This window comes from Anolis carolinensis, chromosome 3, assembly GCF_035594765.1.
Source record: "Anolis carolinensis isolate JA03-04 chromosome 3, rAnoCar3.1.pri, whole genome shotgun sequence".
In the NCBI taxonomy this organism is placed as follows: domain Eukaryota; kingdom Metazoa; phylum Chordata; class Lepidosauria; order Squamata; family Dactyloidae; genus Anolis; species Anolis carolinensis.
In genome coordinates, this window is record NC_085843.1 from 283,552,174 (window position 1) to 283,611,680 (window position 59,507).

General features: G+C 41.6%; 2 protein-coding genes across 2 annotated transcripts; both read right to left on the reverse strand.

Moving 5' to 3' along the window:
- Positions 1–21,405: 21,405 nt before the first annotated feature.
- Positions 21,406–35,805, reverse strand: LOC134297929 (palmitoyltransferase ZDHHC19-like). The gene is made up of 6 exons (XM_062976912.1): positions 35,652–35,805; positions 35,427–35,548; positions 32,325–32,461; positions 25,658–25,830; positions 23,822–23,927; positions 21,406–21,635 (listed from the first exon to the last, which is right to left on the reverse strand). Exons 1-6 carry the CDS (start codon positions 35,753–35,755, stop codon positions 21,498–21,500), a joined length of 780 nt encoding a protein of 259 aa, XP_062832982.1. The 5' UTR covers positions 35,756–35,805; the 3' UTR covers positions 21,406–21,497.
- A 2,616-nt stretch (positions 35,806–38,421) lies between these two features.
- On the reverse strand, positions 38,422–53,130 carry LOC103281556 (zinc finger DHHC-type palmitoyltransferase 19). Its single transcript, XM_062976913.1, has 9 exons — positions 52,973–53,130; positions 52,750–52,871; positions 51,201–51,328; positions 49,355–49,527; positions 46,366–46,471; positions 45,016–45,092; positions 43,123–43,363; positions 40,127–40,190; positions 38,422–38,652 (listed from the first exon to the last, which is right to left on the reverse strand). Exons 1-9 carry the CDS (start codon positions 53,074–53,076, stop codon positions 38,522–38,524), a joined length of 1,146 nt encoding a protein of 381 aa, XP_062832983.1. The 5' UTR covers positions 53,077–53,130; the 3' UTR covers positions 38,422–38,521.
- Positions 53,131–59,507: the final 6,377 nt, after the last annotated feature.

The window sequence follows — 59,507 nt, forward strand, 5'->3', positions numbered from 1 at the left end:
AATCAAGACTTTATGTTCTATATTCCATATATTTATAGTAGAAGGTGATTGAGACTTTTTACTGGAGTTTACTGTGGATTATCCCTGCACTCTGAGGCAAGAGATAACAACTTCATGAATTGTAAAATCATGCTGCTAAAACTCCACTTTTATGAATTTCCATATTGGGTTCCCCAGATGTTATGAACTTCGTACTTATCAAATGTTTTTCAATTGTTTATATCACTCATGATTCCCCTTTATGCAATGTAACTCACTTTTATGGATTCTCCCTTATTTCCATGAAATCTATCTGTCTGCCTATATGTATTTGTACTCTTTGGGATCCCCGGAAAATATGTATTTTTCCCAGCAGGGTTTATATTCCAACTTTGTTTTATTTTTCATTTTATTTCATATAATTGCCAAGTCATGAAATCAAATAGGAAATATTTTGAACTCAACTTGAACCCCAGAACCTATCCCATTTCCTATGACCCAGGCTACCCTTTACCAAAAACAAAAGGATAATCTGCCACCGCTAAACCCAATCAAATTCAGATTGCATGGACAATATAGGGCTTGAGCCGCCGAATTCGGAGTGTTGACCTAAAGGTGATTCGCCCCAAGGCAAACATTGTCATATCTCACCCAAAGGAAAAACCAGGACACCTCAGGAAGGTGCCCTGCAGAGCCTGTCAATATGGCTCATCACCACCCATCTTTGCTTCCACCTCTGACACCCCAAGGCATATCTAAAATCTGTATACGTGACAGAAACCCGGACACCCTTGATTGCTGCCATTAATCCCTTTAGAAATCGGTCTAGCAGGTCTTAATCCGACAATTCCTGCCCTGTCACCCCATTGTTTCAATAACTCCCACCTTCTCTTTCCTGATTGGCCCGAGTAGAGACAAAAGGCAGCTTCCTATTGGGCCAACGGAGCAAGGCGGGAAACGAAAGCCCGCCTCGTTCAACCTTCTAGCCTATCAACGATCAGGAGGGCGGGGGAGCGGGGCGGGAAATTCAAAAGGCTGTCAGACTGAAATTTTGTATAAATATGGCGTTATTTTGATTATGTGGTACCCTAGTAGACCGAATGATCGCTACTAGAGTCCTCTTCAGCTGAATTGCTCAATAAAGACTCCTTGGCGGATTTTCCTTCAACTTTGGCGGACCTTCTTCATTTCGGCTTCAGGTTGTATTGCGGCTCATATTTTCCTATTGGCTCCGCCAAGGTCCGTTCTCTCAGGACCGGATCGGGTCTCTCCTTAAGGGCCCGATCCCCTAAAACGCGGTCGACAACACATGTTCTAGACATATTCTGTCCAGGCTTTCATGGCCGGCATCACAGGGTTGTTGCATGTTTTCCAGGCTGTATGGCCATGTTCTAGAAGTATTCTCTCCTGACGTTTCGCCCACATCTATGGCAGGCATCCTCAGAGGTTGTGATGTATGGAGAAACCAAGCAAGGAAGGTTTATATATATCTGAGGAAAGTCCAGGGTGAGAGAAGAACTCTTGTCAGTTGGAGGCCAGTGTGAATGTTGTAGTTAATCACCTTAATTAGCATTGAATAGTTTCATCTCTTGACTTCTTCCTGCCTGGGGGCATCCTTTGTTCAGAGTCCTTAGCTGTCCCTGGTTCCCATGTCTGGAACTCTTCTGTTTTCAGAGTGTTGCTTCTTATTTACTGTTCTGATTTTTTAGTTTTTTAATCCTGGTAGCCAGATTATGTTCATTTTCATGGTTTCTTCCTTTTTGTTGAAGTTGTCCACATGCTTGTGGATTTCAATGGCTTCTCTGTGTAGTCTGACATGATAGTTGTTGGAGTGGTCAAGCATTTCTGTGTTCTCAAATAATATTCTGTGTCCAGGTTGGTTCATCAAGTGCTCTGCCATTGAAATCCACAAGCATGTGGAGAACTTCAACAGAAAAGAGGAAACCATGAAAATGAACTAAATCTTGCTCCCGGTATTAAAAAACCCAAAAATCAGAACAGTAAATAAGAACCAACACTCTTAAACAGAGGAGTTCCAGACATGAATCAATCAGGGGCAGCTAACAACTCTGAACAAAGGATGCCCCCAGGCAGGAAGAAGCCAGGAGATGAAGCTATTCAATGCTAATCGAGGTGATTATCTACAACATTCACACTGGCCTCCAACTGACAAGAGTTCTTCTCTCACCCTGGACTTTCCACAGAAATATAAACCTTCCTATGAGTTTCTCCATACCTCACAACCTCTGAGGATGCCTGCCATAGATGTGGGCGAAACGTCAGGAGAGAATACTTCTGGAACATGGCCAGACAGCCCGGAAAACACACAACAACCCATTTTGAACTCAGTTTGCAACAATCTTATACCTACTAGGTCTTATTTTCCGGGGATGTCTTATTTTCGGGGAAACAGGGTAGGTTTCTAAAGAAGGGATGCGACTCATTTTGCAATGGATTCAACTTGCAGGAAGAGATTCCATCTGAACATTAGGAAGAACTTCTTGATGCTTAGAGCTTTCAGTAGTGGAATATCCCTAGAGTCCAGTGGAGTCTCCTTCTCTGCAGGTTTTTATGCAGAGGTTGGGTAGTCATCTGCCAGGAGGGATTTGGTGGTGTCTTCCTGTCTGGCAAAAGGAGGGATAGATTGGATGGCCCTCCAACTTTATGATTCCGTGATTCTGGTATCTCCAAGAAGGGGCTGGAACAAGAATCCTTCCTGAAATAACAACAACAAGAAACAAAAAGCTTCCTATATTTGTTTTCAGATGTTCCCAGTTCAATTCTCTGTCATCTTCTGCTGCAGCTGAGATTTTGCTGGCAATCCTATTTAAGATTACCTTTTGAAATCAATGGGATCTCTAAAGATTGTCAGGTGACATGTAGGCACACACATACACACACACAAAGAAAGAGATAAGAGGTGATTTCAATAGATATTGGTTTGCATGCAACTGGATAATAACAAAAACTGCCTGCTGTCTTCTGGACATCCCCTAAAAGTATGGTACATCTACACTGCAGAATGAATGCAGTTTGACGTCACTTTAACTGCCATGCCTGCCTGCTATGGATTCATGGGAGTTGCAGTTTCACAACATCTTTAACCTCACCAAACGAGACCTCCCAGGATTCCATCACATAGCAAGTAAAGGAAAAGGTAAAGGTTTTCCCCTGACATTAAGTCCAGTCGTGTCCGACTCTGGGGATTGCTACTCATCTCCATTTCTAAGCTGAAGAGCCGGCATTGTCCTTAGGTCATGTAGCCAGCATGACTGCATGGAGCACCATTACCTTCCCACCGGAGCAGTACCTATTGATCTACTCACATTTGCATGCTTTCAAACTGCTAGGTTGGCAGAAGCTGGGGCTAACAGCGGGAGCTTACCCCAGTCCCTGGATTCAAACCTGCGACCTTTCGGTCAGCAAGTTCAACAGCTCAGCAGTTTAACCCGCTGTGCCACTGGGGGCAAATACGTGGTGTCAAATTGCCTGAATTGTACAGGTAAATGGATCTTAAGTCATTATGCAAAATGGTCTTGTAGCACCTTTAAGACGGCGCTTGGATCTACACTGCCATCTAATGCCATGCTAAGCTTGTTTTCTGTTGGTGGTTAGAGCCCAGTGTGCCTCGCTCCACAAAGAATTGAATGAGATACAGTCCAAGGCTATTGTCTTGAAGCAGAATGCCTCCTGCTACATGTTTAGACTTCCTCCAAGGCTCTGGAACTCCCTTTCCAGCAAACTTCGGACAAAACCTTCCTTCTGGCCTTTCCTTACCAGGAGAAAATCTTTTTTTTTTTTTTTTTTTTTACTTCCGCAGCCCTTTGAAAACTGATTGTAGGGCATGCAGACTTTTAATGTTTTTTGTTCATTAACTCGTTTTGATTTTAATTTTGTAAATAACATCATTACTTTTATGTTTTATATGTTGGGACTTGTGGGGCATCTACACTGCAGTTTGGCCTCACTGTAACTTCCACGAGTCAATGTTATAGGATCCGAAGAGCTGTGGTTTCTCGAGACATTCCCATTTTTGGGTGAAGGACCGAAGACCATGTGAAACTACAATTTCCATGTTTAGCATTGAGCATAGTGATGATAGAGTTTCCAAATTGCACTTTATATTTAAGGATGTGTCTCTACACTACAGAACGTATGCAGTTTGACACCAACACACAATGCTATGGAGTCCTGGGAGTTGTAGTTTGATAAGGCACAAAACACTCTTTGGCAGAGAAGCTAAAGACTTTGTAAAACTACATCTCCCAGGAGTCTTTAACATTGAGCTGACTTGAAAAGCCATGGCTCCATGTTACAGAATCTTGGGAGCTGTCGTTTGGTGTACTATTCACAAGAGAAGGCTAAAGACCTGGCAAAACTACATCTCCCAGGATTCTGTAACTTTGAACCCACTTAAAAAAGCCATGGGCCAATGTTACAGAATCCTGGGAGTTGTTGTTTGGTGCACTGTTCGCAAGAGAAGGATAAAGACCTTGTAAAACTACATCTCCCAGGATTCAATAAAGTTGGGCCCACTTTAAAAGCCATGGCTCAATGTTACAGAATCCTGGGAGTTGTAGTTTGGTGCATTGTTCTCAAGAGAAGGGTAAAGACCTTGTACAACTACATCTCCCAGGATTCTGTAACTTTGAACCCACTTTAAAAGCCATGGGTCAATGTTACAGAATCCTGGGAGTTGTTGTTTGGTGCATTGTATACAAGAGAAGGCTAGCGGCATTATAAAACATCTCCCAGGATTCTGTAACTTTGAACCCACTTTAAAAAGCCATGGCTCAATGTTACAGAATCCTGGGAGTTGTAGTTTGGTGCATTGTTTGCAAGAGAAGGCTAAAGATCTTGTACAACTACATCTCCCAGGATTCTGTAACTTTGAACCCACTTTAAAAAGCCATGGGTTAATGTTACAGAATCCCGAGAGTTGTTGTTTGGTGCATTGTTTGCAAGAGAAGGCTAACGGCGTTATAAAACATCTCCCAGGATTCTGTAACTTTGAACCCACTTAAAAAGCCATGGCTCAATGTTACAGAATCCTGGGATTCACTGTTTGCAAGAAAAGACTAAAGACCTTGTTAAACTACAACTCCCAGGATTCCATAGCATTGAGCCATGGCAGTTCAAGTGGTGTCAGATCAGAAGAGATGGAGAACATGGAGTGCTTGCTGGGCCTTGTTGGATACGGATGGACTCTCTGCCTCAGTATCCACAATGTAAGATGCGACACAAATGCCTCCCATGGGAACTCATTGGGGAAATGAATTGGAAATATCAGCTGATTCGGAAACCACGTCCCTTTGAAGGAGCCGAATCACTTCCCTGGAAACTTTTCAGTTGGCTTCAATAAAGAAATAGGAACTAACAGCTGGGCTGATTCAGCAGATTAGATTCCCACAATCCAGATGTGCAGAGTCGTTTTTGTCAGTCTGTGCCTGGAAGCCAGGGAGTTTCAGAAAAACATCTATTTCTGCTTTATTGACTATTCTAAAGCCTTTGACTGTGTGGATCATAATAAACTATGGCATGTTCTTGGTGGTCTGGGGAGACCAAGTCCCCTTGTCTGTCTCCTGAGAAATCTGTATCAAGACCAAGTGGCCACAGTCAGAACAGACCATGGAACAGGAGACGGGTTCCAGATTGGGAAAGGAGTGCGGACATCAGGGCTGCATCCTCTCACCCTCCCTATTCAACTTGCACGCAGAACACATCATGCGGCGTGCGGTGCTTGAGGAATCCAAGGCTGGAGTTAAAATTGCTGGAAGAAACATCAACAACCTTAGGTATGCAGATGATACCACTCTGATGGCCGAAAGCGAGGAGGAGCTGAGGAGCCTTATCACCAAGGGGAAAGAAAGAAGAAAGTGCAAAAGCTGGGTTGCAGTGAAATGTCAAGAAAACCAAGATCATGGCAAACAGACCGATTGACAACTGGCAAATAGAGGGAGAAAACGTGGAGGCAGTGACAGACTTTATATTTCTAGGCATGAAGATCACTGCAGACGCAGACTGCAGCCAGGAATCAGAAGACGTTTCCTTCTTGGGAGGAGAGCAATGGCCAACCTGGACAAAATAGTGAAGAGCAGAGACATCACACTGGCAACGAAGGAAGGTCCGCATAGTGAAAGCAATGGTATTCCCTATAGTGACCTATGGATGCGAGAGCTGGACCATAAGCAATCGCATCCATAATTAATTTTTATTTTTATTTATTATATTTTATTATTTTCTTGTATTATTTTTAGTTATTTTCTGTTATTATAGTCTTTTATTGTATTAATTTTTAGTGTTTTTTATTATTTTTTATTGGGTTGCTAGGAGACCAAGTTGGAGGAGCTTAGCCTTCTAACTGGCAGCAATTGGATAAAAGCAATTATTCCTCTCTCTCTCTAATTAGGACTTTATTTTTCTTTTCTTTTTGTTGTATCAACCTAGAGGCATGGATGATGGGTTGTGTTGTCAAATTTCGAGGTTGGGGGTCCTGTAGTTTTGTTGTTTTGTGGGTCGCCGTGATGCCATCACTCTTTTATGTATATATAGATTATTCACTAGCTTTGCCCGGCCACGCGTTGCTGTGGCTTATGGGAGTCCTTATGGAATAGCAGTGAATAGTCTTGCAGTCTCAAAACCTGGCCGTTTTCTGGAGTAACTGGAGCTTTTTGTTGTATGAACGTAGAGGCATGGATGAGGGGTTGTGCTGCCAAGTTTAGTGTTTCTGGGATGTGTAGTTTTGTTGTTTTGTCCTAGGCCGAAATTTCATTACCCTTTTATATATATAGATTATTCATGACTACATTGAGACTACAATAAAGAGAAATCAGCGTGGAAATTGCAAGAGGTACCATAGATTGTTGTACATGGAAATAATGCTAGTAAATAGTTTTTGATTTATTAAATACAGTTATATATTACAATTATATATTTTTGTTATTTAAACTATATATATTGTGAAATTATGGTTTTTTTCTCGAAGTGACACACCACCCAAGTCATGCTAGGTTTTTTGGTGAATTTTGACACACCAAGCGCAAAAGGCTGCCCCTCATTGCTATAGGACATGGATTCAGCTCCAGCATTCCCTGCCATGGAGTCAATGGTCAGCAGTGTCCTTGGATGGAAAAATATTTCCTTAAAGGGAGGCCTTTGTTTCCATAAACTTTAAACACCTGGAAGGCGTCGGAGTGCAGTTCCCAACCAAAGAGTCCTTGTTCGGAGGCACAGAGGAGCCTTTCTCCTTTTGCCACTTCAAATATTGCATCCAAGAGAAGGTTGTTTTCTCTGGCGTTCGGACCGGTGGGATTTCAGAAATATGTCCAACACATGGAAGAAGGAAAGTTGCCTGTTTTGGTTAATTTAAAAGCTGATATGTCTCCTCTGGAGCAGACAGGGAGGCCAAGGACCCCAAAAGAAGCAACGATCGGTTCGGCACACAAATGTCTGTCTGTATTTTTGTCTGCTTCGACTTAGGAAACCACCGTTTGCACACAAACACGGGCGACACAGCCTGCCAATTAGGCTGAGACTCCTGATTAGAGCCGAGCCAGCCATCGATCCCACTTAAGCAAATAACGTCACCGTAGGTCAGTATCAGCTTGGAGGTGGTCAACGCGTAAGAAACATACCTGTTTTCTTATTTGCTTTGCAATGGTCACCCGAATCTAAGTCTTCTTCCAGATTATCAAAGCAGATAATCCACATGATCTGCTTTGAACTGGATGACTTTGAGTGTACACTGCCATATAATTCAGTTCAAAGAAGATAGTCTGGATTTTGTATGGCAGTGGTTTCCTTTTATAAATTCAAAATTACATTTCACATTGTATTTTAGCTGCCCAGTTTGCACAGTGACGGTAGTAGAAAGGATATATGGATATCTCCATCTCCATCTCCATCGCCATCGCCATTGCCATCATCTCCATCTCCATCTCCAATTCTAACTCCAACTCCAACTCCATCTCCATCTCCAACTCCATCGCCATCGCCATCTCCATCTCAATCTCCATCCCTATACTCATCTCCATCTCCAACTCCACCTCCAACTCCATCTCCATCTCCATCTCCACCTCCAACTCCATCGCCATCTCCATCGCCATCTCCACCTCCATCTCCATCTCCTCCTCCATCTCCATCTCCATCTCCATCTCCATCTCCATCCCCATCCCTATACTCATCTCCATTTCCATCTCCACCTCCACCTCCACCTCCATCTCCATCTCCATCCCCAACTCCATCGCCATCTCCATCGCCATCTCCATCTCCATCTCCAATTCTAACTCCAACTCCATCTCCAACTCCATCTCCATCTCCATCTCCATCTCCATCCCTATACTCATCTCCATCTCCAACTCCAACTCCAACTCCATCGCCATCTCCATCTCCATCTCCATCCCCATCCTCATCCCCATCCCCATCCTCATCTCCATCTCCATCCTCATCCCCAATTCCATCTCCATCTCCATCTCCATCTCATACCCATTGGCCTGTAGAGCCCAGTTTAGGTGGTTCATTTCACCTTGGAGCAGGTGGCATTCGTAGATTCTGTATGCACAGTGTTTCTAGAATTGTTCTGCCCAGAACGGGACATACGGTTATTCCAGATAAAGTCAAACCAAAGCAGAATCTAGTGGGGATATGATGCTCCTCGATCTATGGACTATTCTCCTATTGATGCAGCCTAGAATCGCATTGGCCTTTTTTGCTGCCGTATCACATTGTTGGCTCATGTTCAGCTTGTGGTCTACTAAGACGCTTTTATTGCTTTCGCATGTAATGTTTGCAAGCCAAGTGTCACACAACTTCCTAGCTAACTAGACAGCCCTACTAAATAACACTTTCTCTACCAATTAGTTTTAGTCATGGATTAAAAAACAGGGTCGTACATTCATTGGCGCTGTACTTTCACTTCCACCTATACCCAGCCATTGCACTTTATTCTGGCCCAGCTCTAGAGTTTGCAAGATATTGCAAATATACAAATTCTACTGCCTTACTTCCAATTTTGAAAATTTCACTCCGCCTTGGCTATTGGTCAGATTAGTATGTTTTTATTGTATTTTATATGCTTTGTTGTATTTGTTTATATGTTTTAAATGCATTTTGCTGTTGTATTTAAGCTGTATTTTGGGCTTGGTCCCCATGTGAGCCACCCCGAGTCCCTCCGGGGAGATGGGGCGGGATATAAGAATAAAGTTGTTGTTGTTGTTGTTACTACTACTACTACTACTATTGGCTGTAACTCTTGAGCCTGTTTTGTTCATTTCTTGTTCCAAAGGAAGAACAATTGAGCCTCGGTTGAGAAGAGACTGTTTGGAGATCACTTTGGCTATGTTTCCAAAATCCTTATTGCAGACAACCCTTTTTCCGCATCATTTAAACAGCACGGCTGTGCTCAGGAGGAATTCACACCCACAGCATGAGAAACATGAATGAACGTATTGCCAGTTGGCTTGGGAAAAACCTCTTTTCCTCATCCAAAAATAGGGGAGGTAAGATGAAACAGCATTAGAAGCCTTTGAGACAGTGATTTATTTCAGCAGGAGCTTTCGTGGATATGAGTCTTTCTCTTCCGGTGTCTTCAGGTGCATCTACACTGTAGAATTAATGCAGTTTGGCATCCATCTAACTGCCCCATTCAATGCTATGGAAACGTGGGAGCTGTAGTTTGGTGAAACCAACGCCAGCACTCTTTGGCACAGAAGGCTTGTAAAACTACAACTTCCAATGAATCAGACACTAAATGAACCCCTTCTGAACACACATTTCCCAGGGTGACCTATAATTGCGCCAGGGCAGCTAAAGTGGTGTAAAACTGTATTAATTCTACAGTGTAGATGCGCCTGAAGAGAGTGACTCATACCCATGAAAGCTCCTTCTAAAATAAATCAATGCACCCTCAGTTTCTTAACTAACTCTGCGATTCCTTAAGGGATTTCCCAATCTGTATCCAAAGCCTAACCATTTTTAATATGTTTTTCACAATCCAAATGTTATATTTGGGTGTCTTTGGCTCCAAAAGGCAGGCGGTGAGGGCATGTGTTGGGCTCCAGCAACCCTTATCGTCTCCTATCTCTTTTCAAGGTTGACGCCAGAGGCTGAACCAATGCTTGAATTTGGCCGACGTCTGTCCTGACGATCGATCGATCATTGCTTGCCCCACGAACAAGAGCCTGGCGCCTTAGAAACAAGTGGGCTCCTTTCCCAGGATGTAGACCCCCAGATTGCTTTTGAAGCCAGGCTCAAAACATTTGCAGAAATCGTTGCAATAACCTTGTGCCCACTGCAATTATCCGTATTTAACCCAGAGCTTCCCATTTTGGTGACTTCCAATCCCTTGGGTTGGAGACATTCATATATAATTCCGTATTTTCTTCCTATTGCTGTTGATGTCCTTCTTGACCCACTTTTTCTCCTTTCTCTCCGCCGCTGCGGCCAGCTTCTGCCCCTACGAGCCCCATAATCCCTGAATTAGATCTCCCTAACCCCATCATCCCTGGCTGAGGTTCCCTGCCTTTCCACTCCTGAACAAGCCCTCTTTTCCCCTTCTTTTCCCCGTCCCTATGAAGACCCTTGCATATTTCCCCAACCCCTGAGTCAACTCCAAACCCCTGAAGTCCTGAGCAATGGCTGACCCTGAGATCTGATGATCAGCAGATACCAGGAACCTTATGTGTATGTTTAATGTTTTTGTGTTTTATAAGTATACACACACATACACACATATATATATATATGAGGGTTGAATGAAAAGTAATGCCTCCGCCTTCGTTACTTGGGTTTGGATGGGAATCTATCTATATATATAAAAGAGTGATGGCATCAGGGCAGCGGACAAAACAACAAAACTACAGGCCCCCCAACCTCGAAATTTGACAACACAACCCATCATCCACGGCTCTAGGTTGATACAACAAAAAGAAAAGAAAAATAAAGTCCTAATTACAGGGAGAGCAATAATAGTTTTTATCCAATTGCTGCCAGTTTGAAGGCTAAGCTCCGCCCACTTGGTCTCCTAGCAACCCACTCAGCCCAGGGCACAGGCAGAGTTAGGCCTCACTTAGGCCTCTTCCACAGATTATCAGATTTGAACTGGATTATATGGCAGTGTAGATTCAAGGCCCTTCCACACAGCTATTTAGAATCTTATATTATCTGCTTTGAACTGGATTATCTTGACTCCATACTGCCATATAATCCACTTCAGTGTGCATACTAAACATAAAGACAACCATACAACACATTCAATACCACCACTACCTCAACAATTTCTCACCAACACCACCAGACAAGCCACAGCAACGCGTGGCTGGGCACAGCTAGTATATATATAAAAGAGTGATGGCATCAGGGCAGCGGACAAAACAACAAAACTAGAGGCCCCCAACCTCGAAATTTGACAACACAACCCATCATCCACGGCTCTAGGTTGATACAACAAAAAGAAAAGAAAAATAAATTCCTAATTAGAGGGAGAGGAATAATTGTTTTTATCCAATTGCTGCCAGTTAGAAGGCTAAGCTCCTCCAACTTGGTCTCCTAGCAACGCAATAAAAAAGAATAAAAAACACTAAAAAATAATTTTAAAAAACTAAAAAATTAATACAATAAAATACTATAATAACAGAAAATAACTAAAAATAATACAAGAAAATAATAAAATATAATAAATACAAAGGTAACTTACAATAAAATTAATTAAAAATACAAATAACGTCAAATAAAAATTAGACAACAATTTTTAACCAATACCACCACCACTTTGCCACAGCAACGCGTGGCCGGGCACAGCTAGTATATATATATAAGGGTAATGAAATTTCGGCCTAGGACAAAACAACAAAACTACACATCCCAGAAACACTAAACGTGCCAGCACAACCCCTCATCCATGCCTCTACGTTCATACAACAAAAAGCTCCAGCTACTCCAGAAAACGGCCAGGCTTTGAGACTGCAAGGCTGTTCACTGCTATTCCACCTGGCCAACAAAGGATTCCCATAAGCCACAGCAACGCGTGGCTGGGCAAAGCTAGTACTTTAATAAATCAAACGCCGAAATAATCCTTAGAATGTGCTCTTTGACTACCAATATTCACTTTTCCACTTCATCACCAGACAATTGGATACATTTCTGCCAATGATGAAGAAGTTTTCTGAAACTGTCATGGAAGAAGTCGACACTCTGTTTCCGCAACCGACGTCTCACAGGACCCTTTGTGCACAGATCTTCTGACAGCCAAGCAAAGCAATAATGTGACCCACATGTTCTTGTGAAATGCTGATTATGCTTGAAATTTCTCTCTGAGGGATACCACGATCGTCCTGAATCAATCTGTTCATGTTTTGCTTGTGAAACTCGGTGGTTGCTGTCACGGGACGTCCAACCCTAGTTCGCCTTCATCCAGAGTGCACTACCGTGTTTCCCCGAAAATAAGACCTCCCCAAAGAATAAGACCTAGCAGGGGTTTGGGGGGATTGCCAAATATAAGGCCGCCCCTGAAAGTAAGACCTAGCAACTAAGGCTGCAGCAGAGCTCCATTGGGAAGCATGGCTGCAGGGCAGAAGCAGCACTCATACATACACCGGAGGGAGGGAGGGAGGGAAAGTGCTTGCTGGCCTTGCCTTGCCTTGCCTGTCCCCCAGCCTCCGCGCTGCCGTTTCTTCCTTCCGAGAGAAGGCTCCGTTCCTGGCCCTGCTCCCTTTGCCCCCAAGGCTTCTGATTGGCTCCTGGAGCCAGGGCAAGGGAGGGTGGGAGGGAAGGAAGGAAGAGGGCTTTCCACTCGTCCTGCTCTTTCTGTTTCTTAAAGGTACAGGACGCATAGGGATTCTCCTCTCATCCTTATTCCAATCCTATGCCATGAAACTGATTATTTTATACTATTATTCTATTACCATATTATTATCATCATATCTGTTACTATTATTATATCCCATTATTATATTATCCTATTAATATATTTTATATCATTATATTATATTTTTCTATTATTATTATATCATTATACAGTAGAGTTTCACTTATCCAACACTCGCTTATCCAACGCTCTGGATTATCCAACGCATTTTTGTAGTCAATGTTTTCAATGCATTGTGATATTTTGGTGCTAAATTCGTAAATACAGTAATTACTACATAGCATTACTGCATATTGAACTACTTTTTCTGTCAAATTTGTTGTATAACATGATGTTTTGGTGCTTAGTTTGTAAAATCATAACCTAATTTGATGTTTAATAGGCTTTTCCTTAATCTCTCCTTATTATCCAACATATTCGCTTATCCAACATTCTGCCAGCCCGTTTATGTTGAATAAGTGAGATTCTACTGTATTGTTATTCTATTATATTTTCATATTATTATATTATTATTCTGTTATTATTATATTCTATTTTATATTATCCTATTAATATATTTTATATCATTATATTCTATACTATTATTCTATTATATTATCATATTATTATTTTATTATTATTAGCATATTCTGTTATTATTATTATATTCCATTTTATATTATCCTATTAATATATTTTATATCATTATATTCTATACTATTATTCTATTATATTATCATATTATTATTTTATTATTATTAGCATATTCTGTTATTATTATTATATTCCATTTTATATTATCCTATTAATATATTTTATATCATTCTATTCCATTCTATTATTCTATTATATTATTCTATTATTATATTATTATGCTATTCTGTTATTATATCCCATTATTATATTATCCTATTAATACCATATTATTATCATATTCTGTTATTTTTATATCCTATTATTATATTATCTCATTAATATATTGTATATCATTATATTATTATTATTATATTATATTATTATTATAGTATATTATATTATTCATCGTTCATGACTACATTGAAACTAGAATAGAGAGAAATCAGCGTGGAAACCTTGTGAAACCTAAACTGCAAGAGGTACCATAGATTGTTGCACATGTAAATAATGGTAGTAACAAGAAATTCTTGATAGGATTCATAGTTTGTCTGGTTATGCTGGTTTGTGATGACAACTACTTTACAGTATATAATAAATGTTCATTTTGTTGTTCAGCAATAAATGTGAGCTCTTCTTCATGGAAAAATAAGACATCCCCTGAAAATAAGACCTAGTGCATCTTTGGGAGCAAAAATTAATATAAGACCCTGTCTTATTTTCGGGGAAACAGGGTATGAATTCATAATGATGGATCTGGACCTGGCATGCATACCCAATATGCCCAGATTTGAATACTGGTTGGTTCTGAGGGGAATTGGCCTGGACACTTTGGAGTTGTAGGTACTGGGATGTATAGGTGGATCTGTAATTGGCTAAGCGAACGAACCCAAAGGGTGATTCTCACCAATGCGTCGTCTTCATCATGGAAAGAAGTGACAAGTGGAGTGCCGCAGGGCTCCGTCCTGGGCCCGGTTCTGTTCAACATCTTTATTAACGACTTAGACGAAGGGTTAAAAGGCACAATCATCAAGTTTGCAGACGACACAAAACTGGGAGGGATAGCTAACACTCCAGAAGACAGGAGCAGAATTCAAAACGATCTTGACAGACTAGAGAGATGGGCCGAAACTAACAAAATGAAGTTCAACAGGGACAAATGCAAGATACTTCACTTCGGCAGAAAAAATGGAAATCAAAGATACAGAATGGGGGACGATGCCTGGCTTGACAGCAGTGTGTGCGAAAAAGACCTTGGAGTCCTCGTGGACAACAAGTTAAACATGAGCCAACAATGTGATGCGGCTGCTAAAAAAGCCAATGGGATTCTGGCCTCATCAATAGGGGAATAGCGTCTAGATCCAGGGAAGTCCTGCTCCCCCTTATTCTATTCTGCCTTGGTCAGACCACACCTGGAATCACACTGAGTCCAATTTTGGGCACCGCAGATGAAGGGAGATGTTGACAAGCTGGAAAGCGTCCAGAGGAGGAAGACTCAAATGATTAAGGGTCTGGAGAACAAGCCCTATGAGGAGCGGCTTAAAGAGCTGGGCATGTTTAGCCTGCAGAAGAGAAGGCTGAGAGGAGACATGATAGCCATGTACAAATATGTGAAGGGAAGTCATAGGGAGGAGGGAGCAAGCTTGTTTTCTGCTGTCCTGCAGACTAGGACGCGGAACAATGGCTTCAAACTACAGGAAAGGAAGGAGATTCCACCTGAACATCAGGAAGAACTTCCTCACTGTGAGAGCTGTTCGACAGTGGAACTCTCTCCCCGGGGCCGTGGTGGAGGCTCCTTCTTTGGAGGCTTTTAAGCAGAGGCTGGATGGCCATCTGTCGGGGGTGCTTTGAATGCGATTTCCTGCTTCTTAGCAGGGGGTTGGACTGGATGGCCCATGTGGTCTCTTCCAACTCTACTATTCTATGATTCTATGATTCTATGATTCTATGCAATCGAGCACTCTGAACTCCACCAAATATGAAATTGGACCAAACTTGGCACACAGAGCCCCCATAACCGGCAAAAAAATACGGGAGGTCTTTGGGGGAAATTCACCTTGATTTGGGGGAGTTGTAGTTCACCTACATCCACGGAGTTCTGTGAACTCCAACTTTGATGGATCTGGACCAAACTTGGCACACAGACCGGATATACTGAAATTTGATTACTGGAGGGGTTTGGGGGAGGGGTGGGGACTGACTTCCTTTCTGGGAGTTGTAGTTCACCCATAACCAGAGAAACTGTGACCTCCACTGATGATGGACCTGGACCAAGCTTGTCACACAGAACCCCCTTGACTCATTCAACCTCCTGGAGGGGTTGGAAGAGACTGGCTCACCATAGTGGGAGTTGTAGTTCACCCTACAGACAGAGAGCACACAGCCCCACCCATGATGCATCCAGAGCAAACTTGCCCAACATAACAAACTTTAAGTACTGATGGAGTTTCTCGGGGCTAACTTGACATGATGTGAGTTATAGTTCACCCACAACCTTATGCATTTTGTACAATTAAAATTGACTTTTTCAAGTAACCCAGACAACACTGGATACCCAAGCTAGTGTAGATATAAAGTTGAATTTGTATGTAAGTTGGAACAGGTACTTTTCAAAGTGTAACTCACACACACACACACACACACACACACACACACACACACATATATATATATATATACAGTAGAGTCTCACTTATCCAACACTCACTTATCCAACGTTCTGGATTATCCAACGCATTTTTGTCATCGATGTTTTCAATACATTGTGATATTTTGGTGCTAAATTCCTAAATACAGTCATTACTACATAGCATTACTGCGTATTGAACTACTTTTTCTGTCGAATTTGTTGTCTAACATGATGTTTTGGTGCTTAATTTGTAAAATCATAACCTAATTTGATGTTTAATAGGCTTTTCCTTGATCCCTCCTTATTATCCAACATATTCGCTTATCCAATATTCTGCTGGCCCGTTTATGTTGGATAAGTGAGACTCTACTGTGTGTGTATATATATATATATATATATATATATATATATATATATATATATAGACTTGGTTGGAGTTACACTTTGAAAAGTACCTGTTCCGATTTACTTACGAACCTACAGAACGGATCTTGTTTGCAACATAGGGACTGCCTCTGCTTTGATGTAGAGTCTCACTTATCCAACATAAACGGGCCGGCAGAACGTTGGATAAGCGAATATGTTGGATAATAAGGAGACATTAAGGAGAAGCCTATTAAACATCAAATTAGGTTATGATTTTACAAATTAAGCACCAAAACATCATGTTATACAACAAATTTGGCAGAAAAAGTAGTTCAATAGGCAGTAATGCTATGAAGTAATACAGTAGAGTCTCACTTATCCAAGCTAAACGGGCCAGCAGAAGCTTGGATAAGCGAATATCTTGGATAATAAGGAGGGATTAAGGAAAAGCCTATTCAACATCAAATTAGGTTCTGATTTCACAAATTAAGCACCAAAACTTCATATTATACAAAAAAATGACAGAAAAGTAGTTCAATACACAGTAATGTTATGTTGTAATTACTGTATTTACGAATTTAGCACCAAAATATCACGATGTATTGAAAACATTGACTACAAAAATGCGTTGGATAATCCAGAATGTTGGATAAGCGAATGTTGGATAAGCGAGACTCTACTGTAACAATAGCAACTCCCATGTACAATAATTAAATTCTTCACCATAAAGTATTGTTTTCCTGATTTAATTTCATTTCAGTAATGGTTGTTTCAGCAAGAAAAGAAGTGAAACAGTGCCACCTGGTGGAGTGTGCATCATATGCAGCCTAATAATCTTTTAGCAAAGTTTGATTCTGAAACAAGTGGAGAAGTGCCATTTAGTGGAGGAACCAAGAACTGCTGTCAGAAAGGGATGATGCGGGGTCAAGAAGCTCCACAGTTCTATCTAGTGGACAATGGCAGTATTGCAGCTCAGAAAGACTTCATTTTAAGGTGCCTCCTGGAAGAAGGGGAGTATATTAGTACTATCAAGTAGACTTGTGCATTTGTATGGAATGACTTACCGTTTCTGTTTGTTCCATTTGTATGGCCCCATTTCCATTTCTGTCTGCCACTTATGGAAATGGGCGTCTATACGAATGGGCTTTTCCATCCAAGGTCCAAAAAAACCCTATTTTTTTTTCAGGCCTTAGGCGGCAAAGCTCCAGTCCCTGCGAGCCAGGCTTATGAGCATCTATCGCTCGATGACGCCTAGGCCCTGGCTGCTGGGCCTACCATCAAGTGCTTGACCATAGGCCCAGCAGCCAGGGCATATGAGCATTGAGCACTCGATCTCTCCTAGGCCCGGTTCATGGGGCCTACAGCCAAGTGCCGAGCACTTGATGCTTGTAGGCCCTGCAAGCCAGGCATATGAACATGGAGCGTTCGGTGCTCGACTGTAGGCCCTGCGAGTTGAGCCTACTATCGAGAGTCCAATGGCTCATAGGACTAGCTTGCAGGACCTACAATTGAGTGTTTGGCACTCAACTGTAGGCCCTGCAAGCCGGGCCTATGAGACATTGAGCATTCGATGCTCATAGGCTGTGCAGGCAGGGCCTATGAGTTTCAAGTGCCTGGTGCTTGGCTGAAGGCCTTGTGAGCCAGGGATATGAGCATGGAGCATTCGGTGCTCGACTGTAGGCCCTGCGAGTTGAGCCTACTATCGAGAGTCCAATGGCTCATAGGCCTAGCTTGCAGGACCTACAATCGATTGTTTGGCACTCAACTGTAGGTCCTGCAAGCCGGGCCTATGAAACATTGAGCACTCGATGCTCATAGGCCGGGCAGGCAGGGCCTATGAGTATCGAGCACCCGGTGCTAGGCTGAAGGCCCTGCGAGCCAGGTATATGAACATGGAGTGTTCGGTGCTCGACTATAGGCCATGCGACTTAAGCTTACTATCGAGAGTCCAATGGCTCATAGGTCTGGCTTGCAGGACCTACAATCGAGCGTTTGGCACTCAACTGTAGGCCCTGTAAGCTGGGCCTATGAAACATTGAGCACTCAATGCTCATAGGTCGGGCAGGCAGGGCCTATGAGTTTCAAGTGCCTGGTGCTTGGCTGAAGGCCCTGCGAGCCAGGGATATGAGCATGGAGCGTTCAGTGCTCGACTGTAGGCCCTGCGAGTTGAGCCTACTATCAAGAGTCCAATGGCTCATAGGCCTGGCTTGCAGGACCTACAATCGAGTGTTTGGCGCTTGACTGTAGGCCCTGCAAGCTGGCCTATGAAACATTGAGCACTCGATGCTCATAGGCCGTGCAGGCAGGGCCTATGAGTATCGAGCGCCCGGCGCTAGGCTGAAGGCCCTGCGAGCCAGGCATATGAACATGGAGCGTTCGGTGCTCGACTGTAGGCCCTGCGACTTAAGCTTACTATCGAGAGTCCAATGGCTCATAGGCCTGGCTTGCAGGACCTACAATCGAGTGTTTGGCGCTCGACTGTAGGCCCTGCAAGCTGGCCTATGAAACATTGAGCACTCGATGCTCATAGGCTGGGCAGGCAGGGCCTATGAGTATCGAGCGCCCGGCGCTAGGCTGAAGGCCCTGCGAGCCAGGCATATGAACATGGAGCGTTCGGTGCTCGACTGTAGGCCCTGCGAGTTGAGCCTACTATCGAGAGTCCAATGGCTCATAGGCCTGGCTTGCAGGACCTACAATCGAGTGTTTGGCGCTCGACTGTAGGCCCTGCAAGCTGGCCTATGAAACATTGAGCACTCGATGCTCATAGGCTGGGCAGGCAGGGCCTATGAGTATCGAGCGCCCGGCGCTAGGCTGAAGGCCCTGCGAGCCAGGCATATGAACATGGAGCGTTCGGTGCTCGACTGTAGGCCCTGCGAGTTGAGCCTACTATCGAGAGTCCAATGGCTCATAGGCCTGGCTTGCAGGACCTACAATAGAGTGTTTGGCGCTCGACTGTAGGCCCTGCAAGCCGGGCCTATGAGACATTGAGCATTCGATGCTCATAGGCTGGACAGGACCTACAGCCAAGCACCGAAAATCAGCCAACCAAAGGGCTACCGTTCCCCTCTGCCTTTCGTTTCATCGTTTCATTTGTTCCCGTGGGGTTGTATCGTTCTGTGCAATCCGAACAGACAAAATGGTACAAAAACATGAAATAGATGAAAGGAATTGTGGGAGTTGTAGTCCAAAACATCTGGAGAGCCAAAGTTTGCCCATGTCTGCTTTAGTTGGAATGTGATCAAATGTCTATTAGAATGGTATCTTTCAACCAGTTTTATACAATAGGGTTAAATCTAATGCATTCCTCTCTAATAGCGTTATCTACGAGGGTTGAATGAAAAGTAATGCCTTCACCTTCGTAAATCCTCAATAGATGGCAGTTCTGGTCTGCGGCAGGTCCTGGCTTGTTCAGTAGACTCTCTTCTACAGTTAGTTCCATTGGGCGGGAAGCCTTAGCATTGAACGGTTGTGTTGTTAAAGTGCAAAGCATGGGACCCTGCACAGATGGGGAAGCCTTAGCATTGAACGGTTGTGTTGTTAAAGTGTGAAGTATGGAACCCTGCACAGACGGTCGGTCAATGCGACCTAAGCAACGTGCAGTGACTGAATTCTTGACAGCAGAAGGTGTCACTCCAAAGGAGATTCATCCGAGAATGCAAGCTGTTTATGGGGATTGTGTGGATGTGAGTCCTGTGCGTCGTTGGATACATAAGTTTAAAGATGTTGAGGTGGGAACATCTGACTTGCGTGACAAACAAAGCGTTGGACGTCCTGTGACAACAACCACCGAGTTTCACAAGCAAAAGGTTGACAGATTGATTCAGGACGATCCTCGTATCACTCAGAGAGAAATTTCAAGCATAATCGGCCTTTTACCAGAATGTGTGGGTCACATTATGGCTTTGCTTGGCTATTGGAAGATCTGTGCACGATGGGTCCTGTGAGACGTCGGTTGCGGAAACAGAGTGTCGACTTTCGTGATGGTTTATCATTGGCAGAAATGTATCCAATTGTCTGGTGATTATGTGGAAAAAGTAAATAGTGGTACAGTAGAAACTCACTTATCCAACGTTCTGGGTTATCTAACACATTTTGTAGTCAATGTTTTCAATTGATTGTGATATTTTGGTGCTAAATTCGTAAATACAGTAATTACTACATAGCATTACTGCGTATTGAACTACTTTTTCTGTCAAATTTGTTGTATAACATGATGTTTTGGTTCTTAATTTGTAAAATCATAACCTAATTGGATGTTTAATAGGCTTTTCCTTAATCCCTCCTTATTATCCAACATATTCGCTTATCCAACATTCTGCTGGCCCGTTTATGTTGGATAAGTGAGACTCTACTGTAGTGGTACAGTAGAGTCTCACTTATCCAACACTCACTTATCCAACGTTTTGGATTATCTAACACATTTTGTAGTCAATGTTTTCAATAGATTGTGATATTTTGGTGCTAAATTCGTAAATACAGTAATTACTACATAGCATTACTGCGTATTGAACTACTTTTTCTGTCAAATTTGTTGTATAACATGATGTTTTGGTGCTTAATTTGTAAAACCATAACCTAATTTGATGTTTAATAGGCTTTTCCTTAATGCCTCCTTATTATCCAACATATTCGCTTATCCAATGTTCTGCTGGCCTGTTTATGTTGGATAAGTACGACTCTACTGTAGTTAAAGAGCACATTCTAAGGATTATTTCTGTGTTTGATTTATTAAAATATTCCCATCCAAACCCAAGTAACGAAGGTGGAGGCATTACTTTTCATTCAAACCTCTTTTCTAACAATTTTAACTGATTCGTTTATAAGCCGGATGTTTGTAACTCAGTGACGGCTTGACGTGATTGTTTTCCTTGTGTTCTGTGAAAGTTTTGGATTAAAAATTTGGGGAAAACAGATGAAAAGATTCAAGATGAAAAGGATTCAAATGAGAGGCAGCAAATTTGGAGGGGATTTCTATTTTAACTCTGTTTCTCCAATGCAAAAGTAGAGCAGTCATTGGTTGTGACGGAAAGAGGGTCTCCGAGATGCTCATCAGACGTCGGAAGCGGAGAGGATCCTGCTCGCAGGAGAAAGACGACAACAGTGGGTCGCTTGGTACTTCGAGGAGGAAGAGGAGGAAGAAGAGTCTTCATTGGGATCAAGGCATTCTACGGAGCAGCCTGTTTGCACCTAGTTGGGAACAAAGAGCAGAGTAAGGACACACAGTGAACATACGGGCATACTTTAAGACAGCCGAAAGACAGTTGCGCCTGTCAAGTAGGAATTTAGGTACCACTTATGTGGGGAGGCTAATTTACTGTATATACTTGAGTATAAGCCGAGTTTTTCAGGCCTTTTTTAGGACTGCTTTCTGGAGGCAGTGCTCAACTCTGGCCATGGGGAGGTGCTGTTGTTCAGTTTCCAAGTTTAAAAGCCTGTTATCCGTAGACACCTTCTGGTCGTGTTGCCGGCATGGCTGCATAGGCGCCTTATTACCTTCCCGCCGACGCGGTACCTATTGATCTGTTTACATTTGCATGTTTTCGAACTGCTAAGTTGGAAGGAGCTAGGGCTAACAGCGGGAGCTCACCCTGACCTGTGGCCTCGAACCGCCAACGTAAAGGTCAGCAGATTCAACTGTTCAATGGCTTAACTGTGCCTACTTCGTGTTGCAACCTGTCTCATTAGAAACGGAATAAAATAACCCTTTTAATGTTTTAAAAAGTACAAATGACAAGGAATAAGGAATGAGGAAGCAATCCACCAAGGACTCGGTGTCACAAGTGGATTATGAAACAGCAGCTCCCCCTGTGGCCGGAATCGAGCACACCCTCAAGGAAGCCTGGAAGCTGGAAAAAATGTTAAATTGCCTCTCTGTCTCTATCTGTATGTCTAATGGCTTTGAACGTTTGCCATGTATGTGTACATTGTGAACCGCCCTAAGAAAGGCAGAATATAAATACTGTAAATAAATAAATACATACTGTATATACTCGAGTATAAGTCTAGTTTTTCAGCCCTTTTTTAAGACTGAAAAAGCCCCTCTCGGCTTATACTCGGGTGAGGGTCCTGGCTGGCTTATATTCGAGTCGGCTTATACTCGAGTATATATAGTACATTTATTATGTTTCTCTATTATTATTGGTATTATTACATTTATTATTTTACTCTATTTATAATTATTATTACGTTTATTATTTTACTCTATTTATAATTATTATTACGTTTATTATTTTACTCTATTTATAATTATTATTACGTTTATTATTTCACTCTATTTATAATTATTATTACGTTTATTATTTTACTCTATTTATTATCATTATTACGTTTATTATTTTACTCTATTTATTATCATTATTACATTTATTATTTTACTCTATTAATATTGTTACTATTACATTTATTTTACTCTATTTTTATTATTATTATTAATACATTTAATATTTTGCTCCGATACAATTATTGTTACATTTATTATTTTAATCTATTTATTTTAACATTTATTATTTTACTGTATTTATTAGTATTATTACGTTTATTATTTTACTCTATTTATTATCATTGTTACGTTTATTATTTTACTCTATTAATATTGTTACTATTACATTTATTTTGCTCTATTTTTATTATTATTATTAACACATTTATTATTTCACTCTGATACAATTATTGTTACATTTATTATTTTAATCTATTTATTTTTACCTTTATTATTTTACTGTATTTATTAGTATTATTACATTTGTTATTTTACTCTATTATTATTAATTTACTCTATTATTATTATTATACTCTATTATTATTAATACATGTATTATTTCACTCTGATCTTATTATTATTATTATTATTATTATTATTATTATTTTATTATGAAACAGCAAACAAGATAGATATGCTGGATATTATTATTATTATATTTATTATTTTACTCTATTTATTACCACATGTATTATTTTCCTGTATTAATTATTATTATTATTATTATTACATGTATTATTTTACTCTATTATTATTAAAAGGATTAAATAAGCACATTTACATTGAAGAAGATGAGACTAATGATTTAACCAGAGTTGGACAGTTTTATCTTAAATTACAGTTTTATGTAAATATTCAAAAACATTTAACCTGCTGATGCCTCAATTAATGTAATTTTATTGGCATCTATTTTTATTTCTGAAATTTACCACCCTCGGCTTATACTGGAGTCAATGTTTTCCCAGTTTTTTTGTGGTAAAATTAGGTGCCTCGGCTTATATTCGGGTCGGCTTATACTCGAGTATATACGGTAAATAAGGTTGGGTGATTTCCAGGAACGTAGTCCTAAAAAAACCCCAAAATTCCCCAAGTCCTGCCCACCGGAGCCTTGTACCTTGGACTTGGCTTGGCGACGGATATCTGAGAAGATGACGATCTGGATGCAGAGGAGGATTAGCAGGCACAACAGGCTAAAAGCGGCACCGATGGTCACGATAGACCTGGGAGGAGGAATTCGGTCAAGGGATGGAACGGAGGAGAGAAATAAGAGAGAGATTCAACAACATCTGGGTCGACAAGCCCTGGATTCGAGCAGAAAAGCGAGCGAGAAAGGCCTTAATGTGAGGATTTGTAAAAAGGCACCATGATGTTATGGGTTGACTGGAAAGGCATGTGTCGGCAGCTGATTGGCTGAGCCAGTCAGGAGCCAACATTCCGATTGGCTACTGTCTTTGGCTTGCTGCTGGGAGAAACTGTTTTAACTGCCGCTTTCACCTCGGAGAGTGAAGAGAGCGCTGACTGGAAACAGTCAGGAGGGAAATCGCTGCCAACTCTCTGGAAATCTGATTATTTCTAAGGCAAAGAAGCATATTTAGTAAGGTAAAGATTTTCCCCTGATTTTAAGTCCAGTTGTGTCCGACTCTGGGGGTTGGTGCTCATCTCCCTTTCCAAGCCAAAGAGCCGGGGTTGTCCATAGACACCTCCAAGGTCATGTGGCCACTGGCATGACTGCAGGGAGCACCGTTGCCTTCCTGCCGGAGCAGTACCTATTGCTCTACTCACACTCTGGGGGTTGGTGCTCATCTCCCTTTCCAAGCCAAAGAGCCGGGGTTGTCCATAGACACCTCCAAGGTCATGTGGCCACTGGCATGACTGCAGGGAGCACCGTTGCCTTCCTGCCGGAGCAGTACCTATTGCTCTACTCACACTCTGGGGGTTGGTGCTCATCTCCCTTTCCAAGCCGAAGAGCCGGGGTTGTCCATAGACACCTCCAAGGTCATGTGGCCACTGGCATGACTGCAGGGAGCACCGTTGCCTTCCTGCCGGAGCAGTACCTATTGCTCTACTCACACTCTGGGGGTTGGTGCTCATCTCCCTTTCCAAGCCGAAGAGCCGGCGTTGTCCATAGACACCTCCAAGGTCATGTGGCCACTGGCATGACTGCAGGGAGCACTGTTGCCTTCCTGCCGGAGCAGTACCTATTGCTCTACTCACACTCTGGGGGTTGGTGCTCATCTCCCTTTCCAAGCCGAAGAGCCGGCGTTGTCCGTAAACACCTCCAAGGTCATGTGGCCATAGGCATGACTGCATGGAGCACCGTTGCCTTCCTGCTGGAGTGGTACCTGTTTATCTACTCACATTTGCATGTTTTCGAACTGCTAGGTTGGCAGAAGTTGGGGTCAACAGTGAGTGCTCAGTTCACTCCCCGGACTCGAACCTGCGACCTTTTGGTCCGCAAGTTCAGCACCTCAGCGCTTTAATACACTGCGCCACCGGGGGCACTGAGGCATATTTAAAGACTGTTAAAAAGGACTATAAACAGTAAGAATTCAGAGAGACTGCTGTATATATTGTTGTCCTGTTTGATCTTTTGAACTGAAGTAAAGTTACAGTTACTTGTTACACAAACCTGAGTGACACTTTATTATACTGCCGGGTATATTTTGGTTCATAAACAGCGGTAAAGCTTCTATTTATTTATATCTACAACCCTCCAACAGATAGAACAGGCATGGGCAAACTTGGGCCCTCCGGGTGTTTTGGACTTCAACTCCCACAATTCCTAACAGCCTACCGGCTGTTAGGAATTGTGGGAGTTGAAGTCCAAAACACCCGGAGGGCCCAAGTTTGCCAAATGCCACAAACGATGTTGAAGTGGAGAGAAAAGGAGTGGGAGAGTGCAAAATTTGCACAAGTGTGTGCAAACGCTTTGCCTTTGGGTGAAGGATACATGCATTGTTTATCGTTGCTGAAATCCCGCTGGGTGTTGAAGGCAGCGTAGATGTGGCAGCAGACCAGGATGGCCAGTTCGTAGCAGCTTTGAGAGAGCAGCAAGAGCAAATAGAAGCAGTAGTTTTTGGAGCCGACGCAGTGGTTTATCCACATCCAGCAGTGGACAAATCCCTGCAAAGGGAGACACAGAGTAGAAACACAACATTGGCTTCCGTCACCGTCAACAGTGAAGCTGGTCTAACTCTGAGTTGTGATGGAACCATCCCAGTGCCGAACCCTGTCCTGTCGCAGGATAGATACGTGATGTATAGTTTCTAGGGTTGTCCAAAAAATCGTTTTGATTCTTATATCGGAATTATTTCGGATTGTTCTCGCTTTTTGAATTGAGTTCCGAGACGTTGTCCCTGGGCAAAACCAGCAATGTAATTTGAACCATCGTTGGCCCATTCTCTAAATGTGTCTTAATGTTTCGTTAATTTTTCCCCCCCAAAAATCATAAAAGACAGGAAATGTTCTGCAATTTATTGAGCAAAGACTGTTGAATGTGATCTCCCACTGTACCAAATTTGATGAGGATAGCTCAAGAAATGAGGGCGGGAGAGCCCTGTAAAAGTCCCCCCCAGTTTCCTTTTTTTTTTTTTTGGCGACTGCGCATGCGCGTCCACCATTTTAGAAACATTTATAATCATTACAAATTTTCGGAAATATCCGAAATTTTTGGGTGGAAAATTCGGAAATACTTTCTATATCGAAGCGCCGGCACCCTCTACTTTAGAAACGAGAATTGAAACATTTTTTCCATCGATCGGACATGCCTAATAGTTTCCCAATCTCGCCCTCCATGGAAATGCTGCACATTGGACGAAATAAATGCCAGAGGCAAGCAAAACATAGCAGAGTCCATTAATAGAAACTTGCAGTTTTGTTTAGTTTATGTCTTATCAACAGAGTATAACTGCAACGTCTGACCTTCTTAGCACACTGTTCAATAAATTCACAGATTCAGTTTTCATCCAAAATATTGGCAGGTTTTAATCTTGGCATGTTGCACTATTTAAAGTTGTACACAGATCAGGATTATTATTATTATTATTATTTTATTGTATGACACAGCAAACAAGATACTAGACATGCTGGATTTCGTTTCACAAAATCACAAGTCGAACACTTCCCAAGTGTCTAGGACTGTGTGATGTATTTTCGGATGATGAGCGCAGATCCCAGTAGGGTGGCCTTTTGCAGTTGGCAGATTGTAATTTTGTCAATGTCTATTGTTTCCAAATGCTGGCCGAGTAAAAGCTAAGGAATCTTGCGAGCTGTAGTTTTAGCAGACCTTGTGCCTTCTCTGGCAAAGAATTCTGCTGCCTCACCAAACTACACCTCCCAGCGTATACACAGGATCAATATTAAGATGCTATTTCGTTTAGATATTATTTTATCCGTGTTGCAAAGTATAGGAAAATGTTGCTAAACTCTGGGAGGCAAAGAACCCATGTATAATATCAATAGGATTTTTGGATTATAGGTGGTGTTGCGGATTGATGATGATAAATAGAAGCTCTTACATGTGCCTGCGATCCAGAGTCACCCGCATGAAGCCGATTGGCTGAGTCTGCAAAGACCCGGGGAATGATTTGATACTGTTTCTGTTCTGCAGCTGCAGAACCAGCTTGGACAAGTTTTCAGAGCTGACTGAGTACTTCTACCCTGTTTCCCCTAAAATAAGATATCCCGAGAAAATAAGACCTAGTAGAGGTTTTGCTGAATTGCTAAATATAAGGCCTCCCCCGAAAGTAAGACCTAGCAAAGTTTTTGTTTGGAAGCATGCCCAACGAACAGAACACCAGAGCATGCAGGATCGGTAAATGTACGTACCATAGTGTTGTATATGGAAATATTGGTAATAACAAGAAATTCTTGATATGATTCATAGTTTGTCTGGTTATGCTGGTTTGTGATGACAACTACTGTACAGTATATAATAAATGTTCATTTTTTTTGTTCAACAATAAATGTGAATTCTTCTTCATGGAAAAATAAGACATCCCCTGAAAATAAGACCTAGCGCATATTTGGGAGCAAAAATTAATATAAGACACTGTCTTATTTTCAGGGAAACACGGTAGATGAGAGAGCAGTGGACTCAGAGAGAGGCCTTGCTATTTTGCTGCCACTCCGGTTTGCAGAACAAAAATACAGGAACTTTACTAATTCCAAGGGATCGAAAACAGTCCCTCTGATCACTTACAGAAGCTCATAGTCATAAATAGTCCTTTCTCAGTCCACAAATCTGCTTCAGAGAAGAATACAGTCCTGGTTCTTCACCCTCTTTTCTCAGCAGCAAAATAGCAAGGCCTCTGAGTCCACTGCTCTCTCACCTAGCAGTACTCAGTCAGCTCCGAAAACTTGTCCAAGCTGGTTCTGCAGCAGCAGAACAGAAACAGTATCAAATAATTCCCAGGATCTTTGCAGACTCAGCCAATCGGCTTCATTTTCCAGTTAACACACACACACAGCACAGTGCCTTTGCAAACCATGACAGATGGCAGATCATGACTAACCAAACAGGTACATGTTTTAAACTTTGTTTATTGTATTTTATGACTATTTTATGACTGTTTTAACTGTTTTAATCGTTTTAGTTAATTGTATATCAGTGTAACGGCATCAATTGCCACTTGTAAGCCGCCCTGAGTCCCCTCGGGTGAGAAGGGCGGGGTATAAATAATTGAAATAAATAAATAATAAATCTCTTGACTTGTTTGCTGGTCAAAGATCCCAAATGAGAGAAGCCCTATATCAACATCACCTTGTGCTGGACTCTCTGCTTAATGGAATGCAACTTGCGGCTATGAATTCTACAGAAACTAAACATCTTTTGCTCGTGCAGTATAATGAATATTGGGGACAACATATACAAGGTTTTCAAAATGAAATGAGGAGGAAAAATGTAGACATAGGATCAATATTTAGATATTATTTTGTTTAGATAGGCTTTGATCTGTCTGAAAACGTAAAGTACGGGGTTTGGAAAATCCTGCTGAATTTTGAGTGAACTTTGGACAGTCCGAGAGGTGAGTAAACAGATAATGAGGAAGGTCATCACAGGGGTGGCCACGCTCCAGAAAACCGTTGACATTAATTTTAAGGCAAATGCCCAAAGGTCATATGAAGACAGTATGGAAACTGCGATTGTCAAAAAGCAGACAAAGGGAAGATATATGTGTCTAGGACAATGATGGGCAACCTTTTGCACTTGGTGTGTCAAAATTCACCAAAAAAAACCTAGCATGACTTGGGTGGTGTGTCACTTTGAGAAAAAAAATAATTTCACAATATATATAGTTTAAATAACAAAAAATATATAATTGTAATATATAACTGTATTTAATAAATCAAAAACCATTTACTACCATTATTTCCATGTACAACAATCTATGGTACCTCTTGCAATTTCCACGCTGATTTCTCTCTATTGTAGTTTCAATGTAGTCATGAATAATGAATAATAATATAATAATATAATAGTAATAATATAATAATATACTACAATAATAATAGAATGATTATATATATATATGTGTGTGTGTGTGTGTGTAATGTGCATAATTCCCATGGAGTAAACGACAAAACCACTGGACCAAATCACACCAAATTTGGCCACAAAAGACATTAGTCATCCAATCAATCTGCATGCGGCAGTGTGTCAGCAAAAATGGCTAGGCATGTCAATGCTGACACGCGTGTCGTAGATTGGTCATCACTGGTCTAGGACAACACCAAACAGGCAAATACTGAGATACTCGTATATACTCGAGTATAAGCCGACCTGAATATAAGCCGAGGCACCTAATTTTACCACAAAAAACTGGGAAAACACTGACTCCAGTATAAGCCAAGACTGGTAAATTTCAGAAATAGAAATAGATGCCAATAAAATTACATTAATTGGGGCATCATTAGGTTAAATGTTTTTGAATATTTACATAAAGCTCAAATTTAAGATAAGACTGTCTAACTCTGATCCAATCATTATTCTCATCTTCAATGTAAATGTGCTTATGCATCCTTTTAATAATAATAGAGTAAAATAATACAGGTAATAATAATAATAATACAGGAAAATAATACATGTAATAATAATAACAACAACAACAACAACAACAACAACAACAACAGGAAAATAATACCTGTAGTAATAAATGGAGTAAAATTATAAATATAATAATAATATGATCAGAGTGAAATAATAAATGTATTTATAATAATAATACAGTAGAGTCTCACTTATCCAAGCTAAACGGGCCGGCAGAACCTTGGATAAGCAAATATCTTGGATAATTAGGAGGGATTAAGGAAAAGCCTATTAGACATCAAATTAGGTTATGATTTTACAAGTTAAGCACCAAAACATCGTGTTATACAACAAATTTGACAGAAAAGGTAGTTCAATACGCAGTAATGTTATGTTGTAATTAGTGTATTTACGAATTTAGCACCAAAATATCACAATATATTGAAAACATTGACTACAAAAATGGCTTGGATTATCCAGAGGCTTGGATAAGTGAGACTCTACTGTAATAAAAATAGAGTAAAATAAATGTAATAGTAGCAACAATAATAGAGAAAAATAATAAATGTAATAATACCAATAACAATAGAGAAAAATACTAAATGTACTATATATTCTCGAGTATAAGCTGACCCAAATATAAGCCAACCGGGACCCTCACCCGAATATAAGCCGAGAGGGGCTTTTTCAGTCTTAAAATAAGGGCTTTGTTTGATTTTGTTTAAACAGTCAGGTTTGGCTATGTTTAAAATGGGTGAGTATTGGAGTTGATAATATATAGGGGAAGGTAGCCATCTTAGAATGCTAGAACAGGTTACCCTAGCAACAGGGGCGGAGCCAACCGCCGCTTGGAAAAGAAAAGGGGAATGTTTTAAAACCCAGTTTCAGTCTGTGATTTCCATTCACAGTGAAGGAACTGATTCTCAGGTAGAGAATCAGGGTGACTCAGAAGAATTTGGGTCAGGCCTAAAATAAAAGGATTTATTTTAGGAGTCTGTGATTTTCCAGTCACAGAGAAGGATCTGGTTCTTGTGTGGAGAATCAGACTGGCTTAAATAGAAAGATTTGAGTCAGATTTAGGTTAGACCAGACTAGGCAAGTTAGGTGATTTGTCTAGGGTCTTTTATAGAGCCTGTGGATCAGGGAAAATTAATCCCAGGGGATCCAGTAGGATCAGAGTTTAGAGCAGGGGTCCCCAAACTAAGGCCCGGGGGCCAGATGCGGCCCTCCAAGGTCATTTACCTGGCCCCCGCCCTCAGTTTTATAATATAATATTTTTATATCAGTTTTAATAATATAATATCTTGTATATACATATAATATTGATAATAATCTTATGTTATACAATATAATACCAATAGTAATACCATATAATAATATTAATTATATATTACATATTATATAATAGTATAGTGGTATAGTTCAATATAGTAATATATAAGGCTAATATTGTGTTATGCAAATAATATAATATATTGTATGTACATACAGCTGCTTTGAGTCCCCTTCGAGGTGAGAAGGGTGGGATATAAATGTAGTAAATAAATGCAGTAAATAAATAAATAATTTTAGACTTAGGCTCGGCCAAAGTCTGACATGACTTGAAGGCACACAACAACAACAACAATCCTAATTAACTTGACTATCTCATTGGCCAGCAGCAGGCCCACATTTTCCATTGAAATCCTAATAGGTTTATGTTGGTTAAAATTGTTTTCATTTTTAAATATTGTATTTTGTTGTTGTTGTTGTTGTTGCACTACAAATAAGACATGTGCAGTGTGCATAAGAATTTGTTTGTATTTTTTTTCAAATGATAATTCGGCCCCTCAACAGTCTGAAGGATTGTGGACCGGCCCTCTGCTTCAAAAGTTTGGGGACCCCTGGTTTAGAGTAACTTAAAGAAAGAAGTATTTTGAAAGTTTAACCACCTCATAACCGTTGTAACCATTAAGCGAAGTGCCTTTACCAAGTTATCTGAAACCATCAAGCTCTGTACCTGCAATAAACTTGTTTTGATTTTATTCTAATCAAGCCTCTGTCATACTCTCATATTAAATTAAGCAACATCAACATCTAAAGTAAAACATATAGAGAAAGCTTATAAGAACCAGTACCATCTGCCTGACGTCTCTCCATTGGTGGCAGCGAAGAAGAAGATAATCAAACAAATCATTAATTAACATCATCTCTCACAAAACATCTTTATTAAGTGGTGGTATCTGTGTGAGTGTGTGTGTGGGATTAAAAAGGGTTCCATCTCTGACACACATTTCTGTCAGACACCTCACCTCTGTACAATATTGGTGGCAAAGCTGAGGGATTCTAAAGGGATTCCATCCCCTGTCACCCTCAGCATCCCTACATAAATTGGTGGCAGCGGTGGGATTCAAAGGGGATTCCATCCTCTGCCACATCAGTTCCTTACAATACAGTATATGTTTTTCTAGGTTTTTAAAATAACTAATGAGGAGGGGTCTTGGGTTTGGTATTAATCATAACCTCTAACAGCAAAAACACTTGATTCATCATTTCACCCTTACACCAAAAATACACCAACAATTTCCACGGGGCCACTGCCTTGCCTTACCTTCACGCGAGTCTTGCACCGGTGGCATCGGGAGGCTTTGGGTCGGCAGTACAGCTGGCATTTGTGGCACCAGCGCCAGTTGGTATAGTACCTGGTCATGGCCTGGGTCATCAGCTCTTCATCCATTCCTGAAAAAGCTGGGTGGGTTGGGGGGGGGGGGGCAGGAGAGGAGAAGCAAGGAGGAAGTGGCCTTGGATTATGACTCCTTTGAGCAGGGCATTGGCCATCCCATTATGCAAAGTGAAGTGGATGGTATTAAAATCCCGATAAACGGAGATGCACCAATACTGACATGCAATATAATCTGCACAAGCACACCTTCAAAAAAAAAAATAAAAAAAAAATAAAGGTGACTTCATGGCAGCCAAATGAGGAACGTTTCCATTGACCCTGTATCTTCTGTCCAGCCCAAATTCTCAAATCTGGTCCTCAAGAACATTGTGTGTTATGCCAATGCTGATAGCAGAGGGCAAATGCATTATTCCAGACTAAACAACAGGTCTAAACGGTCAACTGCGATGCTAGAAATGTAAGAGCTGGACAAAATTTCATCAAGGAGGCAGAATTGCTATATGGCAATCACTATATATTCAGAACGTCTATATGTCCTCTTCACCTGTAGATAGTGATACACTAGAACAGGGGTCCCCAAACTAAGGCCCGGGGGCCGGATGCGGCCCTCCGAGGTCATTGACCTGGCCCCCGCCCTCAGTTTTATAATATAGTATATTGTATATACATATAATATTGATAATAATAATATAATGTAATACAATATAACACTAATAATAATACCATATAATAATATTAATTATATATTCTACATTACATATAATATTACTAATAATATTACAGTATAGTGGTATAGTTCAATAAAGTAATATATAATGCTAATATTGTGCTATGCTAATAATATAATATATTGTATGTACATATAATTTGTAAGCCACTCTGAGTCCCCTTTGGGGTGAGAAGGGTGTGATACAAATGCAGTAAATAATAAATAAATAAATAAATTTTAGACTTAGGCTCACCCAAAGTCTGAAATGACTTGAAGGCACACAACAACAACAACAACAACAACAACAACAACCCTAATTAACTTGACTATCTCATTGGCCAGAAGCAGGACCACACTTCCCATTGAAATCCTGATAAATGTATGTTGGTCAAAATTGTTTTTATTTCTAAATATTGTATTGTTCTTTCATTGTTGTTGTTGTTGTTGTTGTACTACAAATAAGACATGTGCAGTGTGCATCAGAATTTGTTTGTATTTTTTTCAAATGATAATCCGGCCCCTCAACAGTCTGAAGGATTGTGGACCGGCCCTCGGCTTAAAAAGTTTGAGGACCCCTGCACTAGAATCTTAAGAGCTGGAAAAGACTCCAGTTCAGCCCTCTTATGCCAGATAGGAAGACAGCCATCAAGCCTCTGCTTTAAAACCTACAGAGAAAGAGTCTCCACAGACTTCTTGGAAACATATTCCATTGTCACTTAGTTCTTACCATCATGAAACTCTTCCTAATGTTTAAGTGGACTCTCCTTTTCAGCAGTTTGAATCCTTTCCTTCATTGTGTCATATTCTCTGGAGCAGCAGAAAACAAGTTTCTCCCATCCTCAATAGGACATCCTTGTAAATATTTAAACATTGCTCTCATGCCCCCTTCTCTCAGTTTTCTTTTCTCAAAGCTAAACACCTGCAGCTCCCTAAGCTCTTCCTCAGAGGGATTCATAGCTACCAGACCTTTGACCATTTTGGTGACCCTTCTCTGGACACCTAGTTATAGTTTTGTCCATCTCCTTTTTGAATTGCTTTGCCCAGAACTGGACACAAGGTTGTTATTCCAGGCAAGGAGTGACTATTAGGGATTCCTCTTCTTCAGAAGAGGAAGGGGAGCAGGAAAGTGTTCATGAATCTGAAGGTGAGTTGGAATCTGAGGAGGAGACTTTGCAAGTACCCTCATTTCAGGAGAGGCGAAAGAAAACAGAGCAGAGATGTCGTTCAGCTAGAATAGCTGCCAGAAATGCAGCTGAGTAATTGGGAACTGCCCTAGAAGCTGGGAGGGGACTCAGGGCTATAAAGCAGAAGTAGGTGCAACCAGCTCTTGCTGGTAATAAACTGACTCTAATGCCTTCGCTCCCCATGTGCCTGCTCCGAGTCTGCATCTGGATTTATTGCTGTTTCTTTGTCTGAAGTAAGACTGCTATTTGATTTGGGACTGTATCGGAGACTAAGAACTGCATTTGTCCTAAGACTACCTTTGCATTATTCCACTGAGTGTGCTGTACTTTATGTTTTGCTGAAGTAAAGCAGTTTTCATTTACTTACCACAGTGTCTTAAGGTTGTTCTTGAAAGACAAAACAGGACACTGATCAAAGCAGAAGAGAATGGGACTACCGTAAGACTTCCCTCGATCTAGACACGAAGGCTCCTAGATACCTTTCACCTGGACTGTTTTCAAGCCACGTTTCACCCCATCCTATATATGGGAATTTCTTTATTATTACAGTAGAGTCTCACTTATCCAACATTCTGGATTATTCAACACGTTTTTGTGGTCAATGTTTTCAATACATCGTGATATTTTGGTGCTAAATTCGTAAATACAGTAATTACTACATAGCATTACTGCGTATTGAACTACTTTTTCTGACAAATTTGTTGTATAACATGATGTTTTGGTGTTGGTGCTTAATTTGTAAAATCATAACCCAATTTGATGTTTAATAGGCTTTTCCTTAATTTCTCCTTATTATCCAACATATTGGCTTATCCAACATTCTGCCGGCCCGTTTATGTTGGATAAGTGAGACTCTACTGTATTTAAGTGTAGTACCATTCATTTTTCCAGGTTGGAATCTATTTTGTTAGTTTTGACCCAGCTCTCTAAATTGAGATAGTTTCGGATTCTGATCTTGTCCTCTGGTGCAATATCTATCCCTCCCAATTTGTGGTCATCTATAAATTTGAACAGCCTGCCCTCTAAGTCATTGATACAGATGTTGAATAGCGTTGGACCCAGGACAGAACCCCCACTAGTTTGGACCTGATGACCCCGGCCCTGATGCTGCCGACCTGGCAGGTGCAACAGTCTTACCTTTGTAGAAAATTGTGGTGCCCGTGAAGCTGGTGAGCAAGAAGAAAGCAAGGGTCAGCACCAGGAATGTGCTGAAAACAACAGGGATAGTCTTGGAGACATGGAGAGCTAGCCAGCTACATCTGGAGGGGAACAAATCCAGAAAGAAAAGTCCGAAACACGTCGGATCCCTTTTTCAATGAGAGGAACCCAACCTGTACAGGCTTGGTCCCGGCCCATACTTACTCGTGTGTCAAAAAGAGGCAGCCACAGGTCAAGAGGCAGGCAAAATAACACAAGGAAAGAGCGACAGAAGTGAGTGTATGGCGTCCGTCCAGAATGGACTCCATGGCTCAAGGGAAAACTGGCACTATTGCAAAGGCCAGGCTTTGATCTAACCATGGTCCAGGTATTGCCATGGCAATGTGTTTACATAATAGAGAGGGTTTCTATTATGTAATGGTACCCAAGTGGTCATGGACGATGCCAAACAATGGCCCCGGTTAGGGGTCATTGGCTGCATAGATGAGAAACTAAGGGCTTTGCAGCAAGGGCCAGTGCTTTCATCCTCTGTGTCCTGCCTGTTTTCTCCTGCTTTGCCAGTTTTGTAGCTTTTCCCTTGCTCTTTGGGCAAGCTGCTGTTAAATACTAGGCATGTGCAATCGATTAAAAAAAGTTTCAAAAGTCATTACAAAACTGGAGGGCGTTTTGTTTCTAAAGTGTTTCTAAAGTGTCGTTAGTGAAAATTTCGTTATTATAACGAGAGTAGCGAAATTTCGTTATAGTAATTGTGCAATTGGGGAAACTTCAGGGTCTCCTTTCTCCCTCATCTTTACAGCTATTGGCATGAAACTTGCTACAATGGTAGAACGCTTTTAACACTGTGAGCTCATCAAGTTTCAGAATGTTTGATTTATAATAATAATAATAATAATAATAATAATAAATTATCCCACAGTATCTTTGCGTGCTCATTTTTCAATACAAACATGCAAAAGTATTGGAAAATGAGCACACAAAGATACTGTGGGACTTATTTATTTATTCATTATTTATTTATTTACAGCATTTATATTCCGCCCTTCTCACCCCGAAGGGGACTCCGAGCAGGCCTCGAACTTATGACCTCCTGGTCAGTGATTCATTGCTCTCCCGTCTGCGCCACAGCCTCAGGCTTCCGAATCCAGACTGACAAAGTTCTGGAACACAACACACCAGACATCACAGTTGTGGAAAAGAAAAAGGTTTGGATCATTGATGTTGCCATCCCAGGTGACAGTCGCATTGTCGAAAAACAACAGGAAAAACTCAGCCGCTATCAGGACCTCAAGACTGAACTGCAAAGACTCTGGCAGAAACCAGTGCAGGTGGTCCCGGTGGTGATGGGCACACTGGGTGCCGTGCCAAAAGATCTCAGCCGGCATTTGGAAACAATAGACATTGACAAAATCATGATCTGCCAACTGCAAAAGGCCACCCTGCTGGGATCTACACGCATCATCCGAAAATACATCACACAGTCCTAAACGCTTGGGAAGTGTTCGACTTGTGATTTTGTGATACGAAATCCAGCATATCTATCTTATTTGCTGTGTCATAATAAAATAATAATTAATAATAATTTATTTCTTATATGCCGCCTCCGTCTCCCCGAGGGGACTTGGGGCGGCTCACATGGCGACAAAGCCCTAAAAAACAACAGTTGACATATACGTAAAATAGTATATTTATCCACAAAGGTTTGGGGAATTTTCAAAGTTTTTATAAGGTAAAGGTAAAGGTTTTCCCCTGATTTGTTTTCTTTTTTTTTGGCCGGGGGCGGGGGGGGGGGCAAAATTCTGTTTGCTTACACTTGAAAATTACCTAGGTAATTACCATTGAACTGGGTTGATGTGAGTTTTTCGGGTGCAATGACCATGCTCCAGTAGCATTCCCTCCTGATGTTTCGCCTGCATCTATGGCAAGCATCTTCAGAAGTCTGTTGGGAGTGAGGCAAGTGGAGTGTATATAGATATATATATATCTGTGGAATAATATCCAGGGTGAGTGATCTGTTGAAGCAAATGGGAATGTTGCAATTAGCAAGCTTGATATTAACATTGAGTAGCCATGCAGCTGCAAAGTCAATCAGTGAGGGTATCTGCATAGAGGTAGCCTGGCTCTTGTTGCCTGGAGACATCCTCTGTTTATGAGGTGACACTTGATTGTTTGCTGTCTGGAGTTCTCCTGTTTCTGCGTGATGTTCATTATTTATTGCCTTGATTCTGGTGTTTTTTTTTAAAAAAAAATATTGGTAACCAGATTTTGTTCCTTTTCATGGTTTCCTTCTTTCTGATGAAATTGTTCATGAGCTTGTGGATTTCAGTGGCTTCTCTGTGTAGTTTGACATGGTAGTTGTCAGAGTGGTCCAGAAAATTCACTATTATTTTATTTATTTATTTACAGCATTTATATTCCGCCCTTCTCACCCCACAGGGGACTCAGGGCAGATCACATTATACACACACAGGGCAAACATTCAATGCCCATATACACACAGAACCGAGACAGAGACAGACAGACGCAGAGGCAATTTAACCTTCTCCTGAGGGATGTTCGATTCTGGCCACAGTGGGAGCAGCTGTTTCATAATCCACTCTGACCGCACTTCCTCATTCCAACGTTGTAAATTAGTTAAATTTGCCTCCCCACTTTTTATAAGTGGTACCTTATCTCCTACTTGATAGATACAACTATCTTTCGGGTTGCTAGGTCAGCAATGAGCAGGGGCTATTTTTAATTTTTAATTGACGGGTGCTCACCGCACCACGGGCTGGCCTCGAACTCATGACCTCCTGGTCAGAGTGATTTATTGCAGCAGGCTGCTTTACCAGCCTGCACCACAGCCCGGCCCCACTACAGACATCTCCCCTGTATCTACTGTACAAGTGCTCTTGTTTTCTTTATTTGTGTTTTTTTCCTGTTAATTCAGTTCACAATGGTGTGGGGTGAAGAATCGAGAAGAACAGAATCGAAATGGGAAGCACCCGATTTGCAGGACTTTATTTTAACCCACTTTACCTAGTGGAAACTACTACAGCGGTTGCATGAAACAAAGACAGTCTCCAAGATGCTGTTCAGATGTTGGAGGAGGACAGGAGCATGGCCGTGGGCGAAGGAGGGCCTCTCAGGCTCTCGTGGATCTGGCATTTCCAGTGGGAGTCTTGGTCAGGATCATGAAGCTCTGCAGAGCCCAACATGTCTGGGACTATTGGGAGACAAAGAGCAGAGAAAGGATTAGCCGGAGATACATGGGGATGCCCAAGAGTGCATCTACACTGAAGAAATAAGGCACTTTGGCACCACTTTTACTGCCATGGCTCAATGCTATGGGATCATGGGAGCCGGGATTTTACCAAACCAAACCACAGCTCCCATGCTTCCATTGAATAGAAGTTCAATTAGGGTCAAGCTAAATTCATTCGTTCTTGAGCAGTGGTTTGTAACTTGTGGGTCCCCAGGTGTTTCGGCCTACAACTCACAGAAATCCCAGTCAGTTTACCAGCTGTTAGGATTTCTGGGAGCTGAATCATAGAATCTTAGAATAATACAGTTGGAAGAGACCTCATGGGCCATCCAGTCTGACCCCATTCTGCCAAGAAGCAGGAAAATCGCATTCAAAGCACCCCTGACAGATGGCCATCCAGCCTCTGTTTAGTTGGATAACAACTCCAGCAGTTGGACAACAACTCCAGCAATATTTGAGAACATTATCAAGACGTTAGTAAAGTGTTTGTTTGGTTTCACTTCCCTTATGTGTCAAGATTGAAAGTTAAACCTTGAAACTGCAACAGTTTTATGGGAATACTTATGTGAAATGTTGCCATATTATACTTTTATGTTAAGAGTTATATAATTCCAGTTGCATAATAATATAACTATTGGATACTTAATTTAGAATATACATTGCTTTTTTGGAACAAATACTGCAAATTTATTTACATTAGTTGTTGGATATATAACAGGGACAGGGTTATAGTTTACCACCAACTTCAATTAAATCCAGTTCAGACTTAAGAAGGTACGTCACCACCATTCCTTTCGTATACAAGTTGGATATGATTTGTTGTTATAGACTGGATATATAAAAGATTATATTATTATAGAAATATAGAACTTATAAATTAGTTACTTTAAACTATATTATATACCATACTTTTCCTTCTTCCGTTTCACAAAGGAAAGCTAGTGGCAAGAAGTTTGCAGTTGCCATTTCACAATTGCGGATTTGGTTTAAAAGTTATCTTCAGGAATCTCTAGGTTCTCCACTGTTAGGGTCAACTTCCTCTCGTTATGCTGGAAGGTTTAGAAATTCCTACAAAGCTATTTTTTAGATAATTCTGAGCCTGAATATATTGCACAAGATTTCCCTAGCCTAAAATGATACATTTTAATATATTGGGTTTATGGTTCCCGTCCCCTTGATCTGGTCATGTAAGTGTGATTTATTGTTATAATTGTATTATTTTACTTTGTTTAATAATGTGTATTATGTTGTTATGTAATGTTTGTGTTGCTTTTATGACTGTAAATCACCCTGAGTCCCATCCGGGAGATAGGGCGGTATATAAATAAAGTTTTATTATTATTATTATAATTCTTAAGCAATTCCTTTATTGCAGGTTTTCACTTTTATGGCGTTTTTGTAACCCTAGTGAATGTGGGTGTCTGGATGTACTCACTAGGGATCTCCACGCTCCGCTCCATGGGGTTCAGCTGCCATTTGCTCTTCTTCTTCTTGGCACCCTGTGGGAAGGAGCATTGAGACATCAGCAATGAGGAAGAAGGCATCTCAAACACTTCCCAGGCCTCCAAGATTAAGAAAATCAGAGTGATTTCAGCTCCGCAAAAACTATGGCTTCAGAAGCTCAACATGTCAAGCTTCCCAAAGGACCGAATAAGACACAAATGGGATGAAGGCAAAGAACAGAGTTTATTCACTTTTGGCCAAAAGAGGATGTCAGCAGAGCCTGTGTTCCAAAGACTGACATAACTCAATGCAAACATACAGATATATTATAGCACTCTGACAGCAGTTTGGAACAAAGGACTTTGTTGTCGTGATTGTGGATTGGTCCAGGTCATGATTGGATAGGATCTACTCCCTGATAAGTGAAGGAGTGTCATCAGTCGTTGTTGCTGATTGGTTCCAGACATTGCTCAGTTTGAAGATGTGTGACTGTTCTTGATTTGTCTGGGAAAGGGGTGCGGGAAAATAGGAATGTGGATAGATAAGAAGTAATGGGATTTTCTTGATGTTTAACTGCAGCCCGGCTTTTGCACTTTCTTCTTTCCCCTTGGTGATAAGGCTCCTCGGCTCCTCCTCACTTTCAGCCATCAGAGTGGTATCATCTGCATACCTAAGGTTGTTGATGTTTCTTCCAGAAATTTTAACTCCAGCCTTGGAATCGTCAAGCCGTGCAAGTCACATGGTGTGTTCTGCGTACAAGTTGAATAGGGAGGGTGAGAGGACACAGTCCTGCCGCACTCCTTTCCCAATCTTGAACCAGTCTGTTGTTTCTTTCAGGGGCGGAATGCTGGGGTAGGGAGTTGAATCGATCATCCGTCACCCTGACTGTTTTGATGAGTCATATCTCTCCATCTGCTCACCCGAAGGACCACTTGATGCAGCAGCAAAAGTGGCACCAACAAAACGACAACACAGTCGTTGTTTTACTGCTGATCCCAGCAGGTCTAATTACTTTATTTTACAAAATATTTACAGTTACTGAAAGCCATAACTTTCCGGACACATGGCACGTCTTCTGAGGCTGTTATCTGTACAAGCTGGCACCTCCTGCATTCCTCAATTCATGATGAAAGTTCCGGCCAGACAGTTCAAAACGGAAGCCCTGACCTATTGGTCCTGTGGGCAATCAATCAAGCCGGCTTGTGCTTAACCCTTGTGCTACTGGAATGCTCTGCCGGAAACACACAGTTGCAAACACCCAACAGCAAAACTTGATATAACATTTGACTCTAACAATGTCTGTGGCTACTTGGTCTTTATACAGATTTCTCAGGAGACAGACAAGGTGACTGGTATCCCCAGACCACCAAGAACATGCCACATTTTATTATGATCCACACAGTCGAAGGCTATAGAATAGTCAATACTGTTGTGGTAATCTCTGAGCGGTTAGACTCAATTTAACCCTCTCTGGGGGAGATTCCAACAAAAATCAGCAGAGTAGCAAAAACGAAGCTTTCAAATGCAATAGTTACTTACACGGGGCGAGCAAGAGAAGCCTTTAATCATTTAGGATTGCAATGGACTACAGAGTCTCAATAAAAGTTCAAAAATATTTATTCAGGTAAAAAGAACTCCATTTTAGATAGAAAGGCTTGGGAGCTGTCTAGTCTACTCTAGACTGGTTTCTAAGGAAAAATAAGAAAGGAAAAATAACAAACATCTAAATAATTACATCTTGCCAGGAGGGATGGCAAGATGCTTCTTGTTAGCTGGAAGAACAAAGGGAGAAGAAAGCTTAGAGAGGGGCGACTGACCGCATGGTCTGCCTTTTTATTGGGGCAATAAACATTCCAATGGATAGGAAGTTAGTGTCCCTAAAGAGTCACATTTCTACTAATTTCAAAGTAAGGGATGTGACGTAAACAGGATAGAGTGAAACACAGTAAAGCCTATCTAGGTATGCTTTGGAAACAGGGAAAGGATTTCCTCAATCTAACTCTATCATCTATCTAACTACATTTAGACTTGAGTAGTCCAGGATGATTCCCAACAAATACAACAGAAATAGATGTTTTTCTGGAACTCCCTGGCTTCCTCCATTATCCAGCGAATATTGGCAATTTGGTCTCTGGTTCCTCTGCCTTTTCTAAACCCAGCTTGGACATCTCGGCCATGCTGTGGCGCAGCTGGCTAGTAACCAGCTGCTATAAATCACTACTGACCGAGAGGTCATGAGTTCGAAGCCCGGGTCGGGTTAAGCCTTTGACCATAAAATAAAATAAAATAAAAATAGCCCCGGCTTGCTGTTGACCTAGCAGCCCCGAAAGACAGTTGCATCTGTCAAGTAGGGAAAATTTAGGTACGCTTTATGCGGGAGGCTAATTTAACTAATTTACAACACCATAAAACTGCTCACGAGGAAAAGAAGAGGAAGAACAGCCACGGTGAACGGTGAAGCAACAGCTCCCCCTGTGGCCGGAATCGTGAAGCTGGAAAGATGTTAAAAATGCCTCTGTGTCTGTCTAAAACTGAATGTTGTTTGTCTGTTGGCATTGAATGTTTGCCATATATGTGTTCATTGTAATCTGCCCTGAGTCCCCTTCGGGGTGAGAAGGGCGGAATATAAATACTGCAAATAAATAAATAAATAAATAAATCTGGCAATTCTCACTTCTCATAGGGCTTGGCTTTCATACCTTTGACCATTTTGGTCACCCATTTCTGGACACCTTCCATTGTATCCATCTCCTTCTCGAATGGTTTTGCTCAGAGCTGGACACAGGATTATTCCAGATAGGGTCTGACCAAAGCAGAACTAGATCACTAGACACTAGACTAGACAATGAAACTTAAACTTTGGCCCTCCAGGTGTTTTGGACTTCAACTCCCACCATTCCTAACAGCCTACCGGCTGTTAGGAATGGTGGGAGTTGAAGTCCAAAACACCTGGAGGGCCGAAGTTTGCCCATGCCTGCTTTGTCTCACCTCTTCCTTGTCAGACCTCCTTCTTGCCCAGGCTCCCATCCGGTGCTGACTCCGGGGCAAGAGGCCTCCTACGGTTGACAGAAAGTGTCGCCAAGCCTTGAGCATCTTCCGCTCGCTGGGATGATCCTGCAGGCCGTGGCCGTGGGGACAGGAGCTAGAAATCCCAGAAGGACGTTGAGAGACGTCCAGAGCTCCCCAGGTTTGGGCTTCAGCAGCTGCCGGAGCTGGCTTTGCTTTGTACCTGATGGAAAAGATGGAGACGACAGTGAGATACGCAGAATAAACCATGAGAGTGGGTCTCATGTTTGGTTCTCTGGGATTGGTCACTATTACTGGCCAGAAACATAGACTCCTAGAAGCGTCAGGAGAGGATGCTACTGGAACATAGCCATTCAGCTTGAAAAACTCACAGCAACCTAGTGATTCTGGCCATGAAAACCTTAGACTTAGGCAACACATAGAGTTGGAAGGGACCCCTAAAGGCCATCCAGTCCAACCCTGTTCTGTCAGACAGGTAGATGGCTACCTAGCCTCTGCTTTCAAACCTACAGAGAAGATGATTCCATTGGACTCCCAGGCAGACATACTGTTTCCCATCACACATTTGAAGCGTTACGGCTCGATTTTTTATATTACACTATGTAACACCATTTTTGTTCCTGGGTTATAAATGTCATTTTCTAATTGGTTCTATCATAAAAACATGGGATATGTTTATTAAGCTGCAAAAACTTTGTTTCTTTTTGGGACATCCTGCAGTACGAACCTGTATTTGCATATATGTGCATCATGAGTTGTCTTGGTGACCGGACCCATTGTTCTTTCATACAACCATAGACACATATCCTGAAAATAATTTTGTGCATGAAACAAAGTTTGTGTGCATTGAACTATCAGAGAGCAATCGATATCTCAGCCACATCTTGGAATAATTTTGGAGTATTTCAGATTTGCAAATCCCAAACAGGAGATGGTTTAGTATTCTTCTCAATGGGATTTCCCAACAATTGGGAAAACCATTTTTTTAACCTGGGGATTAATAAGGATGGATTTTCTCTCCATATTTAATCCCAAAGATCAGCCATGATGCTACTATGGCCCCATCTGCATTGCCAAATAATGCAGTTTGAATAGTATTGATATGGATTATATGAGTCTACACTGACATATAATAAACCAGTATAATCTGCATCATAATGGCAGTGTAGATGGGGCCTATGATGGATGGATAACTGCTGTGATGTCATCGGACAGTCGATTTCCTCCTCTGTTTACGGCTTGCCAGTTCCAATGCTTTGAGTCTCCTTGCGGAGAGAAAAAGCGGGGTATGAATAAACAACAGCAACAACAACATTACTAATAATATTCTGTTTTGTCAAGGAATCGGCGACCCCGACTGATTGATGAGGCAGGTCTCACCTCTGCTCACCTGTCAGACCACTCTGCAAAGGGCGAAAGTGGCACCGACCAAGAACGACAACTTCATTGATTTATATCTGCTGAATCCCAGCGGCACTGATGCTTTGTTTAGAGTAATATTTACAGTGCTAATTATGAAAACTATCAGGACACATATTGCATCCGCAAGATCAAACACAGAACTTTCCCTTCTCTCTCAGAGTTTGTTCTCTGTGCACTGAAACACCTCCTCTGCATTCCACAGCATGTGATGTATCTTCCTGTCATGTAGCACAAACGGAAGTCTTTGCTGTTTGCCCTTCCAGCAATCAATCAGGCCTCACTGCAATTAACCTATCGACTGCTGGAATGCTTGCCAGAATGAAACACATACATTTCCACAGCAACAATAGATTAAACATTTCACTCCATATCACAAAAACACTAACATGTTTGACCAGAATGGCAGCCTTAATAAAACAGTACACAACTTACTTTGCTGCATCACATCGCCTTTGGATGGAAATTGGATAGTATCTGTTCCGGGCAGGAGGAGCAGTAGAAGAAGGAAGCTGTGGAAAGAGAAATAAAGATTGATTGATGGATTGATTGATTGAAGATAGTCACTTGATTGGTGATGAATAACGAAGAAGTGCCTTATATAAAGAGCAATGAGAGTTTGGAAAGCCAACTGGAGCTTAGAAAAGTTCCTCTTGCGGTTCACAACCAAGAAGATTGCACAGCAATCGATTTTAATCGATTTTAAGAAAAATGTGTTGTCGAAGGTTTTTATGGCCGGAATCACTGCATTGCTGTGAGTTTTCAAGGCTGTATGGCCATGTTCCAGAAGCATTCTCTCTTGATATTTCGCTTACATCTATGGCAGGCATCCCCCTGATTTTTAGTTTTTTTAAAAATACTTGAAGCCAGATTTTGTTCATTTTCATGGTTTCTCCTTTCTGTTGAAATTGTCCACATGTTTTTGGATTTCAGTGGCTTCTCTGCATAGTCTGGCATATTGGTTTAAAACTACTCTACTTATACAACCCAGTTTCTGGGTTTCTTTCTTTCAACCCAGAAAGAAGGAAAGGAAGGAAGGAAGGAAGGAAGGAAGGAAGGAAGGAAGGAAGGAAGGAAGGAAGGAAGGAAAAAGGAAGGAAGGAAAAAAGGAAGGAAGGAAGGAAGGAAGGAAAAAAGGAAGGAAGGAAGGAAGGAAGGAAGGAAGGAAAGAAAGAAAGAAAGAAAGAAAGAAAGAAAGAAAGAAAGAAAGAAAGAAAGAAAGAAAGAAAGAAAGAAGGAAAGAGGGAGGGAGGGAACGAAAGAAGGAAGGAAGGAAGGAAGGAAAAAAGGAAGGAAGGAAGGAAGGAAAATAGGAAGAAAAGATAACTAAGGAAGGAAGGAAGGAAAAAAGGAAGGAAGGAAGGAAAGAAGGAAAGAGGGAGGGAGGGAACGAAAGAAGGAAGGAAGGAAGGAAAAAAAGGAAGGAAGGAAGGAAGGAAGGAAGGAAGGAAGGAAGGAAGGAAGGAAGGAAGGAAAGAAAGAAGGAAGGAAAGAGGGAGGGAGGGAACGAAGGAAGGAAGGAAGGAAGGAAGGAAGGAAGGAAGGAAGGAAGGAAGGAAGGAAGGAAGGAAAAAAGGAAGAAAAGATAAATAAGGAAGGAAGGAAAGAAGGAAGGAAGGAAGAAAGGAAAAAAGGAAGGAAAAAAGGAAGGAAGGAGGGAAAAGAAGAAAAGATAAGGAAGGAAGGAAGGAAGGACGGAAGGAAGGAAGGAAGGAAGGAAAGATGGAAAGAAAGAAAGAGAGAGAGAGAGAGAGAGAAAGCAAGCAAGCAAGCAAGCCCTTCTACCTTAGACATGGCTTTGTGACGAGCAGCTAAGAGTTTCCCAATCTGGCTGAAGAGAAGGATGAGCAGAGGCACCAGGCAGAAGGTGGCAGGGATGGTCACCAGAACCCTGTCAGGAGGACATTCGGTCAAGGAGAACAAGAGGGAGGGTCACAATGGCTGGGTGACAGGCCTTTAGTCCTGGGTTTGGGCAGGAAAAGGCAGGAGAGGAGCCAGAAGAAACCCAAGTAGAAGTTGCTGGGGAGTCAGGCTCTACAGCTTTGTGGCCCGCTGGAAGTCTGATTATGTCCAGTTGCTGAATTTGAGCATCTTGGATTGAACACTTATATTTGAGACTAGAACTAGGGACAGATTGCTCATCCTGCTTGATATGGGAAGCACCAACCATCCTGGTCTTGTTGGGTTACAACTCAATGGGTCCCTATCCGCATCGCCACAAACAAGGAATGCTGGGTGTTGGGAGTTCCATTATTGGTGCAAAATGAGATTGACAGGTTTGGCTGGTCTTAATCAATGGGGTTGGTTAAGTCCATTTTGGCCATAGCTGATGCCTCTCTCATGGCCTGTATCCTTTGCTGAGCTCTGTCATTTCTGCTATGCTAGAAAATAATCCTGTCACTGTGATATTTTGTGCCCAGAAGTTATGGTTATATCCATTTCCAAACCTGGAGAACACCCTCTTAAACAACAAACAAGCTCTGATTACATTATTTGCTGCTCACATAGACCTCAGATAAGGATAACTATGAGGGTTGAATGAAAAGTAATGCCCCCACCTTCGTTACTTGGGTTTGGATGGGAATATTTTAATAAATCAAATGCAGAAATAATCCTTAGAATGTGCTTTTTAACTGCTACAATTCACTTTTCCACACCATCACCAGACAATTGGATACATTTCTGCCAACGATGAACAAGTTTTCTGAAGCCATCACGGAAGAAGTCGACACTCTGTTTCCACAACCGGCGTCTCACAGGACCCATTGTGCACAGATCTTCCGATAGCCAAGCAAAGCAATCATGTGACCCACACGTTCTTGTGAAATGCCGATTGTTATGCTTGAAATTTCTCTCTGAGAGATACGGCGATCGTCCTGAATCAATCTGTCAACCTTTTGCTTGTGAAACTCGGTGGTTGCTGTCACAGGATGTCCAACTCTTTGTTTGTCACGCAAGTCAGATGTTTCCACCTCAACGTCTTTAAACTTACTCACCCAACTCACATCAACACAATCACCACAAACAGTTTGCATCATCTAATGAATCTCCTTTGGGGAGACACCTTCTGTTGTCAAGAATTCAGTGATTGCGCGTTGCTTGAGTCGCATTGACTGACCGTCTGTGTAGGGTTCCATACTTCGCACTTTAACAACACAACCGTTCAATGCTAAGGCTTCCCCGTCTGCGCAGGGTTCCATACTTCGCACTTTAACAACACAACCGTTCAATGCTAAGGCTTCCCCGTCTGCGCAGGGTTCCATACTTCGCACGTTAACAACACAACCGTTCAATGCTAAGGCTTCCTGCCAAATGGAACTAACTGTAGAGGAGAGTCTACTGAACAAGCCAGGACCTGCCGCAGACCAGGACTGCCATCTGTTGAGGAGTTACAACGGTGGAGGCATTACTTTTCATTCAACCCTCATATGTATGCATTTGGATATGCTCATGCACACTTTGTCGGCACAACTATCGAGTTCTATAAAATACTGATGGTGAGAATAAACTTCAAGGGCTTCCGTTACCAGGGCTGTGTGTAGATTGGACTGAGTCCAGTGCTGGGACTGGTGGATCCTTTGGCCAAAGTTATTATTTGTCATCTGACTTGATTTTAGGGCTGATCCTAGCTTTATCTCCCAACAGGAACGGATAGTGAAGACCCTACTCAATATTTGGGGCCTCGTCCGGGATTTCAATATTTGGGGCCTCGTCCGGGATTTGCAATGTGGATCTCCCCGGAGTTCATGGTCGCTGCCTCCTCAGAGCATAGTGCAGCTTGTTACATGGGCTTAGCCTCTGTCTTTGCCTCAGGAACATTGTGTGTTACCCACCATCCCTGCTACCGTGTTTCCCCAAAAATAAGACAGTGTCTTATATTAATTTTTGCTCCCAAAGATGCACTAGGTCTTATTTTCAGGGGATGTCTTATTTTTCCATGAAGAAGAATTGACATTTATTGTAGAACAAAAAAATGAACATTTATTACATGCTGTACAGTAGTTGTCATCACAAACCAGAATAACCAGACAAACTGTGAATCCTATCAAGAATTTCTTGTTACTACCATTATTTCCATGTACAACACTCTATGGTACGTACATTTTCCAACCCTGCATGCTCTGGTGTTTTGTTTGGCGGGCATGCTTCCAAACAAAAACTTTGCTAGGTCTTACTTTCGGGGGAGGCCTTATATTTAGCAATTCAACAAAACCACTACTAGGTCTTATTTTCTGGGGATGTCTTATTTTAGGGGAAACAGGGTAGTAATGAAAGCCCTTAAAGGGCAAGGGCAGAACAGGCAAAAGGAGTTGGAGAGTTGAAGGGAACATAGGCCAGAAAATAGTAAACTTTTGCATATATAGCTTTGCCTTTGCACATATCATATTAGTTTTTTTTTAATCTAGACAATGTAAGCTCTTTGTATGAACAATAGTAGTAACAAAGGACCTGTGCCCCTCCCTTTCTTTGTGAGCTGGTGCCTTTCTCTAGAAAGTTCCAAGGACAGAAGCTAGCTTAGAGAAAACAAGTGAGGTCACAGACACCACCTGTGCCAAAGAGGTGTGAAGGTAAAGAAGACCCTCAGTAATTGGTCAAGTTTAGATAAGCCAAGATATATATTCTTTGTTTACTGCAACACGCATTGCAGAGGCCATTTTCAAGTACAGACCTTTGTGTGTGTACGGCTGTTTTGCCTGATCATAGCTATGATACAAATAAACTTTGCTTTTGTGTGCAGATGCTGGGCAAAGCTTTGCCTTTGGGAGAAGGATACGTGCAAATCTTCTCCACGTTGAAAGCCTGCGGGCAATTGAGGGTCAGGTAAACGAGGCAGCAGACCAGGACGGCCACATCGTAGCAGCTCAGGAAGAGCAGGAAGAGGACAAAGAAGCAGTGGTTGTTGGAACCGATGCAGTTGTTCATCCACATACAGTGGTGGTCAAATTCCTGCAAAGGGAGACGTAGAGTAGGAACATTGGCCTATGGCTTCCATGTTGACTCCAGATTTGGTTCTGGCCTGAATTGCAAAGGCATTCTCTTGGCTGTTGAACCCACTTTGGCACCTTTTAGGGATCCTTTTGGGTTTAGGTTACAACCAGGGAGATTATCATATCACACTGCTCAAGCACTTCTGTGCAATCCTGGGATTTGAAGTTTAGGGACGGACCTTGACTATTCTCAGCCAAAGAAGTCCTGGGCCTTATTAGTCTGCACTGCCATATAATCCAGTTAAAATAGATAATTTGTATTTTATAGGCAGTGTGGAAGAGGCCTAAATGAGGCCTAACTCTGCCTGTCCCCTGGGCTGCGTGGGTTGCTAGGAGACCAAGTGGGCGGAGCTTAGCTTTCTAACTGGCAGCAATTGGATAAAAACAATTCTTCCTCTCCCTCTAATTAGGACTTTATTTTTCTTTTCTTTCTGTTGTATGAACGTAGAGGCATGGATGAGGGGTTGTGCTGTCAATTTTCGAGGTGTTTAGTTTTGTTGTTTTGTCCTAGGCTGAAATTTCATATATATAAAATAGCTGTGCCCGGCCACGCGTTGCCGTGGCAAAGTGTGGTGGTATGGGAAATAAAGTATTGAGGAATTGGTGGCATTTAGTATATGTTACAGTAGAGTCTCACTTATCCAACATAAACGGGCCGGCAGAACATTGGATAAGCGAATATGTTGGATAATAAAGAGAGATTAAGCCTATTAAACATCAAAATAGGTTATGATTTTACAAATCAAGCACCAAAACATCATGTTAGACAACAAATTTGAGAGAAAGTAGTTCATTACACATTAATGCTATGTAGTAATTACTGTATTTACGAATTTAGCACCAAAATATCACAATGCATTGAAAACATTGACTACAAAAATGCGTTGGATAATCCAGAACGTTGGATAAGTGAGACTCTACTGTATTTCCTAAAGCTTGTGAATATACAATATTTCTGGTTGTTCCTTTTTTTGTCTGTTGGAGGCAAGTTATGAATGCTGCAATTAGCTAAAATGATTAGCATGTAATGGTCTTTCAGCTTCAAAGCCAGGCTGATTTGTGCCTGGGGGAATCCTTTGTTAGGAGGTGTTAGCTGGCCCTGATTGTATGTATGTGTGTGTGTGTGTGTATATATATATATATATATATATATATATATATATATATATATATATATATGCCATGTATGTATGTATCCCACACCTATATATGGTGTATGTTGAGCATCCCTTATCCTTATACACCAGTATATGGTTTTCTTTTGTGGTGGTCACACATTGGGTAGTGTTTAGTTTTGTGGCCAGATCTGGTGTGATTTTGAGCAGTGTTTTTGTTGTTAACTCAGTCTTACAAACAAACAGTACATATATATATACCATCAGACTATTTGCACCAAGTGTACATGGAAAGAGAAGGCTAAATGGTCGACCTTGTAGAGCTACAACTCCAAGGATTCCATAGCAATGAGCCATGGCGATACAAGTGGTGTCAAACTGCATTAATTCTACAGTGTAGATGCACCCCAGGAGTGGGAATTTCCCCTTAGATCTCCCTGTGACATCAAAATGATAGCTTTCCAGGACCAGATTACACACTTTGGGGCCACGTTGTCAATGTAGTGCCTTGCATTACCTCCACGCAGGTGTTGCAACAGTGACAATGATGGGTGTGTGGCAAGCAGTACAGCTGACATTTATTGCACCAGTGCTGGTTGGGATCATTCATGGTCACGGCTTGGTTCATCAGCTCTTTGTCAATTCCTGCAAAAGTCATGTGGGTTGGGAGGGCAGGGGAGAAGAGCACAACAACAACAACAACAACAACAACAACAACAACAACAGCTGTGGCGCAGCTGGCTAGGAACCAGCTGCAATAAATCTCTACTGACCGAGAGGTCATGAGTTCGAAGCCCGGGTCGGGTTAAGCCCCCGACCATTAAATAGCCCAGCTTGCTGTTGACCTATGAAGCCCCGAAAGACAGTTGCATCTGTCAAGTAGGGAAATTTAGGTACGCTTTATTTAACTAATTTACAACATCATAAAACTGCCAGCAAAACACGAGGAAAGGAATGAGGAAGTACAACCACTAGTGGACAGTGAAGCAACAGCTCCCCCTGTGGCTGGAATCGTGAAGCTGGAAAAAAAAAGTTAAATGCCTCTGTGTCTGTCTATATATGTTGTTTGTCTGTTGGCACTGAATGTTTGCCATATATGTGTTCATTGTAATCCGCCCTGAGTCCCCTTCGGGGTGAGAAGGGCGGAATATAAATACTGTAAATAAATAAATAAATAAACAAACAAATAAATAAATAAACAAACAACAGATTTTTGAGCCTCTCCTCTGGAGGTTTTAGCTTTCCCTCCAATTTGGTGTCAACTGCAAATTCCATCAGCATGCCTTCTATTCCATCATCCAAATCATGGATAAGCATGTTGAATCATCCAGGACTGACCCCCTCCCTCCCAATTATTCTTATCCAGGATAAAGGGGAGCCATTGATAAAGGCCTTGCAAAACTACAATCCCTAGAATTCCATTGCATTACCATACCATAAGGCCGGGCTGTGGCACAGGCTGGTTAGTAGCCAGCTGCAATAAATCACTATGACCAAAAGGTCATGAGTTCGAGGCCAGCCTGTGTCAGAGTGAGCACCCAACCATTAAAATAATAAATAGCCCAGCTCGTGGTTGACCTAAGCAACCTAAAAGATAGTTGCATCAATCAAGTAGGAAATTTAGGTACCGCTTATGTTGGGGGGGGGGGGGGGCTAATTCAACTAATTTACGACACCATAAAAATGGTCCAGCAGTGTTTGGAATGAGGAAGTATCCAAGGACTCGGCATCACAGTGGATGATGAAGCAGCTGCTCCACTTGTGGTCGGAATCGAGCACACTCTCAGGAAGCTGGAAGCTGGAGAAAGTTAAATTGCCTCTGTGTCTGTCTGTGTGTGTGTCGTATGTCTAATGGCATTGAATGTTTGCCATGTATGTGTACATTGTGATCCGCCCTGAGTCCCCTTCGGGGTGAGAAAGAAGAGTGGAATATAAATACTGTAAATACATAAATAATAAATAATAAATAGCATTGAGAAATAGGAGTTAAGGTGGTGCTAGGAAAGAACCCCCTTATGGCACCCCAGGTCTGAAATTTTGGAAGGTTTTGCGTGCTGTCGCCTTACCTTTGTGGAGAATCCCTGTGTCTGTGAAACTGGTGAGGCAGAAGTAAATAGCCGCTGCAACCAGAAATTGGCCACAAAGGACAGGAATCGTCCAGGAGACATGGAGAGCTAGCCAGTTACATCTGTCGGGGGGAATCCAAGAGAAGTCCCAAACATTTCTGACCCCAAGAGTTTTGGATAAGAATCATTCATCCCGGATGGCTTTGGCCCCAGCCATACTTACGGGAAGGTGAAAAAGAGGCAGCTGAGGGCCATGAGGGTGCTGTAAAGAAGCGAAGCATAGATCCCGGAGCTGAGCGCATGGCTTCCGTCTGGCCTGGGAGCCATGCTTTAAGGTAATGCTGGCACGATTGCAAAGCCTGGTCCAGATGGAACCATGGCCCATGGATCTCCATAGCAATGTTGTTGTTACATAATAGAGAGGGTGGTTGTGGAATGGTACCATAGTGACCATAGAAGATGCCTCCTGTGGGGTCTAATGCTACTAACATACACACAGATTTCTGTTGTAATCCACTATTTTTGGACCATCCAAAGCAGGGGTCCCCAAACTAAGGCCCGGGGGCCGGATGCGGCCCTCCAAGGCCATTGACCTGGCCCCTGCCCTCAGTGTTAGACTTAGGCTCATGCAAAGTCTGAAGTCCAAAGTCTGGAAGCTTTTAAGCAGAGGCTGGATGGCCATCTGTCGGGGGTGCTTTGAATGCGATTTCCTGCTTCTTAGCGGGGGGTTGGACTAGATGGCCCATGAGGTCTCTTCCAACTCTACTATTCTATGATTCTATGATTCTATGACTTGAAGGCACAACAACAACAATCCTACTTGATTATCTCATTGGCCAGAAGCAGGCCCACACTTCCCACTGCAATCCTGATAAGTTTACAGTATGTTGGTTAAAATTATTTTTATTTTTAAATATTGTATTGTTCTTTCATTCACTAAAATTGTAAATGAAATATTGTAAATGAATGATATGGTAATAATATAATATATTGTGTATACATATACAGTAGAGTCTCACTTATCCAAGCTAAATGGGCCAGCAGAAGCTTGGATAAGCGAATAACTTGGATAATAAGGAGGGATTAAGGAAAAGCCTATTAAACATCAAATTAGGTTGTGATTTTACAAATTAAGCACCACAACATCATGTTATACAACAAATTTGACAGAAAAGGTAGTTCAATACGCAGTAATGTTATGTTGTAATTACTTTATTTACGAATTTAGCACCAAAATATCATGATATATTGAAAACATTGACTACAAAAATAGCTTGGATTATCCAGAGGCTTGGATAAGCGAGGCTTGGATAAGTGAGACTCTACTGTAATATTGATAATAATATTATAATGTAATACAATATAATATTTATTTATTTATTTATTATAGTATTTCTACCCCACCCTTCTCACCCAATAGGGGACTCAGGGCAGCTAATAATAATAATAATACAATATAATAATATTGTATAATATGATAATATTAATTATATATTATATATTAAATGTAATATTACTAATAATAATATGCTAAAATGGTATAGTACAATATAGTATTATATAATGCTAATATTGTGCTATGCCAATAATATAATATATTGTATGTACATACAACTTGTAAGCCGCTCTGAGTCCCCTTCGGGGTGAGAGAGGGTGGGGTATAAATGTAGTAAATAAATAAATAAATAAATAATTGTTGCTGGGTTGTTGTTTTTTTTTTTTTTTTTTTGCACTACATATAAGACATGTGCATAGGAATTGGTTCATTTTTTTTCAAATGATAATTCGGCCCCTCAACAATCTGAGGGACCATGAATCGGCCCTCCACTTAAAAAGTTTGAGGACCCCTGGTCCAAAGCATATTACTGTTAGACAGCTCTTACCGTTAGGAAGTTCTTGGTAATGCGACCTCTGTTCAACTGTTTCAATATGGCTATGAAATGGCAGACAAAGGTTTTGAGGTAATGAGACAAAGAGAGTTCTGGTGGCTGTAGAAAAAGAGATGTTTATTCTCAGTGGCCAGAGAGAATATAGACCCTCCTGTCTCCAGGAAAAAAGGGTACAGAACAAAGAAACACAGGCCCTTATATACTATTTTTGCCTTCATCTATTTATGTCATATAGGCATTATCCATCACCAATTAGTGTCAAAAAATCTTACTTTGCACTTTACTAAAAGCTACTTTTGCATTTTCCTAAAATATAGGCTACTTTCAAGACCTATGACCCTCCATTAGGCCTTATCTAAGGAATTCCTATCTCGGCTCTCAGGGATCCATTAATTAAGGAATTCCCCCCTATCTTAGCTTTTCAGAGAGTCATTAGCACTCCTACATGGCGCCAGGTCTTATCTTGACATCCCAAAAGACTTAATTTGTCTTTTGTCCATTAGCTTATCTATTCTTGTTGACACTTGACATATGTCTCTAGCACTTAGGGTGAACTTTGGTCTCTGCTTGGTCTTGCTAGGCAAAGTGTATTTTGGGGCTATATGCACACAATCTGCTTGTGATTACATTTTTCCTATTCCTATTTCTAATATGATTACATTCAATATATAGTTTCTAATACAAGTATTATATTTTCCCAATACATCTTCATCAGCTATTGTGCCTCCTCTCTGCCTTCTCTTCTCCAGATTAAATAGCCCGAGCTCCCCAAACTGCTTCTTGTAGGGCTTGGCTTCCAGACCTTGGACCATTTTGGCCCCTCTCCTCTGGACACCTTCCCTCTTGTCCATCTCTTTCTTGAATTGCATTGCCCAGAACTGGACACTGTGTTATTACTCCATCCAGGTGAGAAAGGAAAGTTGAACAGAGTGATGCTATGACTTCCCTCCATGTATTCTAGATAGTAGACTGCTAGATATGACAGACTCCATTAGAGGGTTGTTGTGTGTTTTCTGGGCTGTATGGCCATGTTCCAGAAGTATTCTCTCCTGATGTTTCACCCACATCACATCTAGAGGTTGTGAGGTATATGGAGAAACTAAGCAAGGAAGGTTTATACTGTATATCTGTGGAAGATCCTGGGTGGAGAAAAGAACGCTTGTCTGTTGGAGGTCAGTGTGAATGTTGTAATTAATCCCAATCAGCATTAAATGGCCTTTTCAGCTTCACCTCCTGGCCTGGGGAAAACCTTTGTTCAGAGTCGTTAGCTGTCCCTGATGGATTCATGTCTGGAATTCTTCTGTTTTTAGAGTGTTGCTCCTTATTTACTGTTTTGATTTTGGAGTTTTTTAAAATACTGGTAGCCAGATTTTGTTCATTTTCATGGTTTCCTCTTTTCTGTTGAAATTGTCCACATGCTTGTGGATTCCAGTGGCTTCTCTGTGTCGTCTGACATGATAGTTGTTGGAGTGGTCGAGCATTTTTGTGTTCTCAAATAATATACTGTGTCCAGGTTGGTTCATCCAGTGCTCTGCTATGGCTTATTTCTCTGGTTGAGTTAATCTGCAGTGCCTTTTGTTGGGAATCACCCTGGACTACTCAAGTCTAAATGTAGTCAGATAGATGATAGAGTTAGATTGAGGGAATCCTTTCCCCGTTTCCAAAGCATGCCTAGATAGGATTCACCATTGTTTCCTGCTACCTGTCCTATTTAGGTAAGCCCACCCTTTGATGTTTCTAGAAATGTGATCTCTCCTAGGGCTTTGACGTAACTTCCCCAATTTGGCCTTTGGAATGTTTATGGCCCTAGAGAAGACGCGACCCACGAGGTTGGTCGCCATTCCAGCTTCCTGCTTTGTTCCAGAGAGGACGCACCTCTGTCCTCTATTAGTCAAGATGTAGCTTATCTAGAGCTTTGTTATTTTAATCCCTCTATGTGTATTAGAACAGGATAGATTAGCTAGTTAGGTCCTAACCTTTTCTATCCATCAATGGATTTCTTTTTACCTCAATAAATGCTTTTAAACTTTAAAGCTAACTTTGCATCCCTTTGCCTTCCTGAATACACAGAGGCCTTCCAAACTCACACCCGCGTAAGTTTCATGCTGCTGCAATTCTTTACTCTGCTATTTTAGATGGGAATTTACCTCATAAAAGAGGGAGATTAGAACTTAACGGCTCGTCCATTCCCAACACCTTTCGTGTTCTTTGACTCATGATTGTGACAGACTGTTCACAAAGAATCTGCGAAACTCACCTCCTCCAAAGTGAACTGAACCACCTAAACTGGGCTCTCCAGACCAATGGAGACTCCACCACGGACATCAGAAGAGCTGTAAGGCCAAGAACAAGTCAAGACAAAGATCCACCCAGAGGAAAGGTGTTCTTACCAGACATCAAGGGAACCACTGACGGCATAAGGAAGCTAATGAAGAAACACAACCTACAAACAGTCTACTGGACCACCAAGAAAATCCAACAAATGCTACGGTCAGCAAAGGACAAGAGGGATCCTCTCACCTCTGCAGGAGTCTACCGTATCCCATGCATCTGTGGACATGGTATCTACATAAGGACCACAAAATGCAGCATTGCCCAAACACGAGTCAAAGAACATGAAAGGCACTGCAGAGTAACTCAGCCAGAGAAATCAGCCATAGCAGAGCACCTGATGAACCAACCTGGACACTGTATATTATTTGAGAACACCGTATGGAACATAGCCATACTGCCCAGAAAACACACAACAACCCTGTGATCCCAGCCAGATTCCATTAGCATCAACTTTGAGTAAACTGTCTTCATTTATGTGAAAATATCGACACTCTCTGCTTTTAGAGTGAAATGCAAATGATGGGTGAAGCCTTGTAATGCCAAATATTTAATATAACCATGTTTTTATTAAGTATAAGAAAACAAATATTATACATACAGCCCATTAGGAGCTTTGCATGCTGACGATGAGAAAACCCGATGCTATAAAATATCACGTCAAGACTAGTAATTTTTGGCTGGCTGGTTGGCTTTGAGTGGACTTCCCAGTTTAGCTCCTTTTTGCAGATTGTGTAATAAAAACTGCTGTGTGGTTTCCTGCTTCACAGTGTAGAGCTTTTGCCTATTTTTAATGGCAACAGGTCCACGTGGCAAAGGGAATGGCAAGGGGGTAACATTTTGGGAGAGTAAGATGCAGGCATTGGCTCTGCAAATACGAATTTGGACACTTCTGTGACATTTTTCCTTTGTGTGCCCTCAATTTGTCTTCAGTTTATGGCAACACTATCATGTGGTTCCATGGCTAAGTGGGGATTTGAACCTTGGTCTCCAGAGTCTCAGGGTGCATCTACACTATTGAACGAATGCAGTTTGATGCCAATTGAACCGCCATGGCTCAATGATACAAAATAATAGGATTTTTTGACCTGGCGAGGTGCCAGCGCTCTTTGGCAGAGAAGTCTAACGACCTTGTAAAAGTACAATTCCCAGGGTTCCCGAGTACTGAACCAGGGCAGTTCAAGTGGTGTCAAAGTGAATTGATTCTACAGTGTGGATGTACCCCTACTCAATTGCCTATGTCACCTCTTGTGCCGTGACGCCTGGGGCTATAACTCTTAGCGAAAGAGGCATGGACGTGACATCTTTCCCCAGGGGATTGTTTCTTGCTCTCCTTTAGGGAAACTGGAACTCCCAAGGACCAAAACACTGTAGATAACTCAAAACTGGTTTTATTGTTCACAAAATGTTATCCCAATAAGCTGGAAGTTTCAAAGGGATAAAGGAAAATATACATTACAGTCTTTGGTTGTCTTAAGTCCAAGGAGCTCTGCAGCTGAGAAGCTTTTCTAGGTCCCTCTTTCTCAATGGCTGTGAATGCCGGAGCAATCCTCAGCTTCAGTCCAAATGGCCTATGTTTGAAGACACAGTCTTCCTCTGATGCCAAAGAACTGATCTGAAGGCGCTTGAGACTCCTCAACGTCGTTCAGGTTGGCCCTAAACATGAAGCGTAAGTCTCAAGGGTAAGAACCTCAGAATTGGTGCTGAGAGGTAACTTAATCAAGGGCTTTTAGAGCCAAGTCTCTCTCTCATGTCCATCAGGTAGAAAGCTTGATGGTGGAATGAAAAAGGAAACACTGACCCACTCCAGGAAAGGGTGGAGTCAAACAATTGAGCTGAGGGAGCAATATAACTGGTGCAAACAACATTGATTGACAGCTATAAATAACCAATAAATCCAACTACATTTACAGGGTAAATTGTTGTATCAGGCATGATACAACAATTCAAATCTTGCAACTTACAGTTCGACATGGATGGCGCCACTCGTGCCGTCACACCTCTATTTATGTCTCTGTGACACAATATAAAGCAGCCCTCCTCAATCTCTGTCTCGCTCTTCCTTCAGTAGTTTCCTGCTCCACCCAAACCCACCCAGATCCAAGTCCATCATCAGTTTCTTTCTTCTACTTCTTCCCACGTTGTTTCTGATTTATTGTGCCTTGAGAGTATGCAACTTATGGTGGATGAAAGTGTATGATTCATTTCATGTAGGTTTCTGTGGCTGAGCAGGGATTTGAACCCTGGTCTCAAGAGTCATAATGAAACACTCCATCCACTACATGGCACAGGCTCTCCAACCCTGTCTCAGGCCAACCAGAAGCTGGAAAAGGCCTCATGCTTGCTTATTAGATATTTATTTACTTTATTATTTACAGTATTTATATTCCACCCTTCTTTCTCACCCCAATTGGATCTCAGGACGGATCACAATGTACATATAGATGGCAAACATTCAATGCCATATGAACATGGAGACAGAGACAAAGACAGAGACACAGAGGCAATTTAACATTGTCCAGCTTCCAGGCTTCATGA

Excerpts from the sequence above, each read along its gene's own strand:
- LOC103281556 (XM_062976913.1), bottom strand. The coding sequence starts at position 53,076 with ATGGCTCCCAGGCCAGACGGAAGCCATGCGCTCAGCTCCGGGATCTAT. Across the intron at positions 52,872-52,972 it reads TGCCTCTTTTTCACCTTCCC|ATGTAACTGGCTAGCTCTCC; the intron begins GTAAGTATGGCT and ends TCCCCCCGACAG. Across the intron at positions 45,093-46,365 it reads GTCACAAAGCCATGTCTAAG|CTTCCTTCTTCTACTGCTCC; the intron begins GTAGAAGGGCTT and ends CTCTTTCCACAG.
- LOC134297929 (XM_062976912.1), bottom strand. The coding sequence starts at position 35,755 with ATGGAGTCCATTCTGGACGGACGCCATACACTCACTTCTGTCGCTCTT. Across the intron at positions 35,549-35,651 it reads TGCCTCTTTTTGACACACGA|ATGTAGCTGGCTAGCTCTCC; the intron begins GTAAGTATGGGC and ends GTTCCCCTCCAG. Across the intron at positions 25,831-32,324 it reads GGTGCAAGACTCGCGTGAAG|GGATTTGTCCACTGCTGGAT; the intron begins GTAAGGCAAGGC and ends CTCCCTTTGCAG.